The sequence below is a fragment of the Protopterus annectens genome, chromosome 1.part1 (assembly GCF_019279795.1).
Source record: "Protopterus annectens isolate FY-2018-M chromosome 1.part1, PAN1.0, whole genome shotgun sequence".
NCBI lineage: Eukaryota > Metazoa > Chordata > Ceratodontiformes > Protopteridae > Protopterus > Protopterus annectens.
In genome coordinates this window covers 1,826,334,826-1,826,406,914 of record NC_056726.1, presented here as the reverse complement: position 1 = coordinate 1,826,406,914, position 72,089 = coordinate 1,826,334,826, and positions in this window count along the sequence as shown.

Below are 72,089 nucleotides of genomic sequence, written 5' to 3'. Positions count from 1 at the left end.
CGCCTCTCCTAGGTGTTGGATTACAGAATACCAAGGAGGGAAACAACAACAATATTATTAATATAAGTAGTAGAAATGACAAATATACCAAAGCATGCATATTAAAATATGGCAGGCACACGAAGGAAGTAAAGGACATTATTATGTCCAATTGGAACATATTGACAAGTGACACAGCTATAAAGGAGAAGGTACCCCATAGACCGCAATTTGTATACAAAACGGGGAATAATTTGAAGAGAATAATTGAAGTAAAATCTAGTTACCAGAGGAAAAGTAAGATACACAAAATGGGCACTAAGAAATGTGGACATTGTAATTTTTGCAGATACATTTTTGAAGCACCTTCTATTACTTTAAAAAACAGTATTAGAAGTAAGGTGAGATTTTGTCATGGAAATTGTCAGACCCAGCATTTAATATATTTAGGAATATGTGATACATGTATGAATTATTATGTTGGGAAAACTGATCGCTGTTTGAAAAACAGAATCTACGATCATATGTACTGCATTAGAAAATACGACATTAATAATGCCCTGTCTTGTCACCTGATTAATAATCCAGATTGTACTGGCTTCAAATTTGCCATTCTCGAAGTGGTATTATCTAACCCTAGAGGGGGAAACATCAAGGCAATAGTGGGTGAAAAAGAAATCAAGTGGCAGATAAGACTTAATGCAGCCACATCCCCTGGATTAAATGAAATGATTCCTACCAAACCCTTAGTTAGAGCATAAAAAAGCATATGTACTTGATCAGTGTTTTAGAAAATACATATAGTTATATAATTGGTTCATCAGTTATTGTTGTATAGGGCAACATTTTTAGGTAGTCATCTTATATATAGTTTCTTTTTATTACAAGTTATTGTTTTTATAAATGCTTTATTTCACTATTTATACACAATATGTATCTTGATTTATAATACAAATACAGATATGTATAGTGTTAATATTATCAATTTATACAGTCCTTTTTGTATAATAAGGATATTGTATAAGTCTTTAAAAATGTATAGGTTTTGATTTTTTCTAGCGATGTTTAATATTGTAATGTAGTATCAGATTTAAGTCTAGATGCAATAATTTTATTGAATTATGCACACTTTTACATCGATCGTGTATATATTCATAGATATTTTAAAAGCTTTTATAAAAAAAGTACCAGGTTGGATAGAAATGGGAGGTACTTTACTCTTTAAAGCCAGCCTAGTCATTAATTGAATAATTGGTGAAAATGGCGGGGTTTTTTTAGTATATAAAGGAGTGATTTTTTTATGTATTGTCTTCTGAAGAAGTCATTTTATATTGATGAAAGCGCTCAACATTGTCTTTTGTGGTTCAAATAAAGAGTACTGTTTTGGTGCAAGAATCCAGCTTTTCCATTATAGAATACAATGCCCCATTTGGTATGTACCTCTCAAGACATCTGCAACAACTGGAAAGGCCTCAGAAATACCTCACTAAAAGAATCACAGGCCTAAAGCAGATGCCCTACGCTGACCGCCTTAAAAAACTCCAACTATACTCTGTCGCATATCGTCTACTCAGAGGCTATCTCTGCTTAACATACAAGGCCATGTCAAACCCAGAGCTGTTGGACATGCTACACTTAAAGAAATCCCAATCCCTCAGAGCTACATGCTCCAGGGATCTAAACCTTGTCATCACAATAAACAAAACATGCTGGAGGGATAGGTTCCTGACCCAGAGACTCCCCAGACTCTGGAATATATTGCCCATACATGTCAAGCAGAGTGCCTCTTTGGACCTCTTCAAGAGGAACCTTGACAATTGGATGGGAGAAAGGAAATTCCCCCCAGGGATCACGTCAGTCACCCTGCTAGACAGGGGTCCAGGAAAGTAAATAATGTGGGAAGAAATAGCCAGGGAATTGTTATGGCTAGGCTTGTATAGGCCCTAGGTCTGATAGCCTAGTACTAACCTATGAACCAAAGTTAGACAGTACAGCATCATTAATACAATGGTTAAAAAAACATAGAGAGGATAATACTTTGAAAAATAGTTATTAAAATAACTAAGTTAGTCATTAATAGATAACCTAGATATAAAAGCATAGATCCGTTTGAGGTAGGTACCTAGCTGAGTAGTTATAAGCATTTTTAACTACTCTGCGATTGAGGAAAAGTTAGAGGTGATTGGAGATACTGCAGGATGAGAGGGTAATAGTTTCAGGATGGATTTATGCAATGGCAGGACCATTTACTAATGAGGTATTTATGAGTGGCATATTTGAACTGCCTGCTTTGGTAGAAAGATTTAATCTCAAGTGGTACTAGGTTCCAAGTTTTGGCATGGTGGTAGTTATAGAGTAGACAACCCATTTTAGTTCTGGGTTTGTAAATCTATAGGAGTCGTTGATCAGAGCTGCAAAGTGACCTGGGGGGAGTATCTAGATATAATAGTGGAGAGGCTAGGGCAAAAGGGCAAGTACAGGATGGAGTGCATAATTTGTAGTTGATATAGTTGATATAGTTGGAGCATATGGGGGAGTTCTAACTAGTCAAGTTGCTTAAGAGAGAGGTAAAGGTGAGATGTATAAGGTTGGTTTGCTGCAAATCTGGCTACCTTGTTATAGGTGGTTTCAAGTCATGCAATGACTGTAGAGTTAATGTTAGTGAAAATATGACAGCAGTATAATAGTGTGGGAAGTAAGAAAGCATGTGTGAGGGTGATTCTGTCTGTGTTGGTTAAGTATTTCTTATTATGATAGAGGTGTCCAAGTTTCTGGTGAGTTTTTTTGATACTATTAGTAATCTGTAGTTCAAATTTCAGTTGGTCGTCAATAGTGATGCCTAGGAGTTTAGTGCTAGGTTCACTAGTGATGATGGTGTTATTGCTAGATAAAATGTTGAAAGATGTTTTAAGATTGTTGTGGTTTTTAGGGAAGAAGAGAAGGAGCTTAGTTTTCTTAGCGTTTAGTATTAATTTGTTTTCACAAAGCCATGTTTCTATAGTATTAAAAGATGATTAGGTGGTGGCAAGGAGGTTGGATGGGTTATCAGCAATTGTGATGACAGTAGAGTCATCAGCATATTATACCAGTGATGACAGTGGGCAAGCAGAGTATAGTTTGTTAGTGAATATGTTTAAGAGCAGAGGTCCAAGGATAGATCCCTGTTGGACACCCATTTGAACTGGGAGGGGGGGGTGATAGTGCTGAGAGCCATTTCACTGATTGCTGATATTGAGAGAGGTAGCTAGAGAATGAGGAGATGGTGGGAGGAGAGAAATTAAGGTGAGTCAGTTTCTCTAAGAGGAGAGGGTGGGAGACAGTGTAAAAGGCTTTAGAGAGGTCAAGGAACAAGGATGAGACACGTTTATTTTCATCACTAGCAAGAGATATGGTGTTGATGAAGGATATTAGAGCAGTTGTAGTACTGTGATTAGGATGGAAGCCGTGTTGAGTGGGTTTGAGATAGTTTTCTTGGAGAAGGTGCTGCATAGTTTGTTTATGAATACATTTTTCTAATATTTTTGAGAGAGGTGATAGTATAACAATAGGTCTGAAGCTCGTTATATCTGAGGAATTGCCGCCTTTATGGATGGGCAAAGTGTAGAATTTCTTCCAAATAGAGGGGACATATGATTCAGATATAGAGTGGTTAATCAAGATGGGCAGTGGATAGGTCAGGGGTTCAGAGGCAATCTTAAGAAAATAGGAAGGTAGATTGTCTACTAAAGGAGAACAGGTCTTGAGTTTTGATAGTAGAGATTTAATGTAATTTGTAGGCACTGCCTTCAGGTAGAAGGAGTCAGTGGTGTTGTCAAGAGAAGATGGACAAGTGACAGTATTCACAGTGTATCATTTAGGGAGAGAATTTATTAAGGTAGTAATGGAGTTTATGAAGTAATTATTGAATTTAGTGGCAGTATTTTCTGGGGTTTCACTGGGACAGAGATTTGGGGGAGAGGGGTCTCCGGGATGAAGAATATGATTAATAGAATTCAAGAACTTTTTAGAATCTGATTTTATGGAAGTGGGGGGGGTGAATAATATTTTAATGTGTCTTGGTGTACAAGTTGTTTGATTTTATTTATGAGTTCTTTATAAATTTGAAGGAGAGATGATGTTTTAGATTTTTTCCATGTTTTCCAAGCCCTATCTCAATTTTTCATAAGAGTACGTGTCATCTGTGTTAACCAGGGAGCTATGTTAGATTTAAATCTAATAGTACGGAGGGGGGCATAGGAGTCTAAAATATTGAGGAAGGTGGTGTTGAAAAAGTGGTCAGCTTCATACAAGGACAGGTTATTAAGATAAGACCAATTAATTTTGGAGAGGGATTCAGTAAAGGACTCTGGGCAAAAATGATTAAGTTTGTGGGCAGTAATGTACTTGCAAGCTTTGGTGAGATGGGGAGTGTGTCTAGTGACACTGACAGGGCAATGGTCACTAAGTGCATTTGGGAGGGTGAGGGGATTATGATAGTTTTGTGGGTGAGAGACCAGGATCCAGTTTAGGAGAGAAGTAGTGAGGTGATATTTATTAGTGTATGTGGGGGTAGTGATTAGCTGCTCAAATCCATGTAAATTAATACAGGAACTAGTGTTAGGGGATAGTATTGAGAGCCAATCAATGTTTACATCTCCCAACATGATGGTTTCATTATGTATGTTATGAAAGAAGTGGGATAGTATGTTTTCAAGTGTAGTTGTATTTTCTCCTGGGGAAATATAGATTGCTACGACTGTTATGGAGGTAAATTTGTTTAGTCTGAAGTTTGTAAGAAGAAGCTCAGCTGGGGAGAATGATGGCAGAGGAGATTTGGGACAGTCTACTGAGAGCTGATCAGAGTAGAGTATTGCGACTCCACCTCCTTTTTTGTTATGCTGATCCAATCTAAGGATGTTATAGCCAGGAGGGATGAGTTGACTATCTAGGTGTTGAGGGTTAAGCCAAGTTTCAGTTAAGCTGACTATATCAGGCTTGTAATATGATAACCATGCATGAAATTCATGGATTTTGTTTGTAATACTTCTCAGGTTGATGGAACTAAGGATGATTTCCTTTTTTTAAGTAAGGGAGGTTGCAAAGGGTAGGTACTTGGGGATTCGTATTAAGGCTAGAGAGGGAGGGGCCAGGGTTAGGGTGAATGTTGCCTGATAATAATAGTAGATTAAAGTAAGGTATCTGTCTCAACAGTAAGAGTTTAGTTTTAGTTTTTATAGCCATAGGGGAGGTGAGGTAATTTAATTTTTGGGATGGAGGTAGTAGATGGTAGGATGTATGGGCAGATATGAAGATCTTAGTGTGGTTTAGTTATTGGGTTGGTAGTATAGTTGGAAGGGAGGAAATGAGGAGAAGGCAGTTTGAAATGATAGGCAGTGATATAGCAGAGGACATAGAGAAGTGGTATAGGGAGATAGATTAGTGTTTTAGCAGACATGGTGTATAGGCGGGGCTAAAGGAAATGTGGAGGTGGGGAGATGAAGATTAGTTTATTTGTAAAGTGTGAGAAGTTTATTGGGTAGTAGGTTAGAGCATGAGGTGAGTTTAGAGAGGTGAGAGGAAAGGAAGTATTGGAGAGGAGATTTGTGGGAGAGGAAGAAGGTGTGGTTAATTTAGCCAGGTATAAAGGGAATGATATGTGGGGTGGGAGGAGAGCAAAGTGAGCCCGAGCATAGTGAGGGTGAGCGGAGCGGGGCAACACCTACCTAGTAGGAATTGGGCCAAAAAAAAAAGTAGCAGTCAGCTCTACGTTTGTGGGGCAGGTATGATGGCAGATGTAGGGTAAAAAATATTAAAATATTAAAAAAGAAACTAACCGTTCCCTCACAGCAAAGTGTAGCAGAGTCTGGGTGAACCTTTCTAGTAAAGCTCTGAAATGTTTTGTTTTACCCCTTAAATAGAAGGTTTAGTTCCTTGCTCCAACTCTTCAGTTCACAGATGATTAACTTTAACTGACTTGTCCTATTGACCTGTACTAATTTCTGCCTGACTCACAAGAGACAGAGCTGTGGTCTTTTTTCAAGTTTTAATATGCAGTTAAAAGCAGAATACAAGTAAAACACAAGGTAAATAAAACAAATCACGGTATTCAAAATAGAAAAAGGCAATAAAGTAATACAACAAATAAAAAACAAACTAACCTTTACCAGTGAAATACACAGCAACCTGTCTATATGTATTTAGTTCTGTATAACTGCATATTGAAGAATTATCTTGTATTTATTGCATGTCAATGTCATCAATGATGTATGATTCATTTGTAAAAGAGGGAGGCTGTAGAATATGTATGTGTGTTATACATTTAAGAAACATTTCCAAGGATAGCACGTGCATATAAATAGCAAGCACATGCTAGCTTCAGTGCCATTTTGAGAGTGCAGCCAGAGAGTGAGCATGTATAAGGGAGAGTTTATAAGTTTATCTAATTTAAAGTTAATGCCTAAGTCCTGATGTGTTTGTACATAAAAACGCTGCTCAAACAGAACCCACACATGTTCGTCTGTTTTATCCTGACTGGATGAACGACACCTACCACAGTGACAACATATGATGTGACTACTTACTGAGGGATGTGACATACTTATTGCAGCACTGACTTCTCGCAATGGCATGAAGGCCAGCAAACATTTGCAATTCTCTGTGACCCACAAACTAATAAACAAACTGAATGACTGCTCATATCTAGCTGGCCTTGTATAACCATACAACCCATCCATAAGCTTGCAATCTTCTGACAAAATCATTCTACATGTATCAAAACACAACAACTCTGCAGGCTATTCTCTCTTCTCCCATTAAGTGTGAAAAAATGGAATTCCATCCCCTTAAAAATAAGACAGGAGCCATTCAAACTGCAGCTAAATGCCTCCCTCACTCAACTCCTGGCACTGCAAATGTGCTAGATTAGCGCATCACTCCTATTCAACATCATCCCTGCTCAGCTCTCTCCATATCCACCTTCTCCTACTGTAATGTAACTCACTCCCCCCTCCTCTTTTATTACACTCCTTCACCATCAACTTCCCTTGCCTTCTATTTTTCAGTTCTTGCTCTCTCACCACTGTACCTCCTATAAGACATATTGCTTTCTGTTGAAAATAGCAACAGTATGGCTGTCTGAATACTTTATCAAATTTGGAATGCACTTTTGAAAAATGTTGTAAAGACTTTTGTATAATATTGTCTTTCAGATGTTAGAGTCACTGTTTATTAAAGTTGTTTGTGTGTTGGAACCTTTCTTCCCTGGCCTTTGCTGAAAATGGGTCTTTTGCCCAGTTGGACTTTCCCAGTAAGCAAAAGTAATCAATCAATCAATAAATCAAGTGAAGGAAGCATATAACACCACTCAGCTGCAGGTCTAGAATGTCACAGAGAGTGTGTTGTACATCTGAACATGTACTTTATTTTACTAGTTGCATCTTGGTGGTGCACTGCAATATGTGTCCTGTAAGGACTGGTTTAATTTGTGGTATGCTGTGTGCTACACCATAAGCAGAGTCGGAAAATCCAGCAGATCTGAACACAGAATAGGACTACAATGCCACAAAGACTGATGCAAGAAGATATGACATGAAGGACATCAGTAAGTTGCTTGTAAAATCTGGTCTATGTTCACAGACTAACTGTTTAGCTTAAACAGGTATGTTGACCCAATAAAGTAATACATGAATGATATGATAGCCTGTTGGTGAGCATATGTGATGTCTACTGCAGCATGTACAGTGCCCATGTAGACAAAGATAGATGCATTCCTAAAGGCTATGAACAGTTATGTATCTTGGTAGCAAAACTATGGAAGCATGCACATGTTCTTTAAATAAAGCAATGTAATATTTAAAACAAAAAGGTGTCATCATCACCCTAGAGGAGAAGCAGCCTAAGACAGGGACCAAATAATTGTTAATCGCAAATTGTGTGTGAACTCCGTTCATCTTCAAGCATGAAGAATGACCCTGCAGTTCTACACAACAACAGATGATGATGATGATGATGTGTATGGGCACCTATGCACAGGACAGATCAGCTTCACCTCTGCCAATTCTTGAAGAACAGTGACTGCTTAGTGGTCATTTATCATAGAGCTGTCTGTCGGTGGATCAATGCTAGATAAACAGTGTCCATATCAATGGCCATGAACTGGGATCTTCACATTGTGGTTGCAAGGCTTCTACCGGCAAGTAGTGGTCTGCAGGTAGATACTATAGTCTTCTCTGTAATGCAGCCTATTTGTGGTCAGCATGGAGTGAGTATAGTGAGTTTGGCCCATGTTGAAATAGGAAGAGTGCAGCCAAATCCCCATCATCAATGGCAGAAAATTTCAAATAAGTTTGGCAAGAGTAACACTAATTCCATGTAATTTATGTCCAATGCTTTGGCCAGCAGATGCTGGTCTGCATATGTAAACTAGCATAACATTCTGTTGCTTCTCCAATATATGTATACACTTGTTCATCTGCTACATGTTGCAGTGCTTGGGCTGTTGCTAGGCATGTGGAATGTCTAACAAAATGACAATGTAATAGGTGAGCACATCAACAGTGGTAGCAATGCACATCACATGCCATGGCAGGTCTCTGGCATGCATGACCCTTTCTCTATAACAAATGCAGCAATAGCTGAATACATGTTCCCCAATATAGCTTTTGCAGTGCTGACAGAGGTGGACAATTATTTTCCCAGTGCATTCCTATCAAGGACAGTGCCCATGGTGACTGCATTTGAGTGTTAGACCTACATCATTTATTAAGTATCTCTTGGCAATCTACAATGTCCACAGGAATTTTGTTTGTTTTGGGTTTAGAGTTATTGTTCCATGTCACATTTAAAGCATTAGTATAGGTAGACTCCTAGATTTATTATGCAGTTTGCAACTTGTAAAGGCACTTGGTCAATATTTATGATTTTGAGTAGAGCACAACTGTCTTATAAGTCAGAGGTGAAATGCATGCATTTGGATTTATCTGCAATAATAAAGGGCTCAAGTTACAGAACTGATTCATCAGATTGTGTAACACAGAAAATAATTATGACTAAAAGACAGATTCTAGGATTCAATAAAATCATCACTGCTCATCCTAATTGCCCAATGTGGGTTGGTCAGTTAGAGTGATAGCTAGAAAATTTGATTCAGAGACAAGTATAGCCACAATGACTAAGACTTCATTATCAGTACATCACTATGTCTCTGAATCAAACATTGTGCTGTCAGACCTGACCTCACTCGTGTCCTTCCTAGAGTCCCATGCATCATGTTTGTTAACACAAGCACTCACAAAAACACACTGCCGGACATTCCCACAGACACATACACACACACACACACACACACACACACACACACACACACACACACACACACACACACACACACACACACACACACACACACACACACACACACACACACATACACACACACACACACACAAACACACAAACACACACACAAACACACACATGCGCTTAAACACAAACACTCAGAATGTTGTTGAGAACCAGGATTAGGAAAACAGGCAACATGTTAACTAAATACACCTTTCAGTGTGGCCTGTCAGGTACACCATGGGCATATTGCAAGCATCTCTAGTGGAATCCTCAAGCATTATCTGGAATGCACTATTTCCCATGCAATGGAAGTAAGCTACATGTCCAGAAATGCCACTGAGAAGTAACCTGTACTGCACACACATTTATTCCTGTATTGATACACACTTGTGTCCACACACACACATTTACAAACTTATACATACCCACTCTCCACTCTTTGCTGAACTTACCTTTACATGAGTGCTCCCATAGGAATGGGTGAGCAACATGTTTTTATGGTGGTCACTTTATACTCCTAGAGTGAAATTTTACTCTCGAGGCTGAGCAGGTCAGGAGCTGCAGGCATTTCCACAGGACGGCGCATGGCTAATTGGAATTAGACAGTCCCCTGGACTAATGCATTAGTATGGGAATACAACATGATGACACAGCTCTCCATGCTGAGGTCCCCTTGAAGGGAACACCTCAGTGATATAGCAGTCTCTGAATATAAAAGGTTTAGTATGATGTGAGAACCTTTCATTGTTAAGGTTTCTACATTGTGCCAAGTCTTTCAAATCCCAGCTGTAAGCCAGCTTTAATATTGTGCAGATGGGAAAGATAGTAAAGATAAGTGCTGTTGACATGTAACACACATATTGAAACCAAAATTTAGAAACAGTTTTGAAAAAGGTAGAAAAGGGCATAGTGTGAACAAAAAATCATCTAATTTAGTAAGCCTAAAAAGATGAAGAAAGTCATAAATGTACAGACAATGCTGCTGAGGAAGTTAGTAATACCTTCAAAAGGCTACAAAATGGAAAAAAATGAGATAACACTGGGAAGGAAGAATGTGCAGGGATGAGAATGTCATCATCTCCTTTCGGCTTATCCCAGTTAGGGGTCACCATAGTTGACAATGGTCCGCAGAATGGTTGGCAGTGGAGTTTTACAGTGTCGAGTTGCCAGCCTGGCACCCAATCTTCCACAGGAGGTGCACACACTCACACATAGGGCCAATTTAGAGTGTCAATCCACCTGCAGCATGTCTTTGGGATGTGGGAGGAAATGCAGAGGTGAGAATGTAAATAAAGAAAATTAAGACTTAAAAACTAAACAATCTAAGAAAGACAGCACCTTTCAAAATGAGTGTGCACAATTTTTAACATTAAATGTAAAGGCCATTAAAAGTGAAAAATGGTGATAAGCTGGTATTTCATGTGCTTAAGTCCCAGATGTCCACAGACCACATTCTATAAGGCACAAGTTAATTTTGCTGACTGCTTGAATGGGCTTCTGCTTATGCTTGAACTCGACTGTATATGTTTCAGCCATGATGAGAGGCAGGTACTTCTGGCTGTCATCCAAACATGTAGCCAAGTTCAGGTATGGTACGTGTGGCAAGAAGTAGGTCAAGATTGAGAAAGAGAGTTGAAATTTATCTAGTAGGAATAGGTGCTGACTAGGGTTTAGGCTTAGGGTCAAGGAGCAGGTTTGAGGATTAGGATTAGATTGAAGGAGAATGAGGGGATTCTTAGCCTTAAGGAGTAATTGGGGAATTTACGTTTAGGGAGTAAGAGTGGAGTTTAGGATGAGGGAGCAAGGGGGGAGTTTTACCATTAGGGAGCAATTTGGAAATGTATTTTTAGGTAGCAGGAGAGAAAACATTTTTTTTCCATTCCCTGCAAATGACCATCAGCTACCATCAGTTTCTCACCTTATTTACCTGCTCTACTGGATCTGCCTTAGTCTCTACTGGGCTCTACCTGTCACATGTCTGGGGTGGAGAGGAGATCAAGGATGTTGGTACAGCATCATATTGGTTTTAGGGAGATTATATACCCTAACCCATTCCCTGCAGAAGCTATCAACTCTGCAATGACTGTTTTCTGGAGGTGAATGTGAGGTTCCATGCATGAGCAGCCTCTGGACAAAATAGCACACAGTGGGCACCATGGAGCTTGGTGGCTGATAGTGCTGTGATTGCACTGAGCTAGGCTGCCTCCATCCCCCAGGAAAGGTAAGCCAATGTCCGATGCTCATTTCTATTCTTCCCCACCCAGTCCCTCCAGTTCCCATGTCATTAGCTGAACACAAGTCATCTGGAGTGCAGTCATGACCTTATCCTGATGTGTCACTGGACCTGGGGCAGAAGGGGAGTTTCAGTGTTAGCATGTAATGACAGAATTTAGATTATGGAGTAGGTGAGACATTTTAGAGTAACATAGTAATCACATAATTTAGATTTAGGAAGAAGGAGGAGAGTTTTAGGGTTAGAGAGTAACTGGGGAATTTAAGCTTACAGAGTAAGAGGAACGTTTTCGAATCAGAGAGCAATCAAGAAATTTAAGTTTAGGGAGTGGGAGGAGAGTTTTAGATCAAGAAATTTAGGTTTAGGAAAAGGTTGGGTGGTTTATGGTTAGGGAGTGAGGTTACAAGTTAGGATTTGGCAGTGTATGGGAGTTTTAAGGTTATAGCCATGGTTGTGGAGGGGCTTTGTAGTGCAGGAGCAAGGACACATCATTTTGAGCAAGTGCCAACGAATAAGGTAGATATGAAATTCTAGCATGCAAATGTTTGCAGCAGACCTGATATCCTGTTTAAGAAATGCTTAAGTTAAGTTAGAACAGATGTGCTTTTATGGCAGATGCATTACTTATAAGCAAAACATAAATGGAAATATTACAGATAGGTTGGAGAAGTAATCTATATATGAGAGTTCTTTTTTCTGGAAATGATGTAATGTTTAGTAAATTAACAATATTAAGAAGTCAACTTTTACTGTGCTTAGTTCAGGGCAGGCTGTGAGTTGTACTTAATTAGTAAATGAAGAATATAAATGTCTTATTTGAGGAACTGCTTCCACTATTAGTTAATCAAAATGTTATGCCAATAGGAGATTATATAATTCTAGCAGGTAAATTTGGGGGAATGACAGGGGAAAAAAAGCAAGGAAAAGATGTGAATAAAAGAAAGGAAACAATAAAATTATGAATTTGAGGATGTGCATGAGGTAGCATTTTAAAGAAAGGAGAACCTGATTCAAAACTATGACCAATTACATTTCACTTAATGGTTTAGTGGACATTGTAGTGTGGGATGACAGAGGCTGGTTTCTTGGATAAGAGAGTGCTATGATATAGAACATCAGTGGTAAAGGATTTGAAAATGGGAAAATATTTGAAGGGTGAATATATATTTTGAAAGGCAGGAGATAACTGGGTAAATACAGAAACATTGGAGTAAAAGACTAGAGAATCAAACAAATACCTGGATTCATACTAGGTGGCATATAAAACAAAATTAAACCACAATATGTATATTTATTAAAAGAATGTGGAAAAAAGATAATGGATATAAGATATTAATGAATGTAATGCATAAAGCTCTAGAGAAAACTGTTATACTGCATTTTGAAAAAGATGAAGTACAATATAATGAAAATTTAGCTATTTCAGCACTTAGTCTATGGGGGAAATGACCATTTTTCTTGCTTTTGTATACACAGATATTATAAAGAAAGATGAATACAAGTGATTTTTAAGGAAATAAAATAGGTAGAGCTTTAACCGATTAGGAATATGCCTTAATACTGTATAAATTTATATGATGTATCCATATAAGTAGGAGATGAAAAGGGATGTATGGCAGAAGAAAGTGTTACTAAGGATAAAGTATAATTTGATTTAAATGATTTTAATGACATAGTATACCTGGTATTCATGGTTCTACATACTCATTTTATAAGAGTTAGTGAGACACAGAAGGGAATTTTGGTTAACTTTTTTTAACAAATAATTGTTTTGTGACATTATAGAAAAATAATCTTGAAGTTAGTGATTAACTTTGGAAGATGGGGGCAAGCATGATTTTATTAGTTATCATCATAATTCATTATTAAGCTGTGATCATAATTTGCTCATGAAGATTATGTAGTTAAAAACATGTCAAGTGTTCAACATAAAGCATTTGGAACTGGTCAAGGGAAATATTTTGGAGTTATGTTGGAAAAATCAGAGCGAGTATAGAGGGTATAGACCACTTTAAGGAGAATTTAATGTTTATACATGAAACATGTAAAAGAATAAGATAATATGTAAAAAAGTAGCAGGTGGCAGAGATAATAAAAGCGTATCAGTTTGGGGACAGAAATGCGAAACGTCTGTAATAATTAGGAACAAGCACTTTGAGTACCATTAGTAAATCATCGCTAGGGGTAGGTATGAAAAGTTGAATTAGACAAGAGTGCTACATTGACTCTTTTGGGGATATCTGTCAGTGTAATATGTGGTTTGTTGAAAGATACAGAAAAACTGGGGCAAATTAATTAATGAAAACACATGGATACTTTTCCATGCAAATGATTCTCTTACTTTAATGAAAGATATGGTTATATTTTATGAAAGAGTGAAAGTGATATGGTTAATCATAAATATTACACAATTTAAGAGGTAATGAGAAACAGAGAGAAACTAAATCACGTATTTTAATAAAAAAGAAATGTGTTTTAGGAATAACAATTAGTAGAAAATGACTGGAAAACATACTGGAAAAGTAAGAAGTAATGAAATGGTTGGGAGACTCTTCTATGAATTACAGTTAGACAATTTAATTGGCAAAATGTTTTGGTCGGAGTGAATCCTATTGTTTGGAAATGTTCCCTATATCTATTTTATTGGACAATAAAATTAGTTCAGAATGTAGTATGCAAATAACTATTAGCATTTTTATATTGCAGAATTATGAATTTTTTGCTCATTCTGCTTGACAAAAATAATATGAAAAGAAATATAGTAAATTTGTTTAATGTTAAATAATAATGAAAGCATTTATGTTCATTTTGTCTGATAGTATTTTTTTATGATGACAATTTTATATATTTCTATTGTAATAAATAAAATATAAGGTACCTGATTCGTTTACAGCAAATACTATTTGTATGGGATCTTTTCCACATAAGCTACCACCATTTCAGGCAGATGGGAGTTGACTGTATGGTACAGAGTAAGGAAATGTATTCCTGAATCTGACCCAGCTGGCCAGAGGACACTAAGTGGACTTGGCATTGGATGAACCAACAGAGTTGCTATGAGGAACGATAAGGCAACGCATTTTCTCTTCTCTCGTGTGAAAGTATGCTAGATGAGAACACCTAATAACTCACACTCTGATGGAGAACAGAGCCACAAACAGTTTTTGACTAGCAATGCAACTTCAGCAAACTGGCAGAAAGTCAGCTTAATCAAAATGTATGTGGCTACAGCATATTGGACCAGCACACCTCCTCCTCTCCCAATCCTTAGGATACTTACATAATTGTATAACCTTGAATATTTCCTGACTGGAGACAGGAGACCCAAAAAACCAAAGGTCAAATACGGAACACTCAAGAGTTGCACTTGTACCAGTGGAGAAAGGAACTAATAGCTAATAATAGGTTAGTACTAAGCTAATTGCCCTTTTTGGGCCATTTGAAGCCTAGCCAGTTACCCCATGTGAGAATCAAACCCTGCACCTTGTGTCCTTAAGGTAAATACCTTAACCATTATGTCATCCTCCCACCAAATGTAGCTAGTCATCACAATTCAGTGATGATCTGCTAAAAAAAAAATCGGATAGATGGGACTGTGGCTGAATGTCTTGTCAGAAGGACAACACCAAAAGAACAAATCTGTATCATTTTTTATGTTTTCTGGTATTTCTTTTAAATCATATATCATTAGCATGAGCCCATTGATTTGACAATCACTACTGCATTAAGAGCTTCATAAAGGCACAGAACATAAAGTTTTGCTGTAAAATCAGCAGTCATTTTTGCAAAGGTGGAACATTTTGTCAACAAGCATTATGATTTTGTAGTCACAGAATTAATCATTCTCCCCCACCAAAAAAAAATAATTTATGTATGTTTTATATATAAATATATATATATATATATATATATATATATATATATATATATATATATATATGTATATGTGTGTGTGTGTGTGTGTGTGTGTGTGTATCTGTGTGTGTGTGTGTGTGTGTGTGTGTGTGTGTGTGTGTGTGTGTGTGTGTGTGTGTGTGTGTGTGTGTGTGTGTGTGTGCGTGTGTGTGTGTGTGTGCGTGTGTGTGTATGTGTGTATATATAATGTATATAAGGTCCAATGCAACAAATGTTTTGCCTGTGAGTTATATTCTGCAAGGGTACAACAGCCACAGTGGAGCAACTAGCCACCACAGGCAACAGAGCCAATTCTACTCTCTGAGAGGAGGTGAAAGAGTATAGGTCGCAAGAGCAGTTAATGACCTGCCACAGACCAATGGTGTCAGGGATCTGCAAGACATTACAATTTCAAACCTGAGGCCTTAGACAATCCACCCCATATATGAAACGGGGGCAGATAATGCGCACTTAAACATGCACGCTAATGAACTGTGGAAAATATTAGCCACAATGTGCAGGCATTCCCCAACCTCAACCTAACCATCACTCCCTGCAGTAACACTAATTACATACAAGAAATGAGAGTGAGATCTTACCACACCAGTAACAGCAGCTCCGTGCCCAGACCGAGCTACCACCAAACTTACGTAAGAGCAAGAAGAAACCTACACACGATAGGCTTTAGCCCCCATAGCAATAGCTTAGGCACTAACGTGCCTATGCAAGATATAGAAGACTTAAGCCTCCCCACCCCAGATAGCACCAGTGACTACTACCTTACCAGCAAGGACAGCGGTGCAGGGCCACCTTTCCTAAGAAGAGGCAGTATATTCAACCCCATGCTGAATCACCTATCAGCATATTTGCCAAGATTTGCGAGAATGAAACTGGAGAGGTTCTCAGCAGAAAACCCCTTAATAACAGACACAATCTAGACAAGCCAAAGAAAGAAGCACTACAATACCTGTGCAGTACCCAAATAAAAAGGGTGCTGAAGGCAGACAAAGGAGCAGGAATAGTAATTATAAATGAGGCAGCCTACGCCAGCAAAATGAATGAGTAGTGTCACAAAATGACAGTTACCATAATATAACCAAAGAAAAAGTCCTCAGCAAATTTAATCACATAGATGCCACCCTACTTAAGGTTCTAAACAAGGATAAAATCACCGAAGAAGAACACACCTTCATGAAGGTGGATTTCCCTGATGTAGGCAGACTCTTCGGGATCCCCAAGATTCACAAAATCCCAAACAACCCACCAATGAGACACATTGTCTCACCTAAAATGAGCAAAATGGAATAGATATCCAAGCTCTTGGACTACTACTTCAACCCAGTAGTCCAAAGCTCTAGCTTCTACCTCAAAGATTCATGACAGATTCTAAATGAAATCTACCAATTTGGCATAAGCGTACCAAACTCTAAACTCAAGCTAGTCACACTTCACATTGTTGCCATCTACCCTGGCACCCCCCATCAAGAAGGCATCCCCCTAGTGAAAACATACCTAACCAAACACAGGACCTTTAACCCTGAAAGAGCAGACACCCTTTGCACGTTACTCAAGCTAGTGCTTGAGAATAATTTCTTTGCATTTTAAGAAAAATTATACCAACAACTGAATGGGGTCACCATGGGGGCTATAATGGCCCCAGCCTACGCAAATTTAGTGCTTAGCACATGGGAAGCCAAGAGCCTCATGAAACTGGAGGGCTTCAAACATGTAACACTTTGCAGATGCTATATTGACAATATGTTCCTCCTGTGGGAAGGCACTCTCCAAGAACCTAGTTGCTTTCTACAAGAAATAAGAGATAGCATCCACTTCCTTAAGTTCACGATCGCAGGCAGAGGGAACAAAATCATCTTCCTAGACATGATGCTTACTTTCAAAGAAAGCAGCCTTGGCTTCAAATCCACTCTATTCAGGAAACCCACCCACAGGAATAACTTACTTGCCTTCAGAAGCCAACATCCTGGATTTATGAAGAGAAATATTATCAAAGGGCAATATGCGTGCCTCAGCAGAATAGTAAGCAAAGATAGCAATTTCCTAATTGAAAGCAAGACCTATCACACACTTTTCCTCAAACAGCTACCCTGCCGATCCAGTGGACAGAATAGCCACTGAGGTAACCAATCACAGGCATACTCACCACCGTCCTATCCTGAAATACAGATTCAATGCTAAAACCAATGAGCATGAAGATCAACCCCCATGCTTCCCCATCCCCATCTCCAGCAATACTGAAGCAATTAAAAATACCATCCAAGCCAACAGGAATATACTTCAAGTTAACCCTGGGCTTCAAACAGCGCTCGGCGACAAACCTAATTGATGCTATAAAAGAAACCAATCACTCAAAAAAATCTTCAAAATCAAAGCCAACTGAAGCACCCATATACTAACGCAACTACAGGGGCCCACCCTGCGGCAAGTGTAACTGTTGTCAATACATCAGGACAGGAAGCAGCATCAAAGTAGCCAACATAGGAATACCCATCACCTTGCAATACAACTATGACTGCAACACCACCAAAGTGGTATACTTAACCAGTTGCACCCACTGTGAAGCTTTCTACATGGGTATGACCACAAGAAAGCTCAGTGACAAAGTCAATTAACACTACCAAGCCATCTGGTGAGTAGATCCTAGTAACATAAAAGCCAAGCATGCTACCCAATGTAGGCTCACCCCATATTTGAATTCTTAGTGCTTGAACAAGTCTTAACCTTCAGCGGGCAGTCCAGCACCCCACTTGAAGTCAGACAGCTCAAATGGCAAATAAATCTAAAAGCAGACACAGCCCCAGTGCTGAATGGAAATCTCATTATTAAATGCATGCTCAAATGGATTAGCTGAATAAGCATACATGTCCCACCTACATGCACATCGTCCTCACATCTCATAGCACTTGTTAAATAAAATATTTATAGCCACGTCTAATAGCTGTGTGACTGATTTCTGAAGATGTTCGATGTAGTTACAAAATAAACTAGTGGACGAAAGCACTCATATCTTCACCTGCCTCCAGTGTGGTGCTTTTCTTCTTCTTCTTCTTTACACTTGATCAGCCAGAGGTTCTGTTTATTACTGCATTCATTTTTAAGTTACCTGGTAGAACTGCAATCTTCAGTATTAGTCACTAAGCCTACACTTCTGATCATGGAAGAGCTTGACACCACGGGAGCAGGTAATTATAGTCAAGACCTGTTCAACTGCACAACACACAGCATCCCAGCTGAACTAAGCTAAGCTAAGCTGAGAGACTACAAATGCAATGGACAAAGAACATGGCTACTGACCCTAACAGAACCAAAGTGCCCAAAGGGCCAACACCTCCAGAAAGGAGGACATGCCGCAAATCCACAGCGTGGATAACAGCAATGCCAGAACCTCTCTGCTAGAGCAACTATTGGAGTGCAATGATGCAAATCCCTTTGCAGACTTCCAACCACAATAGAACAAGCAAGAGACCAGCAATGGTGATGCAACTACAGAAAATACACTTTCCCTGAATGACTGCCACTTTTTAATCCACAAACTGGAAGAACAGCTCACAAACTTCAAACAGGTAGCATACAACAATTACTATCTGTCCAAATGTGTGAGCCTAGAAATTGTCCCAAAAGGTCTTCAGGCCAACAAATTTCCCAACAGGATTGAAGTGGGAATGGAGGTCCATGTAGCACTCTGCAAAATCTATAATCTAGCAGGGCTACAGACCATACGGGTACTCATAGCACACAACACTAAAAATCTTGAGGCTCTATGTGACCAAATCAAAGGACTGAACGACACAGTCATGCAGCACCCACAGTTTCATCTTCTGAGCCTGGAATGGCTTAATCTTAATGCCCGCATCGCTAGACAAGTGGCCAAAATATTGGTGAAAAAGAAGAAAAAAATATTAAGAGACTGGCTACAATACCAGAATAATGAAGCCTATCCCCTTGTTGCAATGAACACCAACCACAACCAAAGAGGAAGGGGGAACAGTTATGTAATGACTGCAAGACCACCACCCAGTAATGTAAAGACCACAAGACCACCACCCAGAGACCTTAACTAACAACAGGGCTGCAACCAGCCTGGACAAGGTGCACGTCCCCCGTTACCAGCCAACCAGGGGCAACAGGAATTGCAAGGCCTACTTATTCAATCAGTAAAGTCACCAAAGGGAATCCGGCTGCAGAACCACCAAAGGAAAGAGCAATAACCCCCACATGCTAGGGACCTGGCCCAATTACACACCAGCAAGAACAAAACATGGTGGCCATCCACAACAAAGTATGAAAAAAATATAGTGCAGCCTTTTTTTGCCTCAGCCATGAACCTGGAACCAACAGACCCACCGAACATACCCCATAGAGGGAGAGGGAGAGGCAGGGGCACAAGGAGAGGCCAAGGGAGGAGGAGAGAATACCAGAGAGGCAGCTCATTGAGAGCCCATCTACACTGCCAGAACACGTGGTATTAGCAGATCCTCTCATGGGCAACTCAGCATCCCAGACAGAACAGGCTGACCACCAACAACTTGTGAGTGCCCCATCTTAAACTTAACTAACCTGGAGATTCACCAAGTGATCAACTAACTACACAGCAGAGGTCTAACTTTCATCCCTTCAAAAAGGGCAAAAAGTATGGATGTAATCCTGTACCTTAAATTATATTGTAGTAAACTCTACCTAAAACACTGCTTCGCTAGCAATCAATTTAAACATAACTTTGACTTCTTTCCCTCAGCCAGCCAAGAGGAGATAGCTGACAATGGTAATGTAGAAAATAATGTGTTTAATGTTACAGAGAATGCAGTATTAGGAATGAACACTGCATCAGACATGACTTCTACAGTGACTATAAGTTCAACAGCGCATAGAAGCATTGCATACACAGCAAATGAAATGTCTGAAATTAATACAAATTCTATAGTAAATAGGATTCTTAGAAGCAATTGCAAAAAAACAAACAATATAGGTGAGAGTAATTCAGTGCACTGGAGCAGTACAAATGTAGCAAATGTAATATTGTCTGCTGAATTACATCAAGGAAAGAGTACGAATGAATGGACATATGTAGCAAATGTTTTATCTGCAATCAACTTAGCGCAAGGAAGCAATACTAATGTAATTAATGTTAGGTCTAATGTAGCAAATCTTCTTTCTGCAGCTAAGGAAGCAATACTGTCTTAACTAATGTCAGGTCCAATGCGACAAATGTTTTGCCTGTGAGTTATATTCTGCAAGGGTAGAATAATGGAGCAACTAGCCACCACAGGCAACAGAGCCAATTCTACTTTCTGAGAGTAGGCAAAACCGCATGGGTCACAAGGGCAGTTAATGACCTGCCACATACCAATGGTGTTAGGGATCTGTGAGATATTACAATTTCAAACCTGATGCGTGAGACAATCCACCCCATATATGAATCGGGTGGAAGATAATGTGCACGCAAATGTGCACACTAATGAGTTTTGCATTGCGGAGAACATTAGCCAAAATGTGCAGGCCTTCCCCAACCTCAACCTGCCCATCACCCCCCCCCCACCATAACTCTAATTACGTACAAGAAATTGGGGCAAGATCTTACCATACTGGTAACAGTGGCTCTGTCCCCAGACTGAGCTACCAGCGACCTTACGTAAGTGCAAGAAGAAACTTCCACATGACAGGCTTTAGCCCTCATAGCAATAGCTTAGGTACTAATGGGCTTACCTTAGATATAGAAGACTTAAGCCTCCCCACCCCAGATAGCACCAGTGACTACTCCCTTACCAGGGAGGACAGTGGTGCAGGGCCCCCTCTCCTAAGAAGAGGCAGTACATTCAACCACATGCTGAATCACCATATCAGCATATTTGCCAAGATGTGTGAGAACAAAATTAGAGAGGTTCTCAGCAGAAATCCCCTTAATAACAGACACAATCTAGACAGCGGGAGAAAGAACCACTCCAATACCTGTGCAGTACCCAGATAAAAGGGGTGCTGAAGGCAGACAAAGGAGCAGTAATAGTAATTATGACTGAGGCAACCTACTCCAGCAAACTGAATGAAGTACTGTCACAAAATGACAGTTACCGTAACATAACCAAAGAAGAAGTCCTCAGCAAATTTAATCGCATAAATGCAACCCTGCTTAAGCTTCTAATCTTAAGCTTCTAAGCAAGGATAAAATCACTGAATAAGAACACACCTTCATGAAGGTTGATTCACATCATGTAGCCAGACTCATTGGGATCTCCAAGATTCACAAAAACCTGAATAACCCACCAATGAAACACATTGTTTCATCTAAAAGAACCAAAACAGAATACATCTCCGAGCTCTTGGATTACTACTTCAACCCAGTAGTCCAAAGCTTTAGATTCTACCTCAAAGATTCTTGGCAGTTTCTAAATGAACTCTACAAATTTGGCATAAGCACACCAAACACTAAACTCATACTAGTCACACTCGACATTGATGCCCTCTTCCCCAGCATCCCCCATTAAGAAGGTATCCCCCTAGTGAAAACATACCTAACCAAATACAGGAACTATAACCCTGAAAGAGCAGACACCCTTTGCACATTACTCAAGCTAGTGCTTGAGAATAATTTCTTTGCATTTGAAGAAAAAACATACCAACAACTGAAGGGGTCACCATGGGGGCTAAAATGGCCCCAGCCTTTGTGAATGTAGTGCTTAGTGCATGGGAAGCTGAGAGCCTCATGAAACTGGAAGGCTTTAAACATGTTGCACTTTACAAATGCTATATCAATGATATGTTCCTCCTGTGGGAAGACACTCCCCAAGAACTTAACTGTTTTCCACAAGAAGTAAGAGATATCATCCACTTCCTTAAGTTCACGATTGCAGGCAGAGGGAACAAAATCAACTTCCTAGACATGATGCTTACTCTCAAAGAAAGCAACATTAGCTTCATATCCACTCTATTGAGGAAACCCACCCATAGGAATAACATACTGACTTTAGATGCCAACACCCTGGCTTCATGAAGAGAAATATTATCAAAGGGCAATATGTGCACCTCAGCAGAATAGTAAGCGAAGATAGTGATTTTCTAACTGAAAGCAAGACCCGTCACACACTTTTCCTCAAAAAAACTACCCAGCCAATCTAGTGGACAGAATAGCCACTGAGGTAACCAATCACAGGCATACTCGCCACCTTCCTATCCTGAAATACAGATTCAACTCTAAAACCAATAAGCATGAAGATCAATGCCCACGCTTCCCCATCCCCATCTCCAGCAATGCCAAAGCAATTAAAAATACCATCCAAGCCAACAGGGATATATTTCAAGTTAACTCTGAGCTTCAAACAGCGCTCGGTGACAAAGCTAATTTTTGCTATAAAAGAACCCAATCCCTCAAAAAATTGTGAATGCAAAGCCAACTGAAGCACCCTAATACTAATGCAAATACAGGGTCCCACCCCTGTGGCTAGTGTAACTGTTGTCAATACATCAAGACAAGGGGCAGCATCAAAGTAGCCAACAGAGTGATACCCATCACCTTACAATACAACTACGACTGCAACACCACCAACATGGTATACTTAGCCAATTGCACCCACTGCAAAGCTTTCTACATGGATATAAACACAAGAAAGCTTAGTGACAGAGTGAAGGCACACTACCAAGCCATCCAGCAAGTAGATCCTAGTAACGCACTAGCCAAGTATGCTACCAAATGTAGGCTACCTCCCAAATTTGAATTCTTAGTGCTTGAACAAGTCCTAATCTTCAGCGGGCAATCCAGCACCCCACTAGAAGTCAGAGAGCTCAAATGGCAAATACATCTAAAAGCAGCCCCAGGGCTGAAGAGAAATCTCAGTATTAAATGCATGCTCAAATGGATTAGCTGAATAAGAATACATGTCCCAACTGCATGCACGTCATCCTCACATCTCGTAGCACTTGTTAAAGTATTTAAAGCTATGTCTAATAGCTGTGTAACAGATTTCTGAAGAAGTTCGATGTAGTTACAAAATAAACTAGCAGATGAAAGCACTCAAATCTTCAGCCTGCAGTGTGGTGTTTTTCCTCTTCCTCTTTACACTTGATCAGCCAGGAGTTCTGTTTATTAGTGCATTAGTTTTTGAGTTACCTGGTAGAAGTGCAATCCTCTATAAATATATATATATATATATATATATATATATATATATATATATATATATACACACACACACACACACACACACACATATATATAGATATACATATATATATATATATATATATATATATATATATATATATATATATATATATATATATATATCATAAACTAATTGCATAGTATACTGAAAAATAATAATGTAAAATTGTACATATTATATAAAAACATATAAATATTTAATATTATAAGTGACTTTAGAAAATTAAGGTTGTTTAATTACTGTGTCATAGCTGCACATCTAGGTGTAGAAGAATAAACAGCATATGGTCTTATGCCTTACCAACCATCTAAGCATGTTAAGTGTATACCCAGGCATGCAAGTACATTCATGTCTTTGGCCTAATGCCTTACCATGCATCTAAGCATGTCAACTGTATACCTAGATAAGAAAGGACATTCAGGCCTTTGGACTTATGCCTCAGAATACACCAGACTATGTTAACGCTATACCTAGGTGAGAAAGGACATTCAATGTTCAACAAAAAGTAAACTGCAGAACAGAAGGAGATTTTGCTTCTTGTTCTTCTGGTAATAAAGACCACAGAGGGAAAATGTTGGAGAGAAGGGAGGGAGGGAGGGAGCATGAGAGTTGACTAGAAGAATCAAGAGTACACTGGAAATGAAGCAGAAACAGGATTTTAGAGTTGAACAGCAATAAAATTAGTAACTTAATATGGGATTATAAGGCAACAATTATATTTATGAAATATGACAGAAAAAGAAAATCTGGAAATATTGGACTTTTTCCTGAATTTGTTAAACTTGTGGGGGACTCTAAAGCATATGCCCTACTTCATGTCATTAATATTCAGAAAAGGGCTTTGGGGAGGGGAAGAGGAAAGAGAAAGTTAACTGTAAGTAAAGATTTGTTTTTCTTAAGTAGTACCAATCTTGTGGTTTGTGCTTTTCTTTACATGCTGTAAAGTAAATTTTTTAAATTATTTTAAGTGAAAGGGAGTTTGTAAAAAAAGTGCTACAGTTCTTTTTTCCCTTTTATTTCTCCCTTCTCTCTTTTTTTTTTCTTGTTCGGTTTTAAGAAATGTAGGCACTGCAATGTAAAAAGACTGGTTAAAAAGCATGATAAAAGAAAAATTAATGTGCATTTTCTCAGGCTTGCATGATGGGATGACTGGCTTAAAGATGATTTAGTAACAAGTTTTAAGAGACAGTTAGTAAATGAAAAAGAACATTGAATATTATGAGGCTTTTTTGCAGCAAATATATGTAATGTTCAGTAACAATTCTGCAGCTGGTCTTCATGTTTCCATGGAAACAATCTGATAAACATAAACTGACTGCCTGGATCTCATGTCTCCATGGAGACAATCTGAAGCACTAGCTACAGTCTGGTAGAGAGTGACTGGCTGAAAAAAAAAAGAAGAAGAAAAGAGAAATTGGCTAGGAGATAATGTTCTCTCAAAGCATTCAGGGGCTTTCCCAAGGTAGTTAATGTTCTCTGAAAACATCCAGGGGTTTCCCAGCTGGGAGAGCTATAAAGATAGGATGAAAGGAATGCACCATACATCTTAGCATGGATGACCATCCTTTTAGGTTGTCTCAAGTCTGTGAGTGTGGCTGTCAGTTTGGAACTTTTGTTCCTATTAGTAGGGTAAAACGTCAATATTTGAAGTTGTAAATAGTTTTGTGTGTTAGAATTAAGATACTAGGTTTAGGGGGTATTGGGAGGGTGTTTTTTTTTTATTTGAAAGCTTTCAATAAAGCAAAACATTTTATAAGATATGACATAGGCTCAAATGGATATGACAAGAAACAACTGTATAAAAGTTTAACCTGCCAAACAGCATATGCATGTAGCACAAAAAAGTATTATAAATAAAATGTGGTAATTTTGACAAACTGAAATTCTGCCAGCCCAGCTAGCTGGAATTTTGCAAATAATTATATGTCACTTGAGTAGCATCCTGCCCTCACCAAGAATGATATCTCAGTATAAAGAAAAAATGATCAATTTCAACAATTGGCTAAGCTTCTGTTGTCATTCAAAGGGGATCCAGTGTCTGTCAGCCTGGGACGACATGCTTGACAAGTCGTCTTGCTTCACAAGAGACAGCTAGCACCTGTCACCCCTAGGCCTTCGAATACTGGCTAAGGCTCTTGCTGCCCCTATAGTGCCTTTTTTAGCCAAGGCTCAAAAGTCAAACTCACCTCCATAAACAGCACAATTAACAAAAAAATGAGGGTTATGCTACTCAACACCAGGAGATTAAATCTCAAAATGCACATGCTCAAAGCACTCCTCAGTATGGAGAATGTCGACATCTGTGCAGTAACTGAAACCTGGTTCAAGGCTCCAGAGAGCACCCCAGCACTACCGGGCTACAACTCATACTACACGTTTCGGCCACAGAACACGGACCGAAACACAAAAGGAGGGGGTGTATCCATATTCATCAAGGATACCTACACCTCCAGGTTAGTGGTGCAGCATGATACCTCTGAGACCATCCATGTGCAACTAACATTGGGAAAATCTGCAATGCAAATTGTGGTCTGCTACAGATCACCCTCCATGACCCAGGACCACCACTTCATCTTTCTGGAGACACTGGAAAACATGAAGGTCCTATCAAATACCCTGATATTGGGTGATTTCAATTACCCTACCATTCACTGGGAAAACTACTAGAGTACAAATTCCCAGGCCCTGCGCTTCCTGGAATTCATCAGCTCAAACTCCCCTATCAGAGGTGAAAACATATTGGACCTAGTCATCACCAACATAGGTGACAGGTGTTCCACACCAGAGGTCAACCCGTCACTGGTTAGATCAGACCATAAACTAATCACTCTGGATGTCCACACCCCACCACCACCCACAACTAAGCAAACTTCGTCTTACTCAAGACAGAGGTGGTAAGTTTCACAGCCCCCACGCTAAAGGATAACGCTGCCCAAGATGCAGAAACCTTTACAAATGCACTCTATGAGCACCTACAAGGAAGCATGGATCGTGCCATCCCTAGCAAAACCAAGACTCATTCCTCTAAGAGAAGGTAACCAGTTTGGTGGACCCCTGCAATAAACAGGCTATACAATAGAAGGAGGAAACTAGTTCAGAAAAAAAGCAAATCCCAAGAAGGAAAGAAATCCCTGATCAGTATCAGTAAGAAACTGAGGTCCCTCATGAAATCATTCATGGCTAACTTCGAAAGAAAAATAGCGAAGGATTCAAAAGATAACCACAAAGCCTTCTTTAGCTATGTTAAGAGTCTAAGTGGCAACTCGCAGATATGGACTGAACTAGTGCAAAATAGCACAGAATATACTGAACCTACTGATATTGCCAACATCCTGGCAGATAGATTCAGTCCAAAGTTCACCCCCCCTCTCGCCTCCAAAAGGGCCCACAACAATACCAGAAAAGTGTAGTTTCCCAAAAATCACAGATGCACAGGAGAAAACAGCCCTTTCAAAAGCCAGAAACACAGTGTCATTGGGACCAGATGTTGTCCCAGGCTGCATCTTGCACGAACTACAAAACAAACTAACCCCCCACCAAAACAAGCTGTTCAACCTCAGCCTCTTCACAGGCTACATGCCCATAGAATGGTGCACAGCAAAGGTTATTCCTCTCCACAAAGGCAGGGCCACAACTGACCCTGGTAACTATCACCCCATAAGCCTGACTAGCCTGGGCTGCAAGGCTATGGAGCGCATCATCATGGAACTCATTAGCAAAGACATTGGGAACCTCCAAACACTTGACCCAACCCAGTTCGGCTTTGTTAAGGGAAGATCATGCCTACAAAACATGGTTGACTTCTTCGAGACAGTCACCAAGGCCATAGACGAAGGAAAGGTGGTTCACACAGCCTACCTCGACTTTGCCAAGGCTTTCGATACCATTCCCCACTCGGCTATTACAGAAAAACTCACCAACCTGAACATAAACCTCTATGTCATGAGATGGGTTACCAACTGGCTTACAGACATAACTCACACAGTAAGAATAGCGGGCTCCAAGTCTGACTCTAAACCAGTCACAAGTGATGTCCCGCAAGGCTCGGTGCTGGGAAGTCTACTGTTCGGCATATATTTCTCAGAAGTACAGGCAAACACAGGAGGACTATGGCTAACCAAGTTCATCTATGAGTGCAAACTGGGAGCTACAACTGACTCTTCGGCTGACACGGACATCCTCCAAAAGGGCCTTACTGAGACGGACACCTGGTGCAAAGTCATGGCCTCAAGCCAAATGCCAAAAAATGCATAGTCATCATATTTGGGAAAAACAAAACACCCACAAATTACCACATAGGTGGCAGCCCCCTTAATACAGAAGAGGTAATAAGAGATTTGGGGACACAGGTAGATAGCAATCTCTCCTTTGACAATCATATTACCAAAGTAGTTAGGAAATCCTTCTATGTGACCCATCTAATTACTAAAGGGTTCACTTCTAGAAATAAAGAGGTTATAGTGCCCCTCTACTCATCACTCATTAGACCCATCATAGAGTACAATGCCCCATTTGGGATGTACCTCACAAGACACTTCCAACAGCTGGAAAGACCACAAAAGTACCTCACCAAGAGGATTACTGGTCTCAAACATATGTCCTATGCAGCCCAACTGAAAAAACTCCAGCTGTACTCAGTGGCATATCGCTTACTCAGAGGTGATCTCTGCCTGACTTACAAAGCCATGTCCAACTCAGAATTGATGGACATGCTCCACCTAAAGAAATCCAAGTCACTGCGAGCCACGCGCTCTAGTGAGCTAAACCTCACAGCAACAATAAATAGAACATGCTGGAGGGATAGATTCCTGTCACAGAGACTCCCCATGCTTTGGAACAAAATTCCAAATTACATCAGGCAGAGCCCCTCACTAACACTCTTCAAGAGAAACCTTCACGAGTGGATGGGTAACAGAAAATACACCCCTGGGATCACTTCATTGGCTCTGCTTGACAGAGGATCAGTTAATTAATCAACGCGGTGGCGAAAGCCGACACACTCAGGCTAGGCTTATAAATGCCCTCGGGCAGATAGCCTAGTACCTACCTATGAACCTATGAACTTGAAAATAGTAATATGATTTATATAGGAATGCGACACTGCCAACGCAACTATGGGGAATTTTCTAAATAATCATATGTCATTTATAAATATTGATATAATCCATGGACTTGTCTTACAAATATAAGAGAACTACACATCTTATCACTAAGGGATTTTCATCCAGAAAAAAGGAGGTCATTGTCCCACTGTACTCATCCCTCATTAGACCCATTATAGAATACAATGCCCCTTTTGGTATGTACCTCTCAAGACATCTGCAACAACTGGAAAGGCTACAGAAATACCTCACTAAAAGAATCACAGCCGTAAAACAGATGCCCTAAGCTGACTGCCTTAAAAACTCCAGCTATACTATGTTACATATCGTCTACTCAGAGGCGATCTCTGCTTAACATACAAGGCCATGTCAAACCCAGAGCTGTTGGACATGCTACACTTAAAGAAATCCCAATCCCTCAGCACCACACACTCCAGGAATTTAAACCTTGTCATCACAATAAACAAAACATGCTGGAGGGATAGGTTCCTGACTCAGAGACTCCCCAGACTTTGGAATAGACTGCCCATACATGTCAAGCAGAGTGCCTCTTTGGCCCTTCTTCAAAAGGAACCTTGATGATTGGATGGGAGAAAGCAAATTCACCCCAGGGATCATGTCAGTTGCCCTGCTAGACAGGGGTCCAGGGAAGTAAATAGTGTGGGAAGAAATATCCAGGGAATTGTTATGGCTATGCTTGTATAGGCCCTAGGGCCGATAGCCTAGTACCAACCTATGAACCTATGAAGCTATATGTTATGTGGATATTAAACTACTGGCACAGAAGTGTTTGTTGAACTGTATGTTATGTACTGAGCTTCAAGAATGTAACTACAGTGTACCCTTCTAGAAAAAAGCAGAAATGTGAATAAACTTTATACTTGTGCAGATGTGTGTTTTAAGGGTTGAAGTTGGAACAGAGTTAACTTGCAAAACTTCAGGAAAATAAGTTGAAATTGTTTACAACTGTGCTATAAAAGTTAGTTAAGGAAAAGTGACAAGATATCTAGAGATAGAAGGTTTTCTATTGTCTTGAAACAGAAATAACTGCAAGGATTAAAATGTAAAAGTGTTTAACTGTTTTACTACTTTTACTAATGCACTCTACGGGCATCTACAAGAATGCATGGATCATGCTATCCCAAGCAAAACCAAGACTCACTCCTCCAAGAAAAGGAAACCAGTCTGGTGGATCCCTGCCATAGACAAGCTGTACAATAGAAGGAGGAAACTAGTGCAGAAAAGAGTAAAATCCCAAGAAGGGAAGACATCCTTAATCAGTATCAGCAAGAAACTACGATCCCTCATAAAATCATCCAAGGCTAGCTTCGAAAGAAAAATTGCCAAGGACTCCAAAGATAACCACAAGGCATTCTTTAGCTATGTTAAGAATCTAAGTGGCAATTCTCAGATCTGTTCGGAGTGGCTGCAGAGTGTCACAAAATACACTGAACCTAATAATATTGCCAATATCCTGGCAGACAGGTTCAGTGCAAACTTCACCCCCCTCTCACCCCCAAAAGGGTCCATAACCATACCAGAAGAATGTAGTGCCCCCTGAAATCACAGACACTCAGGTTAAAACAGCCCTCTTCAAATCCAAAAACACAGCATCAATGAGACTGGACATTGTCACAGGCTGCATCCTACACGAGCTCAAAGATGAACTAACCCCTCACCTAAACACGCTGTTCAATCTCAGCCTCTCCACAGGCTACGTGCCCATAGAATGGCGCACAGCAATGGTTATTCCTCTCCACAAAGGCAGGGCCACAACTGACCCTGGTAACTATTGCCCCATAAGCCTGACTAGCTTGGTCTGCAAGGCTATGGAGCACATCATCATGAAACTCATTAGCAAAGACATTGGGAACCTCCAAACACTTGACCCAACCCAGTTCGGCTTTGTTAAGGGAAGATCATGCCTACTAAACCTGGTTGACTTCTTCGAGACAGTCACCAAGGCCATAGACGAGGGAAAGGTGGTTCACACAGCCTACCTTGACCTTGCCAAGGCTTTCGATACCATTCCCCACTCGGCTATTACAGAAAAACTCACCAGCCTGAACATAAACACCTATGTCACGAAATGGGTTATCAACTGGCTTACAGACATAGCTCACACAGTAAGAATAGCGGGCTCCAGGTCTGACTCTAAACCAGTCACAGGTGATGTCCCACAAGGCTCGGTCCTGGGACCCCTACTTTTCGGGATATACTTCTCAGAAATACAGGCAAACACAGGAGGACTATGGCTAACCAAGTTCTTCTATGACTGCAAACTGGGAGCCATAATTGACTCTCTGGCTGACACGGACATCCTCCAAAAGGGCCTTACTGAGACGGACACCTGGTGCAAAGTCATGGCCTCAAGCCAAACGCCAAAAAATGCATAGTCATCCCATTTGGGAAAAACAAAACACCCACAAATTACCACATAGGTGGCAGCCCCCTTAATACAGAAGAGGTAATAAGAGATCTGGGGACCCAGGTAGATAGCAATCTCTCCTTTGACAATCATATTGCCAAAGTAGTTAGGAAATCCTTCTATGTGACCCATCTAATTACTAAAGGGTTCACATCTAGAAATAAAGAGGTTATAGTGCCCCTCTACTCGTCACTCATTAGACCCATCATAGAGTACAATGCCCCATTTGGGATGTACCTCACAAAACACTTCCAACAGCTGGAAAGACCAAAAAATACCTCACCAAGAGGATTACTGGTCTCAAACATATGTCCTATGCAGCCCGACTGATAAAAATCTGGCTGTACTCAGTGGCATATCGCTTACTCAGATGTGATCTCTGCCTGACTTACAAAGCCATGTCCAACTCAGAATTGATGGACAAGCTCCACCTAAAGAAATCCAAGTCACTGCGAGCCACACGCTCTAGTGAGCTAAACCTCACAGCAACAATAAATAGTAACATGCTGGAGGGATAGATTCCTGTCACAGAGACTCCCCATGCTTTGGAACAAAATTCTAAATTACATCAGGCAGAGCCCCTCACTAACACTCTTCAAGAGAAACCTTGACGTGTGGATGGGTAACAGAAAATACACCCCTGGGATCACTTCATTGGCTCTGCTTGACAGAGGATCAGTTAGTTAATCAACAGGGTGGTGAAAGCCAACACACTCAGGCTAGGCTTATAAATGCCCTCAGGCAGATAGCCTAGTACCTACCTATGAAACTATGAACCTATGAACTTGAAAATATTAATATGATTTATATAGGAATGCGACACTTCCAACTTTCGAGAGAAAAATAGCTAAAGACTCAAAAGACAATCATAAGGCCTTCTTTAGCTATGTTAGAAACCTGGGAGGAAACTCCCAGATATGCTCAGAGCTAGTTCAAAATGATGTGAAGATTACTGATCCTACAGACATTGCCAACATACTGGCTGACAGGTTCAGTGCAAACTTCTCCCCTCCCCAAAAGGAGAGATATCTATACCAAACGATTGCAGCCCCCCAAACATCTCCAGCGCCCAAGTGAGAACTGCTCTCTCCAAAGCAAAAAACACAGCATCCATGGGACCTGATGGTGTCCCCGGCTGTGTGCTCCATGAACTCAATGAGGAATTAAACCCACAGCTAGGACAGCTGTTTAATCAAAGTCTTACCTCTGGATACGCACCCAGGAGTGGCGCACTGCAACTGTGGTACCACTTCACAAAGGCGGTGCCTCCACCGACCCTGGAAATTACCGCCCATTAGCTTGACAAGCCTTATCTGCAAAGCCATGGAGAGGATCATAATGGACCTCATAAATAAAGACATAGGGAATTTGCAGACTTTGGATCCAACCCAGTTTGGCTTTGTCAAAGGCAGATCATGCCTTTTAAACTTGGTTGACTTTTGAAACAGTCACCAAAGCCATTGATGAGGAAAGGCAGTCCATACAGCCTACCTCGATCTGGCTAAGGCCTTCGATACAATACCCCACTCGGGTATCATTGAAAACTCATCAGCTTAAATGTCAACCCATACATCACAAGATGGGTTGCAAACTGGCTGAGTGACAGAACCCACAGGGTCAGAGTTGCTGGCGCCATGTCAGACTCAAAGCCTGTCACAAGTGGTGTCCCACAGGGCTCAGTCCTGGGCCCACTCTTGTTTGGCATCTACTTTTCAAGTACAAGCAAACACAGGAGGGTTATGGCTGACAAAGTTTGCAGATGACTGCAAACTGGGCCATAGTAGAAAACACATCTGACACAGATATCCTTCAGAAGGGTCTCACAGAAATGGATAACTGGTGCCAGAGCCACGCCTAAAGTTAAATGACAAAAATGCATAGTCATACCCTTCGAAAAACAAGGTTACCCCTAGCTACCAAATAGGTGGCAATCCACTGAGCACAGAAGAAGTTATCAGGGACCTGGGGACCCAGGTTGATAGTAGTCTGTCATTCGACACCCATGTAGCTAAAGTAGTTAGGAAGACCTTCTACATTGCCCACCTTATCATGAAGGGATTCTCATCTAGATCAAGGGAGGTCATAGTCTCCTTTACTCATCACTCATCAGACCAATGATTGAGTACAATGCCCCATTCGGAATGTATCTGACCCGACACTTGCAGCAGCTGGAGAGGCCACAAAAGTTCCTCACCAAAAGGATAAAGGGTCTCAAAACCTGTCCTATGCTGCCCGACTGAAAGAACTCCAGCTCTATTCAGTCGCCACCTTGCTCAGAGGTGACCTTTGCCTAACATACAAGGCCATGTCAAACCCAGATTTGATGAATATGCTTCACCTCAAAAATCTAGATCCATCAGAGCCACAAGGCGGAGACTTAAACCTTGACACGGCTATTAATAGGACGTGCTGGAGGGATAGATTCATCACCCAAAGACTCCCTATGCTGTGGAACAAAATCCCGGTACATGTGAGGCAGAGCACCTCGCTGGCCTTGTTCAAGAGAAATCTTGACCAATGGATGGGAGATCGCAGATATACCCCAGGGATTACCTCAGTGTCACTGCTCGACAGAGGCACAGCAAAATAATGGGTATAGTTCCCCATACTAAAGGGGTGGCATAAGCCACAAAACGATGGGCTAGGCTTGTAAATGCCCTTGGGCAGATAGCCTAGTATGAACCTATGAACCTATGAACCAACGCAACTATGGGGAATTTTCTAAATAATCATATGTCATTTGTGAATATTGATATGATCCATAGACTTGTCTTACAAATATAAGAGAACTACACACCTTATCACTAAGGGATTTTCATCCAGAAAAAAGGAGGTCATTGTCCCACTGTACAAATCCCTCATTAGACCCATTATAAAATAAAACGCCCCTTTTGGTATGTACCTCTCAAGACATCTGCAACAACTGGAAAGGCTACAGAAATACCTCACTAAAAGAATCACAGGCATAAAGCAGATGCCCTATGCTGACCGCCTTAAAAACTCCAGCTATACTCTGTTACATATCGTCTACTCACAGGCAATCTCTGCTTAACATACAAGACCATGTCAAACCCAGAGCTGTTGGACATGTTGCACTTAAAGAAATCCCAATCCCTCAGCGCCACACACTCCAGAGATTTAAACCTTGTCATCACAATAAACAAAACATGCTGGAGGGATAGGTTCCTGACCCAGAGACTCCCCAGACTTTGGAATAGACTGCCCATACATGTCAAGCAGAGTGCCTCTTTGGCCCTCCTTCAAATGGAACCTTGATGATTGGATGGGAGAAAGCAAATTCACCCCAGGGATCACGTCAGTTGCCCTGCTAGACAGGGGTCCAGGAAGTAAATAGTGTGGGAAGAAATATCCAGGGAATTGTTATGGCTATGCTTGTATGGGCCCTAGGGCCGATAGCCTAGTACCAACCTATGAACCTATATGTTATGTGGATATTAAACTACTGGCACAGAAGTGTTTGTTGAACTGTATGTTATGTACTGAGCTTCAAGAATGTAACCACAGTGTACCCTTCTAGAAAAAAGCAGAAATGTGAATCAACTTTATACTTGTGCAGATGTGTGTTTTAAGGGTTGAAATTGGAACAGAGTTAACTTGCAAAACTTCAAGAAAATAAGTTGAAATTGTTTACAACTGTGCTATAAAAGTTAGTTAATGAAAAGTGACAGGATATCTAGAGATAGAAGGTTTTCTATTGTCTTGAAACAGAAATAACTGCAAGGATTAAAATATAAAAGCGTTTAACTGTTTTACGACTTCTTTTACTAAGGCACTCTATGGGCATCTACAAGAATGCATGGATCATGTTATCCCAAGCAAAACCAAGACTCACTCCTCCAAGAAAAGGAAACCAGTCTGGTGGATCCCTGCCACAGACAAGCTGTACAATAGAAGGAGGAAACTAGTACAGAAAAGAGTAAAATCCCAAGAAGAGAAGACATCCCTAATCAGTATCAGCAAGAAACTATGATCCCTCATAAAATCATCCAAGGCTAGCTTTGAAAGAAAAATTGACAAGGACTCCAAAGATAACCACAAGGCATTCTTTAGCTATGTTAAGAATCTAAGTGGCAATTCTCAGATCTGTTCGGAGCTGCTGCAGAGTGGCACAAAATACACTGAACCAACCAATATTGCCAATATCCTGACAGACAGGTTCAGTGCAAACTTCACCCTCCTCTCACCCCCAAAAGGGCCCATAACCATACCAGAAGAAGCCAAAAACACAGCATCAATGAGACCGGACATTGTCGCAGGCTGCATCCTACAAAAGCTCAAAGATGAACTAACCCCTCACCTAAACACGCTGTTCAACCTCAGCCTCTCCACATACTATGTGCCCATAGAATGGTGCACAGCAATGGTTATTCCTCTCCACAAAGGCAGGGCCACAACTGACCCTGGTAACTATTGCCCCATAAGCCTGACTAGCTTGGTCTGCAAGGCTATGGAGCACATCATCATGAAACTCATTAGCAAAGACATTGGGAACCTCCAAACACTTGACCCAACCCAGTTCGGCTTTGTTAAGGGAAGATCATGCCTACTAAACCTGGTTGACCTCTTCGAGACTGTCACCAAGGCCATAGATGAGGGAAAGGTGGTTCACACAGCCTACCTTGACCTTGCCAAGGCTTTCGATACCATTCCCCACTCGGCTATTACAGAAAAACTCACCAGCCTGAACATAAACACCTATGTCACGAGATGGGTTATCAACTGGCTTACAGACATAGCTCACACAGTAAGAATAGCGGGCTCCAGGTCTGACTCTAAACCAGTCACAAGTGATGTCCCACAAGGCTCGGTCCTGGGACCCCTACTGTTCGGGATATACTTCTCAGAAATACAGGCAAACACAGGAGGACTATAGCTAACCAAGTTCATCTATGACTGCAAACTGGGAGCCATAATTGACTCTCTGGCTGACACGGACATCCTCCAAAAGGGCCTTACTGAGACGGACACCTGGTGCAAAGTCATGGCCTCAAGCCAAATGCCAAAAAATGCATAGTCATCCCATTTGGGAAAAACAAAACACCCACAAATTACCACATAGGTGGCAGCCCCCTTAATACAGAAGAGGTAATAAGAGATCTGGGGACCCAGGTAGATAGAAATCTCTCCTTTGACAATCATATTGCCAAAGTAGTTAGGAAATCCTTCTATGTGACCCATCTAATTACTAAAGGGTTCACATCTAGAAATAAAGAGGTTATAGTGCCCCTCTACTCATCACTCATTAGACCCATCATAGAGTACAATGCCCCATTTGGGATGTACCTCACAAAACACTTCCAGCAGCTGGAAAGACCAAAAAATACCTCACCAAGAGGATTACTGGTCTCAAACATATGTCCTATGCAGCCCGACTGATAAATATCTGGCTGTACTCAGTGGCATATCGCTTACTCAGATGTGATCTCTGCCTGACTTACAAAGCCATGTCCAACTCAGAATTGATGGACAAGCTCCACCTAAAGAAATCCAAGTCACTGCGAGCCACACGCTCTAGTGAGCTAAACCTCACAGCAACAATAAATAGTAACATGCTGGAGGGATAGATTCCTGTCACAGAGACTCCCCATGCTTTGGAACAAAATTCTAAATTACATCAGGCAGAGCCCCTCACTAACACTCTTCAAGAGAAACCTTGACGAGTGGATGGGTAACAGAAAATACACCCCTGGGATCACTTCATTGGCTCTGCTTGACAGAGGATCAGTTAGTTAATCAACAGGGTGGCGAAAGCCAACACACTCAGGCTAGGCTTATAAATGCCCTCAGGCAGATAGCCTAGTACCTACCTATGAAACTATGAACCTATGAACTTGAAAATATTAATATGATTTATATAGGAATGCGACACTGCCAACGCAACTATGGGGAATTTTCTAAATAATCATATGTCATTTGCGAATATTGATATGATCCATAGACTTGTCTTACAAATATAAGAGAACTACACACCTTATCACTAAGGGATTTTCATCCAGAAAAAAGGAGGTCATTGTCCCACTGTACAAATCCCTCATTAGACCCATTATAAAATAAAACGCCCTTTTTGGTATGTACCTCTCAAGACATCTGCAACAACTGGAAAGGCTACAGAAATACCTCACTAAAAGAATCACAGGCATAAAGCAGATGCCCTATGCTGACCGCCTTAAAAACTCCAGCTATACTCTGTTACATATCGTCTACTCACAGGCGATCTCTGCTTAACATACAAGACCATGTCAAACCCAGAGCTGTTGGACATGCTGCACTTAAAGAAATCCCAATCCCTCAGCACTACACACTCCAGAGATTTAAACCTTGTCATCACAATAAACAAAACATGCTGGAGGGATAGGTTCCTGACCCAGAGACTCCCCAGACTTTGGAATAGGCTGCCCATACATGTCAAGCAGAGTGCCTCTTTGGCCCTCCTTCAAATGGAACCTTGATGATTGAATGGGAGAAAGCAAATTCACCCCAGGGATCACGTCAGTTGCCCTGCTAGACAGGGGTCCAGGAAGTAAATAGTGTGGGAAGAAATATCCAGGGAATTGTTATGGCTATGCTTGTATGGGCCCTAGGGCCGATAGCCTAGTACCAACCTATGAACCTATATGTTATGTGGATATTAAACTACTGGCACAGAAGTGTTTGTTGAACTGTATGTTATGTACTGAGCTTCAAGAATGTAACCACAGTGTACCCTTCTAGAAAAAAGCAGAAATGTGAATAAACTTTATACTTGTGCAGATGTGTGTTTTAAGGGTTGAAATTGGAACAGAGTTAACTTGCAAAACTTCAAGAAAATAAGTTGAAATTGTTTACAACTGTGCTATAAAAGTTAGTTAATGAAAAGTGACAGGATATCTAGAGATAGAAGGTTTTCTATTGTCTTGAAACAGAAATAACTGCAAGGATTAAAATATAAAAGCGTTTAACTGTTTTACGACTTCTTTTACTAAGGCACTCTATGGGCATCTACAATAATGCATGGATCATGTTATCCCAAGCAAAACCATGACTCACTCCTCCAAGAAAAGGAAACCAGTCTGGTGGATCCCTGCCATAGACAAGCTGTACAATAGAAGGAGGAAACTAGTACAGAAAAGAGTAAAATCCCAAGAAGGGAAGACATCCCTAATCAGTATCAGCAAGAAACTACGATCCCTCATAAAATCATCCAAGGCTAGCTTTGAAAGAAAAATTGACAAGGACTCCAAAGATAACCACAAGGCATTCTTTAGCTATGAAAAGAATCTAAGTGGCAATTCTCAGATCTGTTCGGAGCTGCTGCAGAGTGGCACAAAATACACTGAACCAACCAATATTGCCAATATCCTGGCAGACAGGTTCAGTGCAAATTTCACCCCCCTCTCACCCCCAAAAGGGCCCATAACCATACCAGAAGAAGCCAAAAACACAGCAGCAATGAGACCGGACATTGTCGCAGGCTGCATCCTACACAAGCTCAAAGATGAATTAACCCCTCACCTAAACACACTGTTCAAACACAGCCTCTCCACAGACTATGTGCCCATAGAGTGGCGTACAGCAACAGTTATTCCACTCCACAAAGGTGGAGCCACAACAGATCCTGGAAACTATCCACCTATAAGCTTGACTAGCTTGGTTTGCAAGGCTATGGAGCGCATAATCATGGATCTCATTAACAGAGATATTGGGAGCCTCCAAACACTGGACCCTACCCAGTTTGGCTTTGTTAAGGGCATATCATGCCTCCTAAACCTGGTGGACTTCTTTGAGACAGTTGCCAAGGCTATAGATGAGGGAAAGGTGGTCCACACAGCCTACCTACACCTCACAAAGGCCTTCAACATCATTCCCCATTCTGGTATTATAGACAAGTTCACCAGCCTGAACATAAACCCCTACATCATGAGATGGGTTGCCAACTGGCTCATGGACAGAACCCACATGGTAAGAGTTGCAGGAGCTAGTTCTGATTCTAAATGGGTTACAAGTGGTGTTCCCCAGGGCTCACTCCTAGGAACCCTCCTGTTCAGTATATACGTCTCATAGGTAAAGGCAAGCACAGGAGGACTATGGCTGACCAAGTTTGCAGATGACTGCAAACTAGGGGCCATAACTGACTCTCTGGCTGACAGCCTGGGAACTGGAGGCAAGTGACAAATAGTGATGTCATCCAGCTGACCCAGCAGTAATGTTTTAATATATGGCATCCTCCAAAAGGGTCTCACTGAGATAGATACCTGGTGTCAAAACCATGGCCTCAAGCTAAATGCCAAAAAGTGCATAGTCAATCCCTTTGGAAAAAACAAAGTACCCACAAACTACCACATAGGTGGCAACCCCCTAAATATGGAAGATGTAATAAGGGATCTGGGGCCCAAGTAGATCATAATCTCTCCTATGATAATCACATTGCCAAAGTGGTTAGAAAATCCTTCTATGTGGCCCACCTAATCACAAGAGGGTTTGCATCCAGATCAAAAGAGGTCATTGTGCCCCTGTACGCATGACTCAGCAGATGCATTACAGTACAACGCCCCATTTGGGATGTACCTTACAAGACACCTGCAACAGCTGGAAAGACCACAGAAGTACCTCACCAAGAGGATCACTGGCCTCAAACAGATGCCCTATGCAGCTCGACTGAAGAATCTTCAGCTGTATTCAGCTGCATATCATCTACACTGAGGTGATCTCTGCCTGACATACAAGGCCATGTCCAACCCAGAATTGTTGGACATGCTCCACCTAAAGAAAAACATATCCCCTCGAGCCACACGGTCTGGGGATCTAAACCTCACCACAACAATAAATAGGATGTGCTGGAGGGATAGATTCCTATCCCAGAGACTTCCCATGCTCTGGAACAAGATTCTGATCTATATTAGGCAGAGCTCCTCACTTACACCCTTCAAGAGAAACCTTGACGAGTTGATGGGAAACAGAAAGTTTACCCTGGGGATCACTTCAATGGCTCTGCTGGACAAAGGCACAGGGAACTAATCTAAGGGGGCGGCGAAAGCCAACACATTCTAGCTAGGCTTATAAATGCCTTTGGGCAGATAGCCTAGTACCTACCTATGAACCTATGAACCTATAATCAAACTTCTGAGAAATAAGTATTTTTCACAGAGAAATGTTAAATTCTGTTGATATCTGTTTAGCCTGGGAACTGGAGGCAGGTGACAAATAGTGATGTCATCCAGCTGACCCAGCAGTAATGTTTTAATATTAATTTGGGAACTCTCACAAAGATTTGGCATTTGGTATTTTTCTTTGGACCTGGAAACATCCTGTCATCAGCACTTGCCTTGCTAATAGTAAGTAACTAGATTGTGGTGATTTATCTTAGATATAGATAGGAATATAGTAAAGATTAGTTTAGATGTTTTCTGTATTTATTTGAGACTATCCTGCAATGTTATTTTAAAATATGTCCTATCATACTGAACTCTGTAGTCACTGTATTGAGTGATTGAATATTGTCTTGTTCTTTTATTATTTATTATTAAACATATTTAAACCTTTTAATTGTGACTGGTTTGTTTAGAGATATTTAAGCTCTTAAAGTACTTGCATATGTATTTGTTGACACTGTACAGGCCACACTTAAATAGCCTTACAAGTCTTGGTCACACTTACCATTTGGATAATAGTAACATTACACGGTAGGATTTGACACAGTTTGGTAAGGGCCTTATAGTAGCTGATAAGTAAGGGTGGCTGGTGGCAGCTGGTACTACCTTATAGCCTGGCAGAAGGTGGCATAGCTAGTAAACCTGTGCTAGCCTTTCCCAGGAGTATGTGTTTGTGTTTGTATATAAATCAAATCTCAAAGTGTGTGTGTGTGTGTGTGCGTGTGCGTGTGCGTGTGTGTGTGTGTGTGTGTGTGTGTGTGTGTGTGTGTGTGTGTGTGTGTGTGTGTGTCGGCTACTTGGGCAGGAACACAAATCACTGGCTGGATAGAGAGGATGCTGGAGGTCTTAGCTTGGTCACTCGGCTGAAATTTTAACCCTATAGCTGTGCCAGTGGGGAGTCTTATTGGGGATCTGGGAAAGGCAGAAACCAGCCCCAGACTGACTGTGATCTTTGTGTGCTCTTAAGGGAAATTGTACTTTACTGTGCATGTACTTGTCATCCTCCCAATGTGCACATCCCCAATGGTGCTAGTGGTGAAGATTGAGGCTCCTTGATTACTGGGCCAGTGCAGGGGCATCACATATTAATTGTTTAGCAGTGGTGGGATATCTACATCAGATATTAATTGGTAGACTGTGGTGAGTTAACCACATCACATATTAATTGGCTTGTAGTGGTATGGATACTGAATTCCTGTAGCTGTGTACAATTTATTTATTTATTTATTTTATTTTATTTACAATGGTCACTGAAGGTGTTTTTGTAATCTAAATCAGCTATGCAGTGAACATTCAGAGTTCATATCACAATTGTTTTGTTTTTTTTTTTTTTGTTAGCTTAGTTAGTCAGGGAGAGCAGGAAAGCATCTCAGCAGAGGAGTATGGCAATTTGACAAGGAGACATTTGGCTGAGATGTGCCAGGCTAAAGGGCTAGCACTTGCCAACCTGACTAAAGCAGACATGATTGCAGCTTTAGTCACAACTGTATCATAGAATAGCAATCAGGAGGACAATCAGACTGGCTATGAGATGTACAACTCTCAGAAAATGGACACATCAACCTTTCCACAGAGGACTTAAAAATCCATTTGGAGTTAAAGAGACTTGAATTGGAGGCCAAGCATTTGGAAATAGAAGCAGCAGAGAAACTAACTGAGACATCTGGAGGCTGAGGAAAATGAGAAACTCCAACATCTAAAGGCTGAGGAAAATTGAGAAACTGTGATGTCTGCAGGCTGAGGAGAATGGGAGGCAGAGGCAACATGAAAAAGAGATGCTGACTCTTCACCAGAGTCATGGAGGTAATAGGGAAGGGAGTAACTAAACCCTAGAAGCAACAAAGGTCAGTAAATTTCTTCCACAATTTACAGAGGGGGATACTTTTGATAGTTTCATTGTTATGTTTCTGAGGGTATGTAAACAGTATAATGTTGACTAAGGGCTATGGGTACGTTTCCTGACCCCCTTACACCATGGTAAAGCTGCAACTGTTCTTTCCAAATTATCTGATGCTGATTGTTTAAATTATAATGTTGCAAAAAAACAGTTTGCTAGAATGTTTTATGATAACACCTGAAGCTTATAGAAAAAAGTTTTGTGAGCATAAATGCAAAGCAGATGAAAGTATGTGTGAATATGTTGCTGAACTGATCACTAATTTTCATAAGTGGGTGAGTGGATGTCAGGTCACAACCGTTGAAGGGCTGGCAAACCTTTTGGTGAGGGAACAAGCCCTTAGCACTTTGCCTGACAACATGAGAATCAGGTTAGCTGATAGACAATTCAATACTGTAGATGATTTGGGGAAGAATGGAGACCTATGCCTAGCAAGCAGGGCATCACTGTACAGGAAAGGGACACTTAGTGCTGCTCATAGGTCTAAGGAAACCCATAGTGGGCAGCCCAGACTGCCCCAACAGTGTCCACCAGTAGCAGGGGAATCCACTAGTCTAGGTATACATCCAGGACCTATAGTTAAATGTTTTAAATGCAACCAGTGGGGTCATGTAGCATATAGATATCCACAGAGGCAAGACGGGGAACAAAAGGTGGGACAGCCAGCATGTTGGAATGACAAAATGCCAACAGTAAGTTGTCTTGAGACAACAAGGGTACCAAACTACCACAAGAGGTTATATCCTATCTTAGTGAATGGGAAAGAGGCCATGGCTAAGAGAGACAAAGTCACTGACCTAACAATTGTGAAGCCTGCAATGGTTACAGAGGAGCACTACTTGCTTGGGCAGTCTACTCCAGTCTGAACTTTAGGAGGGACCCCATTCCAAATACCTTTGGCTAGGGTTCACCTTGACTGGGAGGGTGGAAAAGGAAGCCAGCAAGTTGGTGTGTTTGAGGATATCCGTGCAGATGTCCTGATAGGTAATGATTTTGATAATGCAGTACCATGTGTGCATGCAGTTACACACAGCCAGGCTTGGAGACAAGCATGTGAGTCTGGTAGCCTGGTGGAGACCCAGACAGACCACACACTTGCAGTGAGGACTGGTGAGGTGGTTACTTCAGGGAGGAAGCTACCCTGTAGCAGTGAGACTGAAGGTGAGCCACAGCTGCTTGTGGGTACTGATGTTCCTTTGGATAGAGTGACTGCAAGGCCAGAGGTGAGTAGTAGTAGTAGTACCCAGGCTGACAGTGAGGCACCACTGTCAGAGGATATCAGACTTCCTGTGGAAGGGGAGCTGGGAATAATTACAAAGAGAGAGTTGAGACAGGCTCAGCTCTCAGACCCTACATTACAAGGCCTGAGAGAGGTAGCTAGTGAGGCACCTGATTCTCAAGGGAAAGGGGTATCTCTATACTGGGACAAAGGGTTACTTTATAGACAATGGGCCCCTGAGGGAAGGCTAGAGGGTGAGAGAATACAGCAGTTGGTAGTACCCAGACACTACCATCTGGCATTTCTAGCCATAGCCCATGATATTCCCTTTGCAGGTTATATAGGCATAAAACATACAGAGAGACATATTATGCAGATCTTCTATTGGCCTGGGATTTCCAGAGATGTAACAGAGTACTGTAGGACCTGTGAGCAGTGCAAAAGGTAGGCAAGGCAGAAGACAAGGTCAATGCTCCTTTGATGCCTTTGCCTGTGACTGAAGAGCCATTTCAGAGGGTAGCTATTGATATTGTGGAGCATCTGAGTACCCCAACTTCCACAGGGAAAAAGTCTATTCTAGTGGTAGCAGATTATGCTACAAGATATCCTGAGGCAGTGGCTCTGTCCTCCATTGAGGCAGAAAAGGTGGCAAATGCTTTGTTAGTGATTTTTTAGCAGGGTAGGTTTCCCAAAATAAATACTGACTGACAGAGATGCCAATTTCATGTCAGACCTGTTGGCTTGTCTGTGGAAGTACTGTGGGGTGAAGCACCTAAAGACCACCCCCTACCATCCCCAGACTAATGGTCTTGTTGAGAGGGTAAACTCTACATTCGAGATGATGCTATGGGCATTTGCAGACCAGTACAAGAGGGAGTAGGACAAATATTTGCCCCATCTGTTAGTTGCTTACAGAGAGGTTCCCCAGGAATCCACAGGTTTTTCACCCTTTGAGATGCTGTATGGACATAGGGTGAGGGGACCTCTAGATTTAATTAAAGATGAGTGGGAGGGTGAGTGTGAATCCCACAAAGAGTCTGTTGTGGAATATATCCTAAACCTCAGGACAAGGCTCGGGGAACTCATGGGCTTGGCCCAGGAGAACCTGGCAAAAGCCCAACAGCAGAAAAAGGTCTGGTATGACAGGAATGCTCGAGTTAGAGAGTATGCTATAGGGCAGCAGGTGATGATTCTCATTCCTGTCAGAGACAACAAGTTGCAGGCAGCTTGGGAGGGACCCTACCGTGGTAAGGAAGGTCAGTGATGTTAACTACATGGCAGAACTGCTAGGCAGGAGGCAGGGGCACAAATTGTACCAGGTTAACATGATGAAACCTTACCATGATATGGAGTCCCCTGTGCTGATTATTTGCAGTACAAGGCAAGAGGAGCCTGAGTGGAATCTATGGCTACAGGGAGCGAGCCAGCAAAACCCCAAATTACTATGGTGAAGCCTATGGTTGCAAGCATATGATATAACAGTGTAGCACCACAATGGGGTTAGAAATGCCAAGGCAGTTGGAATCTCAAGACAGGGAATGGGCTAAGGTATTCCCAGATAGGCTCAACCCTATAAAGCAATGTTTCTTAAGGGTCTCTTGAAAAACTAGCTTGAGTTCTCGTGGAGAGGAAAAGTGTGACAAACCAAAATGCTGCCAGCCCAGCTAGCTGGAATTTTGTAAATAATTATATGTCACTTGAAAATATTAATATGGTTTATATAGAAATGTGACGTTGCCAGCCCAGCAATCAGGAATTTTGTAAATAATATGAATATTAATATGACCCATAGGCTTGTCTTACAAATATAAGAGACCTATATGTTATGTGGATATTAAACTACTGGTGCAGAAGTGTGTGTTGAACTGTATATTATGTACTGAGCTTTAAGAATGTAACCACAGTGTACCCTGCTGGAAAACAGCAGAAATGTGTATAAACTATATACCTGTGCAGATGTGTATTTTAAGAGTGTAAGTTGGAACAAACAGAGTTAACTTGCAAAACTTCAAGAAAATAAGTTGAAATTATTTACGACTGTGCTATAAAAGTTAGTTAATGCAAAGAAACTGGATGTCCAGAGACAGAGGGTTTTCTATTGTCTTGAAACAGAAATAATTGCTAGGTTTAAAATATAGAAGTGTTTAACTGTTTTATGACTTCCAGTTCTAGGCAAACTTTTTAGAGATAAGTGTTTTTCACAGAGAAATGTTAAATTCTGTTGGTATCTGTTTAGCCTGGGAACTGGAGGCAGGTGACAAATAGTGATGTTATCCAGATGACCCAGCAGTAACTTTTTGATATTAATTTGGGAACTCTCTCAGAGATTTGGAATTTAGTATTTGTCTTTGTACCTGTAAACATTCTCTCACCAGCACTTGCCTTGCTAATACTAAGTAACTAGATTACAGTGATTTCTCTTAGGTATGGATAGGAATATAGTAAAGATTAGTTTAGATGGTTTCAGTAATTATCTGAGACTGTCCTGCAATGTTGTTTTAAGATATTTCCTGTGATTCTGAACTCTGTAGGCACTGTATTGCTTTATTGAATATTGTCTTGTTTTTTTTTTTATTATATTATTATTAAATATATTTAAACCTTTTAATTGTGGCTGGTTTGTTTAGAGATATTTCAGCTCTTAGAGTACTTGCATATGAATTTGGTGACACTGTACAGGCCACTCTTAAATAGCTTTGCAAGTCTTGGTAACACTTTCCATTTGGATAATAGTAACATTACACAGTAAGATTGGACACCCTTTGGTAAGGGCCTTATAGTAGTTGATAAGTAAGAGTGACTGGTGGCAGTTGTTACTACCTTATAGCCTGGGCAGAAGGGGGTATAGCTAACAAATCTGTGCCAGCCTTTCTCAGGTGTGTGTGTGTGTGTGTGTGTGTGTGTGTGTGTGTGTGTGTGTGTGTGCGTTTGTATATAAAGCAAATCTCAAAGTGTGTGTTTATGTCTGTGTCAGCTGCTTGGGCTGGGACATGAAACATTGGTTGGACAGAGAGGGTGCTGGAGATCTTAGCTTGGCCACTCGGCTGAGATCTTAACCCTATAGCTGTGCCAGTGGGGAGTCTTATTGGGAATCTGGAGAAAGATGCAGAAACCAGCCTCAGACTGACTGTGATCTCTGTGTGCTTGTAAGGGAAATTTTACTTGTCATCCTCCCAATGTGCACATCCCTCACTGGTGCTAGTAGTGAGGATTGAGGCTCCTTGATTACTGTGCCAGTGCAAGAGCGTTACAAGAATAATAACATTTTAATGCAATTATGCTTTCTTTAATGTCTTTAAATGTAAATAACCTCACAGATAAATACAAACAAGGAAGAGTAGTAACATACCCCTCAAACTTTTAGAGCAAGAAATCTGGACAACGCCACAAATATTGGGGGGACAAAGACCCGCAAATAGGGACTTTTTAAATATCGCTCTTACAGAATTGATAGACTAACAGGTTTTGCATTAACATGAATTTTCTGAGGAATATGAAGTCTGAAACTCAAATGTCTGCCATTATTTTCTGACTTTAGCCCTCAATAATTTGCCAGTGATTTGTCAGAAAAAACACCATTTTAAGAGGAACAGGCCAAAATATGAGGTGAAAATCTGGACATTCTGCTAAAATTGGGACAGTTGAGAGGTATGAGTAGTGAACTATATTAAAAAATGTAGAGTGCAAATAGCTATGTTGTGGGATTCAAACTTAGAAAGAACTGAACATATGAATTTGATAAAGAAAGGTTTTCAGGATGGCTATTCAGCAGAATAACTGGGACAAAGGATGAGAGGAGTACATATATTAATTGCGAGAGGAGCTCCAATACAGATAGAAGAAGATAAAAAAGATAATAATGGCAGATTTGTAGTACTAAGGGGCTACTGACAAGGGAGGAGGATTACTGGCATGTATTTACATTCCACCTAAAACGGTTATAATGGAGCTTAAGAAAATTCTGGCAGAAATAATCAATCTTCAGCAAGGAATATTACTTATAGGTGAGGACTGAAATTTGATTTTCATCAGTGAAGATGTGTCTAGGCCCAAACAAAGGCGGGTAGATTTTTGAAGAAATTTATGAAAATGTTTGGCATGAAAGATGTGAATTCAGTAATAGGAGATCGGAGTGAATTTACATAGTATTCCCTAAAATATAAAACCTGGGCTAGGCTAGACAGAATTTACATTTCACAGGAACATGTGCATTTAATTGAAGGTCTTGATCCTCATACAATAAGTATTTCACATCATGCGCCATTAATAGGTAAAATAAAAGCACAGGGTAATGGAATAAAAATGAGACATTGGCAGTTTCCCACCTATCTGTTGAAAAGAGAGGAATTTAAGTAATGGATTGTGGAGATTATTCAGAAGCTACTAGAGAAGATATAAATTTCTTCTGAAAATATAGCTAGGGAATGGGATAAAACTAAGGTGGAGTTTAAAAATAGGGTGGAAATAAAATAAAGGGTGCGAAGTTTAAGAAGTAACAGGAATTATTTAGAGAGACTGACAAATGACAAACGCATTGCAGAATAGGTAGAATCTCACAGAACAAGAAGAGGATCGATCAACTGCAAAATGCTAGGCAGAAAATAAGGCTTTACCTCAATAATATGCACAAGCTTAGAAAGATTGCTGTTAAGCAACTGTTTTTTGATAATAACACTAGAGCACAAAAAATGTTTAGCACAACTCATGCAGCAGAAAGTAGAAATTGCTGTCACCAAACGTAGGGGGCCTATAACAAGGAAGGTAACAAGAGATCCTGTAGAGGTATTAGAAATATTTCAGAAATTTTATGAGAGTTTCTATAAAGCAGAGAAATATGAAAATCAAGAAAATATATAAATTTAAATGTTTATGGAAGAATTAAATATGACAAGGTTAGAGGCTGATGAGGCTCAATTACTAACGGGTAGGCTAGGAGGAGATGAGATAAAAAGTGTGATGTATAACCACTCTACATGAAAGTCCCCAGGAATAGAGGAATGAGCTTTAAAACATGGCAGAACTTAAATGAGCTATGCAATGTCTGAGTAAGAAAGATTGGGTAGATTATAAGTGATGTATAATGTTTGCAACTGGGAATATGTCAGTATGGTTTGTGATGTAAAAGGGTTTGCAACTAGGATTGCGTTGGTGTGGTTTGCTTTCATTTATATAAATGTATGATTGCCTGTGTAGTAAGTGATGGTTTACTAAAGATGTTTCTTGTTTAAAAAAGGCAGGAATTAAATAATTTATGTAATATTGCTTAGGTTATATGATATTTATGGCAATATATGTGAAGTATAATGTTTATTATGCTAATATAGTTTGATTACTTTTATATGAATGTAAATTTGCCTATGTCACAAGTGATAATTCAATAAAGGTGTTTGTTGAAAGGACATTCAAGTCTTTGGCCTTATGCCTTACTATGAATCTAAGCATTTTCATAGGTGTGTACTAGACTAACAACCAAATAGGGCCCTTATATGCCTAGCCATGAAACCCAAATGTGACCCACAAAACTGATTTTTATATGGGTTGATTTACTGACTGCCTGTGTCCATCAGAGACATAGGTGCCAGACCAGAGGTGAATTTCAAATTACCTAACCATTGGTCGCAGTTGAGCTTAAATAGGGATAGGGAGGAACTCTACTTCACAAGGATGAGGATCCTGTTCCAGAGAACTGGAATTCTCTGAAAACAAATTCTGTCTCTCCAACATGCCCTATTTATAATGCAAGCAAAATTTAGGTCTTTTACTCTAGTAGCTGTGATGTTGCCTGTTTTGTTTATGTGCAAAAGGTTTATTAAAACAGGATCCAGGGATGCCTTGTATGTCAGGCAAAGATCACTTCTCAGAAGTCTGTATTATACTGAGAAAAGAGACAGGGCTTTGAGATGATCAGTGTAGGACATTTTGTTTACTCTCTGTATTCGTTTTGTAAGGAACCTTTGTGGACATTCCAGTTGCTACATGTATCTGGTCAGTAACATACCGAATGTGCCATAATACTCTATGATGGGTCTGATGGGGGTTGAGTAAAGTTGTTTATCTAGTTTCTAAGCCCTTGCTTGTAAGTTAAGAAACACAGAAGGGTTTTCTTACTACTTTGGACACATGTTGGCTGAAGACTATGTTACTATCTACATAAGATCCCAGATCTCTGACTACTGAATCAACTTTTAGGGGTGTTTTATTGATGACATAGTTACCCAGGTTAGTCAACTTCCCAAAAGGTACTATAATGCATTTCATGGTATTGCATTTTCAGCCATGGCTTTGTTACCAAGGGTTTGTCTGTGTTAGAACTCCTTGTATGGTGATCTTGTCTTGGGGTGGTTTCAATGACTGCTCCCAGTTTGTAATCATCTGTGAACTTAATTAGCCAGAGACATTTTACATAGGTTCATAGGTTCATAGGTTCATAGGTTCATAGGTTTATACTAGGCTATCTGCCCTAAGGCATTTATAAGCCTAGCCCAAAGTTATGTGGCTTACGCCACCCCTTAATTTAGAAATAATGTGCCCATTAGTTTGTTGTGCCTCTGCCCAGCAGTGACACAGAGATGATTCCCGGGGTAAACCTACGATCTCCCATCCACCGGTCAAGATTTCTCTTGAACAGAGCCAGCGAGGTGCTCTGCCTCACATGGACTGGGATTTTATTCCACAGCATGGGGAGTCTCTGGGTGATAAATCTATCCCTCCAGCACGTCCTATTTATCTCCGTGCTAAGGTTTAAGTCACTTGCTCTAGTGGTTCTGGTGGATTTGGATTTTTTGAGGTGGAGCATGTCCATTAATTCTGGGTTGGTCATGGCCTTGTATGTCAGGCACAGGTCACCTCTGAGCAGACGGTATGCAACTGAATAGAGTTGGAGTTTCTTCAGTCTGGCAGTATATGACAGGTTTTGGAGTCCCTTTATCCTTTTGGTGAGGAACTTTTGGGGTCTCTCCAATTGCTGAAGGTGTCGGGTGAGATACATCCCGAATGGGGCATTGTACTCGATCATTGGTCTGATAAGTGAAGAGTACAGGGGAACAATGACCTCACTTGATCTGGATGTGAATCCCTTCATGATCAGATGGGCAATGTAGAAGGTCTTTCGAACCACTTTAGCAACGTGATTGTCAAACGAGAGGCCACTGTCAACCTGGGTAGAAGTGCCCTGATAACCTCTTCTGTGCTTAGTGGGTTGCCACCTATATGGTAGCTTGGGGTTACCTTGTTTTTCCCGAAGGGTATGACTATACACTTTTTTGCGTTTAACTTCAGGCCATGGCTCTGGCACCAGCTATCAGTTTCCGTGAGACCCCTCTGAAGGATGTCTGTGTCCGATGTACTATCCACTATGGCACCCAGTTTGCAGTCATCCGCAAACTTTGTCAGCCATAGTCCTCCTATGTTTGCCTGTACTTCTGAGAAGTAGATGCCGAACAATAGGGGGCCAAGGACTGAGCCCTGTGGGACACCACTTGTAACCGGCTTGGAGTCTGACATGGCTCCAGCAACTCTAACCCTGTGGGTTCTGTCCTTTAGCCAGTTTGCAACCCATCTTGTGACATATGGGTTTACATTTAAGCTGGTAAGTTTCTCTATGATACCCGAGTGGGGTATTGTGTCGAAAGCTTTTGCAAGGTCAAGGTAGGCTGTATGGACTGCCTTTCCCTCATCAATGGCCTTGGTAACTGTTTCGAAGAAGTCGACCAGGTTCAAAAGGCAAGATCTGACCTTGACAAAGCCAAACTGGGTTGGGTCCAAGGTCTGCAAGTCCCCTATGTCCTTGTTTATGAGTTCCATTATGATCCTCTCCATAGCTTTGCAGACCAGGCTTGTTAAGCTTATGGGGTGGTAATTACCAGGGTCCGTAGAGGCACCACCTTTGTGGAGTGGGACCACAGTTGCCGTATGCCACTCCTTGGGCACATATCCTGTGGTAAGGCTAAGATTAAACAGCTGCCTTATGTGCGGGTTTAGTTCTTCATTGAGTTCATGTAGCACACAGCTGGGGACACCATCTGGTCCCATTGATGCTGTGTTTTTAGCTTTAGAGAGAGCAGCTTTCACCTGCGCATTTGAGATGTCTGGGAGGCTACACTCTGTTGGGATAGTCATCTCTCCTTTTGGGGGGGAGAGGGGGGTGAAGTTTGCGCTGAACCTGTCTGCCAGTATGTTGGCAATGTCTGTGGGCTCAGTGATTTTTGTATCATTTTGGACTAATTCTGAGCATATCTGGGAGTTTCCACCCAAGTTTCTGACATAGCTGAAGAAGGCCTTATGATTGTCTTTTGAATCTATGGCAATTTTTTTCTCAAAGTTGGCCTTTGATGATTTTATGAGGGATCATAGTTTCTTGCTAGTACTGATCAAAGATGCCTTCCCTTTTGGGATTTTGCTCTATCATGTAATAGCTTTCTCCTCTTATTGTAAAGTTTGTTTATGGCTGGGGTCCACCAGACTGGATGTTTGCCCTTGGTGGAAAGAGTCTTGGTTTTATTTGGGATTGCCTGATCCATGCAGTCCTGAAGGTGTTCATAGAAGGCATTTGTAAGGGCTTCCGCAGCTTGGGTTGTGGTTTCCATTGGCTCGGGGGCCTTGAAGGATACCACACCTGTCTTGAGTAGTGTGAAGTTTGCTTTAGAGAAGTTCTTCACTGTGGTCTTTTGTTTGTGGTGGGGCGGGATGTGGATTTCTAGTGAGATTAGTTTATGATCTGATCTCACCAAAGAGGGATATACTTCCGGTGTGGAGCATTTTGTCCCCATGTTTGTGATGATGAGATCTAGTATATTTTCTCCTCTTGTGGGGACGGTGACTAGTTGTTCCATGGCATTTGAATTTATGAACTCCAGGAACCTTTGGGCTAGAAAGTTGGGGCTTGAGTAATGTTCCCAGTCTATATTCGGGTAGTTGAAGTCACCCAATATGATGGTGTTTGGTGATACATTTATACCCTCCAGTGTCTTCAGGAAGGCTGTGTGGGTTTCCTGAGTTTGAGAGGGTGGCCTGTAGCATGCTACAAATTGTAGAGCAGTTTTGCCTATGGTTAATTGCACCTGGATGGTTTCCGATGCTTAGCGTAGCCACCAACCTGGAGGTGTGGGTATCCTTGATGAATATGGATACACCCCTCCTTTTGTGGTATGGTCCGGGTTTTGGGGCGGAACACATGATATGAGGTAAAACCTGATAGTGCCGGGGTGCTCTCAGGAGCCTTGAACCAGGTTTCAGTCACAGCACAGACATCGATGTTCTGCATACTGAGAAGGGCCTCGAGTGCGTGCATTTTGAGATTTAGACTTCTGGCATTGAGCAGCATTACCCTTAGTTTCTTCCCGTTTTTGTTTTCTAGGGTGGTAGGTTTAGAATTTGAGCCTTGCCTAAAAAGGCACTATGGGGTGGCAAGAGCCTTAGCCAATATCCGAATCCCAGGGTGACAGGTGCAAGCCGTCCCTTGAGCAGCGTGGCTTGTCAAGCATGTCATCCCAAGCAGACAGACACTGGATCCCCTTTGAATGACACCAGAAATTAAGCCAATTGTTAAAGCTGATCATCTTGTCACTATATTGTGGCATCATTCGTGGTGAAGGAAGGATACTGCTCAGGGTCAGGGTCATACCTGCCTGGGCTACATAATCAGAGAGCTCCTCTATGTCTCTTTTCATGTAGTCCAGGGAGGTACATCTCAGGTCGTTCACACCAGCATGGACAATGACTGTGTCATACTTGTACTTGCCGTGGAGTGACCTGAGTGCTTGTGTTATGTGGTGGATTCTAGCGCCCGATAGGCAGCTTACCGTGACCTTCTCCTTGTTCAGCCTGGTGAGTGGGACGTCAGTGTGTCTGACTATGGAGTCACCTATGACAAGTATGTTTGGTGTTCTATTTGGCCTTAAGGGCAGTGACTGCTTTGCACACTGATTTTGTTTTTTATGTGTTGTTTGTGTGGTGTCTTGAGTTTGCAGTTGCTTGGGTGTCTGCTTTGGAGGCCTTTGCTGTTTAGGTAAATTTTTACTCAGAGCCTCCGAGTATGTCTTAGTGTGTTTATGTGTTTGATTCAGTGGTGTGGTTGAGTTATGTGAGACTTGTATTGTGGTGTGTGTAGTTGCCTTCTCCTCCTGCCTCTTCTTGCCAGTCCTGAGGTGAGAGAGCTCAGCCTCCAGTTTGGCTAAATAGCTGCATCTCTCGCAAGTGTTAGTGTTATGTGGGAGGAGGAGAGGGTTGTCCGTGTACATGAGGCAATTGTAACATTGCCTCAGAATTCCCAGATTCACCAACTGGGCAGGAGAGGATGCCAGCATCTGACCCTTCGACATGCTAGAAAGAATTATGAGTTGGTATGAGACAGAAAAGTAGAGGGCTTAGCAGGGAAGTGGGCACTCTTGGGGGGTTTTGCAAGTGAGGGATTTGTATAATATAGGAGTGCTTGACCTGCAAAGAAAATGCTTATAAGACAAGGGATATGCTTTTAATTCTCTTTCACATCTGAGAAGTAGATGCCAAAGATGAGTGGGCCTATCACAGAGCCCTAGGGGAATCCACAGGTGACCGATGTCTTTGTGGAGGTGGCCTCACCAATTCTAACCTCCAGCATCTTATCAATGAACCAGCTAGCTATCCAGTGTGTTATAAAGGGGTTTATTCCTAGTTCTGTAAGTTTGATGACAATGCCCGAGTGAGTTACTATATCAAATGTTTTAGCCAGATCTAGGCATTGTGCAAAGTTTAATAACTCACAAAATGTAAAGACATCACTAAGAAATTTGTAGCACATACCTCTCAACCTCTCAGAGCACAAAATCTATACAAAGCCAGAAATAATGGGGATACAAAGGTCCCAAAATAGGGGCATTTTTAATATTGCTTTATAAAGTTAGAAAGTTGATAGGCTAACAAGTTTTCCAGTAGCATGAATTTTCTGAATTATATGAAGTCTTAAATTCAAAAGATTGTCATTATTTTCTGACATCTGTCTTCAATGATTTGCCAATAATTTGCCAGAAAACCAAAAATTTATGAGGAACAGACTGAAAATATGAGTAAAAAATCTGGACATTCTGCAAAAATCTGGACAGTTGAAAGATATGGCCAGAAAATCATAATAAAAAGTTAACAAAAAGTAGAAGATGTATCAATGTGTGCATGAAACAGGAACACATTCTCATAAAGGAAATGCAGCATCTTGTCCTGTACCACCAAAACAGTACCATGTACTCAGTCCACGATCGGCCAAAACAGTACTGTGTACTCAGTCCACGATCAGCCAAAACAGTACTGTGTACTCAGTCCACGATCAGCCAAAACAGTACTGTGTACTCAGTCCACGATTGGCCAAAACAGTACTGTGTACTCAGTCCACGATCGGCCAAAACAGTACTGTGTACTCAGTCCACGATCGGCCAAAACAGTACTGTGTACTCAGTCCACGATCGGCCAAAACAGTACTGTGTACTCAGTCCATGATCAGCCAAAACAGTAGTGTGTACTCAGTCCATGATCAGCCAAAACAGTACTGTGTACTCAGTCCATGATTGGCCAAAACAGTACTGTGTACTCAGTCCACGATTGGCCAAAACAGTACTGTGTACTCAGTCCACGATCGGCCAAAACAGTACTGTGTACTCAGTCCACGATCAGCCAAAACAGTACTGTGCACTCAGTCCACGATTGGCCAAAACAGTACTGTGTACTCAGTCCACGATCAGCCAAAACAGTACTGTGTACTCAGTCCACGATCGGCCAAAACAGTACTGTGTACTCAGTCCACGATCGGCCAAAACAGTGCTGTGTACTCAGTCCACGATCGGCCAAAACAGTACTGTGTACTCAGTCCACGATCGGCCAAAACATTACTGTGTACTCAGTCCATGATCAGCCAAAACAGTACTGTGTACTCAGTCCACGATCAGCCAAAACAGTACTGTGTACTCAGTCCACGATTGGCCAAAACAGTACTGTGTACTCAGTCCATGATCGGCCAAAACAGTTCTGTGTACTCAGTCCATGACTGGCCAAAACAGTACTGTGTACTCAGTCCACGATCGGCCAAAACAGTACTGTGTACTCAGTCCATGATTGGCCAAAACAGTACTGTGTACTCAGTCCATGATTGGCCAAAACAGTACTGTGCACTCAGTATATGATCGGCCAAAACAGTACTGTGTACTCAGTCCATGATCGGCCAAAACAGTACTGTGTGCTCAGTCCAGATTGGCATTAGAAACGTCTCTACAGGTGGAAATCAAGCAACCTCTGAAGTTAAACAAAAGCACATTTACATGGGATGAAAACTCATGCTTGTAAATAAAAACATGTTTGTGAACAAAATTTAAGGTTTTACTTCAGGCATGTATATAAGGCTTAGAGACAGCAGTGTAGCTCTGCTGCAAGAAGAAACCCAGGTTCTTCAACACTATTCTCTGACCCTGGCTATAGCAAAAGACTGAATACTCACTAATAACACCCAGAGACCCTGCACATCCATACTCAGTAGATTTTGGTTACAAGTTGCTTACAAGTAACAGTCTTTATTTAATGTGCTGTACCCATGGTTCAACTTCTCTCATTCACTAAACTGTATTTCAGGTTGCCATGAGTATGATGTGTCTTTTTTTTTTTTGCAAAGCACACTGACACTGTCTCTGTTTATGTGGAGAGCATGTGTAAAGGTACACATAAATGTAATAAAAACATCAGCCCAAGTTCCCAACAGATATATATATATATATATATATATATATATATATATATATATATATATATATATATATATATATATATATATATATATATATATATATATATATACATACATATATATATATATATATATATATATAAGTTATTAGCTAATATAGTAATCATAATTCACAAACACTTTAAATACGTAAACAATCAGCTTAACACAAACAATTTCACATTCTATTCAACTTGTCATAAAATGTGGTCGAGAATAGATTTTTTTCTGATTTCAGAAACACTGATTAATCTAGATCCCTTAGTATCTATACAAGCTCGTTATTTATGAGATCATTCTAAAATTACATTAAGTTTTGCTAAAGACATTAGAAATAGTTTGCCACACAGGGGTTACAATTGGTCTCTAAATCCAAACTTGTTAAATAAAGAAAAAATAATCCAAGAAATTCAAGATATTCTCAATCTCCTACTAGTTAATTTAGCCAAACAGCAACATACGCCTGATATTGAATGGGCGACAACTAAAGCACAAGTAAGAGGGATTTTTCTTCAAAAAGCCTCATACTATAAAAAAATACAAATTAGAGATGTGGAAATGTTAGAGGCTAAAATTAAGACACTAGATCAGGATTTAATCCGGAATTATAACAGACGAACAGAAATGGAATTATTAAAATGTCAAAAACGATCTTTTTTTGATCCAAAATAACAGGTTGACGTTTCATGAACATAAAATATTAGCAAGATATGCTAACCATATTCAAACGCCATCAAGGGCATTAGCTTGAATTATTAACCAATTGAAAACACCCTCTCAAATTCCGGAAATACATTTCAAGAATAAAATATATACACAATCTGAAGATATTATAAATACCTTTGAACTGATATATTCTCAAATTTATGGTGATCAAAATGAGTCACTTATAAATAGGACTAATAATGATTTTTTGCAAAAAAATATTTTTCCGAAGATAGATGATAACTCTCGGGTAGATTTAATTAAACCAATTTCCACTGAAGAAATAATACATACAATCAAAAAATTGAAATCCCATAAAGCACCTGGCCCTGATGGTCTGACAGCAGAGTTTTATAAAACTTTTTGCAATACTTTTGCTAAAATACTCTCACATATATTTAATTATATAATTAACAATAAAATTAATGACCCTCACTTGAATGCATCAAAAACAATTCTTATACCTAAAGAAAATTCTGGTCTTCAAAACCCAGATAATTATAGGCCTATTTCACTTTTAAATATAGATATGAAAATCCTGTCCTCTATTTTAGCTAATAGATTGAAGCATATAATGGATTTAATAATATCTAATGAACAAGCCAGATTTTTAACTGCTAGACAAACCATTGACAATACTTTAACACTTCATACTTTAATTTCTTATGCCAGTCAAAGGAATTTAAATATGCATGCACTTATAATTGATGCACAAAAGGCTTTTGATAGAGTTAACATAAAATTTCTGTTTGATATTTTACCATATTTTAACATACCTCAAGACTTTATCCTAATGTTACAAATATTATATAATAACCCTTATACAACTTTATACATCAATAAAAACTTTTCTAAAAGAATACAAATTAAAAACGGAACCCGCCAAGGGTGTCCTTTATCCCCCTTACTATTCAATGTTTATCTAAAACCTCTATTTTTACATATTAAACAAAATATATACCATAATGCCCCAATACTTTATGGTACTAAAATATCTATGGCTGCTTTTGCTAATGATCTTAATATATACTGTACAACACCAATCTCAGATACCAAAAAACTTTTAAAAGCTGTGGATGACTTTGCAGTAATATCTAACTACAAAATAAACCTTAAAAAAAACAGTCTATTTCCTTTAAAAACTCCGAAACCCTTTTCACTTTTACCATTGGTAGGCCAAGTAAAATCTGAAGAAAAGATAAAATATTTGGGTATTACTTTTTCCACAGATAATAAAGATTTTTATATGCATAATGTTAAATTGGTTTGGGATCACATACTATCTGACTTAAGGAGATGGAATAATTTGAAATTACCACCATTAGCAAATGTTTCAATTATTAAAATGAATATATTACCCAGAATATTATATATCTTGAGATCCACTCAAGTTCTAATCCCTAAGAAGTTCTTTAAACAAATCCATACGGAATCGGCTAAATTCATATGGGAACCAAGGAAAACTAGAATATCATATGATAAATTAATGACTCCGAAAAATAGACGGGGGCTAGATTTACCCAATTTTGAAACATACTATTTAATAATAAATTCTAACAGAATTTGAAGAATTGCTAATTATGATACATTTAGCAATAAATGGTCACCAAAGTGGTTAATTTTGAATTACAAACATGTCGTAAGGCTGAATATTAATCCCAAATCATTACCTTTCTTAAGAAAAGACACGTTTAAATCATATGCTATAATGGAACACATTAAAATATATATAATGTTGATACAAAATCTTTTTCAATCATTAAACCTTATTCAACATATGATGACCTTCCAACCCTTTCATAGGAATCCCAACCTGAAAATTAATAATCAATTAATAGATCTTAAAAAATTTCCACTTATGATTAAATTAACTTTACTTGATATATACCCATATCTTAATTATTCAACTCATGAATTAAGACAGGAAATGAATCTTCCTAAATCTTACTTAGTTATATTGAGACAGATAAAGGAACTTTCCATAAATTACTTTAAAGATTTTAAAGTTAATGATGAGGACTTAACAAAATGCTCAAATTGATGGCAAACTCTTTTACAAGATACTAAATTTATAACATCTACAAGTAAACTGATAAAATATTTCAAATATCAAAATCAAGTACTCTTGTCAAATTATTGGAAAGAAAAAATACCATTGATGGAAGAAAGTAAAATATTAAAAGCAATTAACTTAACAATAAAATCAATCTCTCTTCAAAAGTTAACATTTACCCAACTTATGATACTTAATAATGCTTATTATACACGTCTTAGCTTGCATAAATTTAATTCTAAAAACTCTCCTAAATGCCCATACTGTAAAGATCAAACTGCTGACCTCCTTCACATGTTCTAGAGCTGCAAATGTATATATAAACTTTGGAATTCTTTAAAAATTCAACTTCAAAAGATGGGTTACCAAAATTCAACATTTTCTTGGGAATTTATGATTTTGCATATCCCTCCAAATAATTTGTCTAGATCCCAAATGACCATATTCATAAATATCTTTTTGCTAATGAAACTCTACATAGCTACAAATTGGTTGAATCCATCTCAAACTTCATGGGACAACTTTAAGATTTTAGCGATGAAACATATATTAGCAAAGGTATAGCGTAAGAAGAAAGCTCAGCGTTCTCGGTAGGACTGCTGTATAACTAAATAGCTGCTGGCATACCAAAGAAACGAATCCAAGGTCCATAAACGCAAAAAAGTATTTATTGTTGCAAAAACCAGTAGAAACGTCGACCTAGGTTTCGTTCGTGTCACCGAACTTCTTCAGAACAATAAAAACAATACAAAAACCTCTTAAATACTTGACTAAGGTTGCAATGAATGCCTCAATTAATCAATTAACTTCCCGCCAAAAAACTATTACATATATACACACACATATACATACCAGCAGCATCAAAGAACCTCATGCTATCTTACAAATGCAATGTAAATTATTAAAATTCTAAATATACCTAAAAACAACATACACATTGTACGTAAAACATTGAACATTATGCATTATTACATTATTCATTAAAAAACATTGAAAAAGTGTGTCTGTCTGCTCACAATATAATATAACCCTAATAAAAATTGTATAAAGTCAAAACTAAATACAAAAGCACTACAAACTGCTCGTAATTTATAAATTACATTACCACAAGTTATTCACATGAAAAATATATATACACATGAACCGAAATCAGTAACCTTTATGTTGTTAAACCGTAAAATAGGTTTTATACTGATATATTCATTAAGTCCGGGGGACTGATGAGCATTAAGGTATATTTGCATCCTTAATTCTGTAATGTCCAAGTTAAATTTTGTAACTTTGCCCTGTGCATCAAAATGCAAATGTGTTACTCCAAAAAATTTAAAAGAATGATCTGCATGTTGATTTATATGTCTGGCTAAGGCGTTAGTTGTTTTATGATTTCTGATATCCAGTAAGTGTTCCTTAACTCTGTCTCTTAAGTGCCTACTCGTCTTGCCAACATAAAAACTTTCACATTGTTGGCAGACTGCAATGTATACAATATTGGTGGTGTAACAATTGATGTATTGACCTATGTTTATATTCTGATTGTTAACTGTCACCACTCTATCAATGTTTATCATGTGTCTACATGTCGAACACCTACCACACTTGAAACTACCCTTGGGTTTATTGGAAAATTCTTTGGGTTTGACGTTCAAATTTTCAAAAGTTCCTTAAATGATGTATCTTTTCTATACACATAGGTTACACACCCTTTAAAATTTTCCCTATTGTTTTATCTGTGCTAATAAAATTCCAATTTTATTCACTATATTTTGAATTTTAATTGCTATATCGTTGTAAGTGGTGATGTATAGGGAATGTTGTTGCAAACAAATTTCCTAATGTCCACAAGATCGCCAACTACACTATCAACTGATGTAACTTCACTGGAATGCAATAAAGCTTTGTAAAATCCTTTACATCTTTTGTCTGTTACCTCTTTAGCAATGTTGTTGCAAAAATCTTTTGGGTAACCTCTATTCAAAAATAAAGTGACAATAAATTTAACTTCCCGTTCAAAGTCCACCTCCTCACTGACCATTCTAGCCGCCCTCACCATCTGACCCTTTACCACTGCCTTCTTTTGGTGGTGAGGGTGCCAGCTGTCGTAATGTAAATATGAGTTTGAGAAGGTGGACTTCCTGTATATATTGGAAACCAACTTTTTTCTACTTCTGTCATATGTCAAGCTAATGTCCAAATAACTAATACTTTCTTGACTAGTAACATACGGCATTCATTGCAACCTTAGTCAAGTATTTAAGAGGTTTTTGTATTGTTTTTATTGTTCTGAAGAAGTTCGGTGACACGAACGAAACCTAGGTCGACGTTTCTACTGGTTTTTGCAACAATAAATACTTTTTTATGGACCTTGGATTCGTTTCTTTGGTATGCCAGCAGCTATTTAGTTATACAGCAGTCCTACCGAGAACGCTGAGCTTTCTTCTTACGCTATACCTTTGCAGGTATTTTGGTTCTTGGTTTTGGCTGTTTGGATATGGAGGAAGAAACGAGGTGGGAGTGCTGCTCAAGGAAATGAGTGAGCAGCTCAAGTTGCACACAGCATTAATTCAGAAATTGATGGCAACTTCCAACGCCAGTATGGACATTACAGCCAGTTTGGGGTTGCCGCTAACCCAAGCAACCCCTTTGCCGCAACCCACAGCGTCTGCTCTCAATGTCAACAATAGTGGTGCTCATGACAGTAATTTTAGGGGTAATAGGGAACTAGTGGAGTCCAAACATAGTGAATCCTGGAGAGAAAACCAGTATTCATTCAATTTCAATCTTCCCCTACCCAAAGTTACTATTCCGAGGTTGGAAGGAAATATGAGAGATTGGCTACGTATGTTCGAGGTTAAAATGTTTAAACTAAAAAGAACACAGATGGAGAACGGTTACCTACGTAAGAACATTGATTTAGGGATTGTACCCAAAGGACTTAGATTGTGGAGATATCCCAACGGCAGCGAACACGATCCTGAAATGCTTAAAGATTTGCACGAGTTATTCAACAAAACGGGGCTAGAAATTATGGAAATCATGATTGCCTATAACGACAAAAAGATTGAACTACTTCTAGTTGACTTGGATGATCTCAACAATCTTATTAGTCAAGACCTACTCTTCGACCAATATTACACCAATTACATTAATGTGATTAAAGAAGTGGAACACAGTTGTAATGTCATTTATGACAAAAAGCAAAAAAAGATTCAGAGGGACAAGAAAGTGTATGCTTCGGAATTGGTTTATCCCAAATCCAAACCAGTACATTGTGGCCATGACAACGGCAGACCGGAAGTTAGTAGGAACCGCATGGATGTACTGGATGACATCACTTCCCCTCCACGTTTGGATGTTTACAGCGACCGACAAGAAAGTTTAGTGGAAGATGAGGGTCCCAGAAGATCCAAACGGATAAGAGGGCAGCATACACATGAAGTAGAAGAAGAAGGTGAACATTTGGGGACACGACCGAGAAGGGAATTTGATCCCAACAAGAGGGTTTATTTTCCACAACAGCAGCAGCCAAAAAACGTGTGGGGGGCGCGCAAGTAGCCGTTGCCGTCCCTCAAGAAGAGGTTTTTGGTAAGTTTTCTAATTACCAGTTTAGCATTGATTCCAACACTATACCACCAGGGAATTTGAGTGACTTTGGCACCAGTGGGCATGTTGTTACGCTTTTTGGGGCGACAGGGACAATTTTGGACAATCCCTTGAACAACCCTGGTTCAGGGGAAGACGTTTCCTTTGATGCTCTTTTATACAACAAGGCTCAAGGCGGTTTAGACAACTGCAGTAATTCTTTGACTTCCGCACACAATATGGGTTCACGCAATACTGTTTGTGATTTATTTTCAAATGCCAGTAACGAGCAACGATTGTCTTTGGGTACACAGGTTTTACATATACACGACTTTGACAATCACCACATTCAACAGGTTAACAGTGGATGTAACGAATGTGCAAGTGGCTCACATGAGCAATCCAAAGAAGTGAATGAGACTAATGTACTGTATGGCGAAAACTACGACAATTTGGGGACTTGTACAATTGGCAGTTCATTGGGAACCTGTGATGATGGTATCAATTCATTGCTTGATGTATCAGTTTACAATATAGATGGGCATTTGTTGACAGCTGATGTTCACATGTTAAATAATGAGTGTGTTTTGAGTGCAACTGACCAAGTATACAATATGGTGTCTGATAATCACGTGGACTTACAAGACCACAGCAATCAACCGGATAGTGAGGGGGGATGTAGTTTGTTTTGCAAGCCCAATGTTGTGATTAACAACAAAGGGGACTTTAAATTATACAACTATACCAGTCAATTTTTTGACGTAGAATGTGTGGATTTGTTTTCCAAAGGTTTTAGTTTTGTACCATGCAGGAGGGGTAATTTAGTGAACACAATTCTAGACTTGAAATTATTCACTCGAAAATTGAATTTGAAAATTTTATACCAAGGTAATTCATGGGGCATTAATAACAATGGTAGTACATTGACAAAACCCAGCACCTATAACCCACCAATGCATGAGGGTGTTGCTATTTTTGAGAAAGTAACTGAAAATGACATCAGGAATGCCTTTATCGAATACAACAAGGCTAGCACCAACAATAAGAATCTGACCACCAAGGAAGAATTTATTTTGAGTAGTATATTGAAAGCAAAAAACATCAGAATTATGAAACCCGATAAGGGAAGTGGGATAGTCATTGTGGATCACCATGATTATGTTTCATACATGAACACTTTACTTTTGGGTAACACCTACAGAGAAGTTAGTAGGAATGAGATTAATATAGCGTATGGCAGAATAGATAATACTCTATTTGATATGCTTTTCCAAGGCGAGTTAGATGAGCAGGAGTGGCAATTCTTAAAGAATGAATACCCAGTTACTAGTGGGATTTTTGGAATCCCCAAAATACATAAAGGCCTTGACAACCTGCAATTTAGACCTATAGTGGACGGAAAGCGGAGTAAAACACACTTTATTAGTCAATACCTAGATTATCATTTAAAACCGGGTATAAAGTTTTTTCCACACATATTGAAGGATTCATGGGACTTTTTGGGCAAAATTAGATCAATAGTATTTAATGAAGGGGACACATTCATTACTTTGGATGTGTGTAATCTTTTTACCGTCATACCCCATGATAGAGGGCTTGAGTGGTTGGAAGAACAACTATATTTTACAAAACTATATGATCAGAATAAAGTGAATGTGATAGTCAAGTTAATGGAAGTTGTCTTGAAAAATAACTTTATATTTTTTGAAGGGGCACATTATAAACAGATGAGTGGGGTTGCCATGGGGGCAGCTTGTGCCCCCAATTTTGCTAACTTTGTCCTGACATTTTGGGAAACCAATTACGTTTTTAATTCAGAATATTTTAAACATGTTCAGTTTTATGGTCGGTTTTTGGACGACTTATTTATTATTTGGAGAGGGGACCAAGTTATTTTAAATAGTTTTTTGGAATATATCAACAGTAGCGTTTGGTTCCTAAATTTTACGTATGTTACTAGTCAAGAAAGTATTAGTTATTTGGACATTAGCTTGACATATGACAGAAGTAGAAAAAAGTTGGTTTCCAATATATACAGGAAGTCCACCTTTTCAAACTCATATTTACATTACGACAGCTGGCACCCTCACCACCAAAAGAAGGCAGTGGTAAAGGGTCAGATGGTGAGGGCGGCTAGAATGGTCAGTGAGGAGGTGGACTTTGAACGGGAAGTTAAATTTATTGTCACTTTATTTTTGAATAGAGGTTACCCAAAAGATTTTTGCAACAACATTGCTAAAGAGGTAACAGACAAAAGATGTAAAGGATTTTACAAAGCTTTATTGCATTCCAGTGAAGTTACATCAGTTGATAGTGTAGTTGGCGATCTTGTGGACATTAGGAAATTTGTTTGCAACAACATTCCCCTATACATCACCACTTACAACGATATAGCAATTAAAATTCAAAATATAGTGAATAAAAATTGGAATTTTATTAGCACAGATAAAACAATAGGGGAAAATTTTAAAGGGTGTGTAACCTATGTGTATAGAAAAGATACATCATTTAAGGAACTTTTTGAAAATTTGAACGTCAAACCCAAAGAATTTTCCAATAAACCCAAGGGTAGTTTCAAGTGTGGTAGGTGTTCGACATGTAGACACATGATAAACATTGATAGAGTGGTGACAGTTAACAATCAGAATATAAACATAGGTCAATACATCAATTGTTACACCACCAATATTGTATACATTGCAGTCTGCCAACAATGTGAAAGTTTTTATGTTGGCAAGACGAGTAGGCACTTAAGAGACAGAGTTAAGGAACACTTACTGGATATCAGAAATCATAAAACAACTAACGCCTTAGCCAGACATATAAATCAACATGCAGATCATTCTTTTAAATTTTTTGGAGTAACACATTTGCATTTTGATGCACAGGGCAAAGTTACAAAATTTAACTTGGACATTACAGAATTAAGGATGCAAATATACCTTAATGCTCATCAGTCCCCCGGACTTAATGAATATATCAGTATAAAACCTATTTTACGGTTTAACAACATAAAAGGTTACTGATTTCGGTTCATGTGTATATATATTTTTCATGTGAATAACTTGTGGTAATGTAATTTATAAATTACGAGCAGTTTGTAGTGCTTTTGTATTTAGTTTTGACTTTATACAATTTTTATTAGGGTTATATTATATTGTGAGCAGACAGACACACTTTTTCAATGTTTTTTAATGAATAATGTAATAATGCATAATGTTCAATGTTTTACGTACAATGTGTATGTTGTTTTTAGGTATATTTAGAATTTTAATAATTTACATTGCATTTGTAAGATAGCATGAGGTTCTTTGATGCTGCTGGTATGTATATGTGTGTGTATATATGTAATAGTTTTCGGAAGTTAATTGATTAATTGAGGCATTCATTGCAACCTTAGTCAAGTATTTAAGAGGTTTTGTATTGTTTTATTGTTCTGAAGAAGTTCGGTGACAGAAACCTAGGTCGACGTTTCTACTGGTTTTGCAACAATAAATACTTTTGCTTATGGACCTTGGATTCGTTTCTTTGGTATGCCAGCAGCTATTTAGTTATACAGCAGTCCTACCGAGAACGCTGAGCTTTCTTCTTACGCTATACCTTTGCAGGTATTTTGGTTCTTGGTTTTGGCTGAAACATATATTAGCCCACAAATTACTAATCAATGATCATAGCAAAAATATAAATAATACGAAAATATGGGAACAAATTTTCAATATTATATTGGCTTAATGTACCGAACCCAGTTTAACCCCTGGACATATATACCTTAAAAGGAAAAGTTATCAGAAATGAATTATTACAAGATATTAGGTCTACTGATAATCTTCATATGTTCTTTTTTATTGTTCTTTGTTAACTGATGGAAGCATTCATGTAAATAGTGTATATATGTTGTAATATTGTTGTTAGAACCATTATTTGGGAATTATCTGTTCTTCTTTTTTGTTTAGTGTTGTACGAATAAGTGGTAAAACAATAAAGATTTATTATTGAAAAAAAAAAGAATTCACAAACACACCCCTGAGACACAGTAGTGATAAGAAGTTCAACTGTGTAGTAGACTCACTCAGACTGTACTAGTAGAACTGTAAAAGTCAAGAGTCTTAGATTCAGTTGCAGATAGTGCATTATATTATATTATATTATATTATATTATATTATATTATATTATATTATTATATTATATTATATTATATTATATTATATTATATTATATTATGTTACTGCTCGTGCATGATCTGCCACCTGTCCTCCTGCTCCAGCTGTGGCAAAGTGCAAACAAGAACAACTGATTGCTAAAATCTTTTAGTTTGTAATTGCAACTTTGCAATTTGTATTTATTCTTAACACTAGTTTGGCATTCGGTTCTGCACTGGCAGACACAGCTTTTATATTAGGCAATGTCACAATTATAATTAAGCTGCATTTTATTTATATTCTTTTTTATTTACCTGGAGCCTCCTGGCTGGGACTGGGTGTGTACGGAACACGTGTTGGCACTGGGTGGACTAGACCGTCTCTGCACACACATTGCAGAAGTAGAATTGAAATACTATGGCAGAATTTAAGTAAAATTAAATAGTTGTAAACACTGTCACTGGCTGTCTGAACAACTCTGCAGCTCACTCACTGCTGTACTATTCTGCTAACTGCTGCTAATACTATTCCAGTCTGCCTCTTGAAGCTAACATTATCACACACACACCCTGGCAATGCATGATAATGTCAGCTGCAACCGATACTTGTAAAAAAATCTAAAAAGAAATTGGGAATAGAAGGTGCCACTCAGGAATCTGTGGCACCCCATTATTTTCCCTCAAAACTGATAAATGCTGAATAATTCAGTAAGGTTGAGAGGTATGACTTTAGTCAGCTTAGATATTAATAGTCAATTATAATTTCTAAAGGTACTAAACAAGGTTGTTGTTTGTCACCACTGCTCTTTACTCTAATCATGGTACCTTTTGCAAATTATATAAGATGAAATATAGACATGAAAGGCACACAAATAATTAATAATTTAACCTCCAAAATACAGTTATTTGCTGATGATATCTTATTGACTCTGAATGATTGTAATTCCTTTATCAAGACAGTATTTAATGCAATAGAAATCTTCCAAAAGAAATCAGAACTTACCATTAATGATAATAAAACTAATATATTACCAGTGAATTGCAATACTATTAAAAAAGGTAAGAATTTTTTTAAATACATTGTACAAAATAAGAAAATTACTTACTTAGCGATAATCTTAACAGATAATATTAAAAATACAATAACTCTTAATTATAATAATAATTTAAACTCCATACAACATATTTTTAATAAATGGAATAAGTTCTTTTTTTACCATGGAAGAGAGACTTTCTTTAATTAAAATGATTATCTTAGCTACAATTTTATACATAACACAGTCTTTATCTCTTCCTCCTCCAAGAAGTAATATAAAGGAATATAATTCATTCTTCCTGAAATTTTTTTGGTATCCTAATAAACCTAGGTTGCATTTAAATCATCATATTAGAGACTGGGTATCAGGTGGTATTGGAGTTTCAGAGTTAGAAATATATTCCTTATCATCAAAAACTAAGACAATAATTTATTAATTGAACAGTAATTCTAATGCTAATTAGAGATTCACTAAAACATTTGTTATAAATCTAATAATTTGATAAAAATCACATCATACAAAAATAATATGTAATAATTTTCACTGGCAACTAAAAGTATATTTCTCACAAAGTAAACATAAATCTATTAACTCATATTATATTAACATAATATTAGTTACCTTTAAGAATTATATTTACAAGAATCTAGAATATAAAGCATGGATGTTTTTTTTTTTATTTCCAATAGAGTATACTAAAAATAATATTAAAACATTCAATCTATTAGCAATGAATGCATTTAAAGAAAAAATGATTTATAGTATCACTTAGTGGGAAATTACATAACGGTGATCATATTATAGATAAGTATGAGCTAAACAAATATATGTGGCTACAAATTCAAAATTGGAGACAGTTGAACAAAAGATTAATTCAATGCAACCAACAGTGAGAAATTCATACCCTCAATTTATTGATTTTGTAACTATATTGATACACCACAATACAATAGTGAAAGCACTTCTATCAAATATATATATATATATATATATATATATATATATATATATATATATATATATATATATATATATATATATACACACACATACAGTTATTAAGGGTTCGACAAAATACTATAGAGAAAACTATTGAGATTACTTTAGACTCAATAACAATAATTCCCCAAGCAAAGCTGCTAAAAAAATTTATACTTCTGTCATCAAAACAAACTACTTCCTCACTAAAATGGAGAATATTCTCTTGGAAGTTCATACACAGAACTTTTATTATGCCATACAGGATTGAATTAATGTACAAAAAAAAAGATTTAAGTTGTTGGAGATATAAAATAAATATTAAGGCTGACTGGCAACATATGTTTTTTTGATTGTATAATACATATTGGGATAACATAAATTCATTTTTACAGGCTGTCATCAATGATAAATTTATCTTAACTAAATCTTTAATTCTAACTAATTCTCCAATTCCTACATGTGTTAAGATGACAAAATAGCCACTTTTATGGAGTATCCTAATGATAGCTAGGAAGGTTATTACTAAAAATTGGAAAAATTAGTGTACCCCAACCATGAAAGAATTTGTAAACATTGCAATTGAAGTATGTCAACATGAACTAAGCAAGATTGAGTCAAGAACTTCCACAGTTAACTCTTCATATAATGTTTGGATGAAATTTAAAGAGCTGCTGAGAAAACAGACTTTAATAACTAAATGATTGCAGTTTTTATTTGATTATGTCTTTTCTTAGAATTTTGCTGTATTAGTAGACACCTTTGTAAATAGTTTTTGTTGTTTTCTACCTAGTTGTTTTCTTGATGTTCTTTTAGCTATGTAATTATATTTCTGTTATATGTCATTCTTTTAATATTAAAATATTTAATACAAATTACCTCCTTTTGTTCTAGAATTATATTTAGTCAAACAATGTATAATGTTCTTATTCTAATGTTTACATTTATTCTTATTTGGATTTTTATTATTATCAATATCATTACCATTTGTCTGTTCATAATTGCTGTTCACCACATCATTATCCAAAAGCATATGTCTTGTCTGTTCCTTTCTTTCTTTTACTACATTATCCTCCATTTCCATTAAAAGATCCTTTTCAGAATTCCTTTGCTCAAATTCCTTAGTCATTTGTTCAACACTTGCTCTATAAGCAGCCTCATCTGGGGTTAGTCTACTAGCCCTTAGAAACTGACTTTATAATATACCTTTATAAACATGCCTGGGATGCATGCTTCATCTATGCAAGTACCTATTTGCCTGCACTTTTTTCCTATAAATACAAGTAGCAATATCCATTCATTTTAACTAACGATGATATCCAAAAAATTAAGAAAGACATACTATTATCTAATTTAATCACAAATTCATTCAAAGTCAATTCATCACCTCTCCATATTAAAAAAATACCATCAACAAAATGTTTATAATATAAAATAGTCTTAGTATATAGAGTAGATTGATTATAGATAAATTCTTCTTCCCTTTGTCTTAAGGTGATATTTGCATATGTGTTAGCCACCAGGGTGCCCATTGCCACTCCCGGTATTTGATGATATAACTGATCATAAAATAAAAAGATATTACCATTTAAAACAGTTTTAACAAAAGGAATAAGGTTTCTAGCCTTCTTGCAGAAAATTTACTGTACTTATATAAATCACTTCTTATCACCTCTATTCCATATAAATTCAGAATAACGGTAATAAAGAATTATCATCAAGTGTCACAAAGATATTATCTGTTACATCATTATTTTTGCATACCATTAATATAAATATTGTAGAAACTTGTTTGTATCTCTTAAAAAACTTTAAATAAAATTGAAAAATGACTTAAGATATAGGAATATAGGCTCTATTACTCACCCCTTTCCAGAGACTCTAGGTCTCATAGGGGATGATTCATATCTTTATGCATCTTCAGTAGCCCATACAAAATATGTGCAATATACATAAATCTATATAAATGCAGAAATATAAATCACTTTTTATTTGCAAGTCATAAATGACACGTGTTACTGAATATATATATATTTCAAAAAAAATGGTTTTGTATTGTCTAAATGGCATCAGCATTATTACTTAAAAAATCTTCTATCAAACTCATGTACTGATCTCTATTCATAGATACTATAGTGCATCCTTTGTCAACTTGTTTTATAATTTCTGAATCATCCTTAACTTCACTAAAGCATCAAATTCATCATTTGTCAAGTTATAAAATTTGCATAAATTAGGCTCATTATAAACAAAACCTATCTGTTTTTCATAAATGTTCTAAAAGCTATAATTACATGCTGACTTCTAGGAATAAATGTATGTAAGCATTTACATGAGGTTTCCACATTGCCAACATCTCGAAACATACATTTCAAATTCAGTTCTGTAATAGCATGTACCACTTAATTGCTTGAAGCAGGCACAAATTTCAGACCTTTTTTAAAAGAGAAATGTCTGTTTCAGTTAAAAGTTTATTATACAAATTCATAAGAGATGATTGATATTCTACCTGTTGTTTACAGAGTGACTGCACATCTGCGGACCTGCATACTTTCTTCTTTCTTCTCTTTCTTTTGGATAGTTGTTTCTTCCTCTTCCCCATGACTCATCCCTTTTTTCTTTACTTCTATTTTATCTGGTAATGCCAGTTTTAATGCTTGCTGGAGAGATCAGAAATCCTCTTCCAGATGGACATTTAGCAGTATTTTACCAGACTATGGTGTTAAACCTCCTGTTTGCTGAAATCATCTTTACGTTGCACACCCTCTTCACCACACCTCTTGGTATCCCTATCAGCTCCGATTGTTTCACTCACCATCTGTTGAGATTGGATTGGCCTCGGTAATTCAATGGTGTCTAAATGATATATCAAGTCACCCACATGTACTTTTGTTATTTTTTCTTCATTACCTTTTGGCCAAGAAATAAAATGTGTCCCTTCTTAAAATCAAGGGCATCACTATTCAATTTACATTTTTTTGTTTGTTCAAGTCTTTTTTCAAATGTTGTTAATCACTCCAACACTTCATACTATAAAGAAGAGTACTGCTGGAAGAGAGGCATGGATACAAGAGTATTTTCTAAAGCAGCAGTCCAATTTAATAACTCTGTTTCAATATCCATAAAGACTTCATCAGAGTCATGTAATTGGAACTTAATTTTAAATTGAGTTTCTGCTAATTTACAAAACAGGATATGTGTTTCCATACATAGGCATCTTTAAAATTCTTAAGCCTCGCAGAGCCACTCCTAACTCAAGATATGCCTAGAAGCTGAATTTCTGCCATTTTAAATATTTTAAGGTTTGCACTTTTTTCTCTAAAAGCACAATCAGTTTTAAAAACTCACTGCTTGACTAGCTACTATATTCAGAATCTCTTAATAAATCACTCAGATGTCCACTATTCATCTCCATTCCTGCCTGCATACCAAAAACAAATTCAACCTCCTGGGACATCAAATGCTG